Source organism: Labeo rohita, chromosome 24, assembly GCF_022985175.1.
Source record: "Labeo rohita strain BAU-BD-2019 chromosome 24, IGBB_LRoh.1.0, whole genome shotgun sequence".
In the NCBI taxonomy this organism is placed as follows: domain Eukaryota; kingdom Metazoa; phylum Chordata; class Actinopteri; order Cypriniformes; family Cyprinidae; genus Labeo; species Labeo rohita.
In genome coordinates, this window is record NC_066892.1 from 2,772,329 (window position 1) to 2,833,276 (window position 60,948).

The window sequence follows — 60,948 nt, forward strand, 5'->3', positions numbered from 1 at the left end:
ATGCAACATTGCATTGTTATGACGCATTTAGACACATTTCAGAATTTAAAGCACAAAATCAAGCATGCCTTTGCATGAAGTTTCTCCTCATATCCTGACTGTGAGCTGCACCTGTTCAAGATTTGTACTGAGATGCTCTAGTATGTGTGTGTGTGTATCTCAATATCCAGACTGGATATTTCACATGAGAGCAGGAAGATGACCTCTGACCTTTGATCTCTGCGGAGTTCGTGTTTCTGTTGAGTCCCTCAGGTTCTCACGGCCCCTGCAGGTGAACATCATTTCAAACACATTCCAGGATCCTGCACCTGCAGCGGCGCGGCGCTCGCGTGTGTGCGCGCGTGTCACTCAGCAGGCCGTGATAACGACACAAAGCCTCTTTGGATCCGACCGCTCGCTCCGACACCAGTCACAGAGAAGATGATGAAAATTCCGTCACAACATCTTCTCCTTTCGGCCTCTCCTTCTGTTTTCCTCCGACACTGAGAAAAGTGAGGGCGGAATAATGAGAGAAATACAAGCGGGATAACGTATGGGATTTTGGACAGCCATCTGACATGCTCCAGAAATGTTAATTCTAGCAGAACATCACAAACATTCCACTGGAACATCAGAAACATTCCAATGGAATATCGGCAACGTTTTTACTGGAAATACACTGTCTTCACCTCAAGATTTTCCATCAAAACATCAAATGTCATTGGAAAAATGCTTGTATTCCATATGAGATTGACCACATTGAATTTAAAGCAAAACATAGTGCTCTAAATGAGACATCCTACTTGGTTTATGTTTACTTTGTTAATGCTAATGTTTTTAAATAAAGCAAATGATTATTCCTACAGACTTACCCAAACTTTTTAAGAAGATGCTTTGCATTTTTGTATGCAAACAATGAATACATAAAAATGATAATCATCATAACAGTAAATAATAATAAAAAAAAAATGCACAAACTGCAAGTGGAAGAACTAGTATTTCATACAAGAATTACCTATTTAAAAGTAAAGCAAAACTCTTTTACATACATTTATTTATCTATATAAAGGAGGACTTATAAATTTAGGCCTAATATTTTTATTTCAAATTAATCTGTTTAATTTTTAATCCTACAGGCTAAATTAAACTTATAAAAATAATGTTTTGTATTCTTACATGAACAAAAGTAATACAAATGAACAAAAATAAATAAATAAATAAAAAATTATACAAATGAATTCCTCCTACAGACTAACTCAGATTTAAAAATAAAACATTTTGCATTTTTATAATAAATATATATTTTTATATATATATATAACCTTATATATAATAAAAAAATACTTCAAGTGTAAGTGGAAAAACTACTACACTATGCAATTAATTACAAAGAAATGGCAAGTAACACATTGAATTAAACCTTTACATTTTAAAGTAAAAAGATTGAAATGACAAAAAAAAAAAAAGAAAAAAGAAAATAAAAAGTTAAGAGTTTTTTAATTAAGAATGTCCATGGGTGTTCCCTAAAGAGCTTCAGTTAACTTTTGGAGGCATTTATATAGTTTGTGCCCCTAACTATAGATAAGTAACCCCTCACACACATACACACACACTGGGTGGTCTGGACAATGAAGACAGTGTGTGCGCGGGTGAATCTTTGATCACTGTGTGTGCATGTGTGTGTGTGTGAGTTTTAGAAGTTTTAGGATCATCATCAGTGAACTAAAATACTTCTTATTTTAAATTAGGGAAGAATTAAACCCAGACTCCACCTAACAAGACCACTGGGAATACAGGAGGAATGTGTGTGCGAGTGTGTGTGTGTGTGTGTGTGTCTGGCAGACTTGCCTCTTTTCTTGGCAAAGGAAATGAGGAGCTAAAAATTGATTTCATGCTGCAGAAAGAGCGCTGTAGAGAATGCTGAGAGCGGGAGAGAGCCACCTGACCGCGTGATGGATGGTGTGTATGTAGACAATGCCTCACACATACGCGCTCGGGGTTTGAACGAGCTGTCTGCCGCTCTTAAAGCCTTTTGTTGCGCTTCTTCTGTCTATCCTTCAAATTGTCCAAATTGTTTTCCCATAGCACCGTGGAAGCTCCGCCCCCTGGGCGCCATGGAGACGCGGCTTTGCATCCCCAGAAGACTCTGAACGCGCGGACGGAGCTTTGTGAGCGCATGAGAACGCGGCGATAAATTAAACGCGCACTGGTCAGGTGTGGACGCACGGCAAAATAATCATCAAACTTACTTCTTGATACACAGTCTTGGAGTTATTGTGAATAATTCATCAGTGCGTGTTCTCCTAAAGAAAAATGACAAAGGTTGTCTTCATAATCGTTGCTCAAAAAGTTGCTATGTGGTTGCTAGGGTGTAGGGATGTTGCTGTGGGGTTCTGGGTGGTTGTCAGGATGTTGCTGTGCCATTACTAAGGTATCTGAGTGTGATTGTTAGGGTGTTGCTATGCAGTTGCTAGGGTGTTTTGGGTGGTTGCAAGCATGTTGTGCCATTACTAAGGAAATCAGGGTGGTTGCTAGGGTGTTGCTATGCAGTTGACAGGGTTTTCTTCTAGGCAGTAGGTAATGATGTTGCTACTGGGGTGTTCTGGATGGATGCTAGGCAGTTCCTAGGGTGTTCAGGGTGGTTGCTAGGCTGTCCGGGGTGTTGCTAGGCAATTACCAGAGCAGTTGTGGTTGCTAGAGTGTTTCTATGAGGTTGCTAGGGTATTCTGAGTGGTTGCTATGCAGTTGACAGTTAGGGGTTCTGGGTGGTTGCTAGGCAGTTACTGGAGCAGTTACAGGTTGCTAGAGTGTTGTTATGTGGTTGCTAGGGTATTCTGCGTACTCTGACTCTAGAAACCGGACATGCTTTAGCAACCACCCAGAACACCCCAACAACCTCTTAGCAACCACATATTAACACTTTAACAAAACCAACTGCCTAGAAGCCATCCAGAACACCCTAGAGACCACATAGTAACACCATAAGCAACTGCATAGCAACACCCTTGCAACCACCCAAAATACCCTACCAACCACATAGCAACATTCTAGCAATCGGACCTGCTCTAGCAACTGCCTAGCAACCACCGTAAATACCTTAGCAACCACATATTAACACTTTAGCAAAACCAACTGCCTAGAAACCGGACAAAACACCCTAGAGAAAACACAGAAACACCATAGGCAAATGGATAGCAACACCCTAGCAACCTAATTGCAACCACCCAGAATACCATACCAACACCATAGCAACACTGTGGCAACTGTAACTGCTCTAGAAACTGCCTAGCAACCACCCAGAACACCCTAACAACCTCCTTGCAACCACCCACAATACCTTAGAAACCACATTTTAACACTCTAACAAAACCAACTGCCTGGAAACCATCCAGAACACCCTAGAGACCACATAGAAACACCATAAGCAACTGCATAGCAACACCCTTGCAACTGCTCTAGCAATTGCCTAGCAACCACCCAGAACACCCTAACACCCTCCTAGCAACCATCCAGAATACCTTAGCAACCACATATTAACACTTTAACAAAACCAACTGCCTGGAAACCATCCAAAACACCCTAGAGACTACATAGAAACACCACAAGCAACTGCATAACAACACCCTTGCAACTGCCTAGCAACCACTCAGAACACCCTAACAACCTCCTAGCAATCACCCAGAACCACATATTAACACTCTTGCAAAACCAACTGCCTAGAAACCAGACAGAATCACCTAGAAACCACATAGAAACACCATAAGCAACTGCATAGCAACATCCTAGCAACCTATTTGCAACCACCCAGAATACTGTACTAACCTCATAGCAACACTGTAGCAACCGGAACTGCTCTCGAAACACCCTAGCAACCACCCAGAACACCCTATAATCTCCTAGCAACCATTTACAGCACATTAGCTATTGCATAGTAAACACCCAGAACAAATGATCAACTGCATAGCAAGTATACCCTAGCAACCTCACAGCAACAGTCTAGCAAAACCAACTGACAATAAACCACCTATTGACCACATACTGTAGCAACACCATTAGCAACCACCTATAACACCCTAACAAACTTCTAGCAACCACCCAGAACACCTTAGCAACAGCTTAGCGACACCCTAACAACCACATAGAACAAACGGTCAACTGCACAGCAACCACCCAGTGTACCCTAGCAACCTCAAAGCACTTCAGCAAGCACAACTGTTTTAGCAACTGCCTAGCATCCTTCCAGAACACCCCAGTGACCACATAGCAAACACGGAGTACAGCCTAGCAACCACCCAGAATACCCTAGCAACCACACAACAACACTCTAGCAACCACAACAGCTCTAGTAATTGCCTAGTAACCACCCCGAACACCCTAGGATCTGCCTAGTATCCATCCAGAACACCCCAGTAGAATATTCTGGGATGTTGCTAGGGTGTTGCTATGCAGTAGTTAAGCGTTGTTAGTGTATTCTGCGTCAGCATTGCTATATAGTTGCTATGCAGTTGTTAGTGTGTTCTGCATGCTTGCAGACAGATGGATGGAATACAACATGAAATAGATAAAAACAGAGTAAAGTTGAACTGTAATCAGAGTCTCTTCGGCTTTGTTTCGTATCTTGGCTCTCGTATGTTCATTCTTCTTGGCAGAATGAACAACTCTCCATCAGGTTGGACAGGAGCTTAAGTTCTTCTACAGATGCTCAGTTGGACTGAACTCTGCGCTGGGACATTAATCTTTTGGTTTGAGTCACTCGCACGTCAGTTTTATGGCATGTTATGGGTCATTGTCATGTTGAAAGATCATCTCAGTCCCACAGATGTTACAAGCGCCACTCATTTTTCCTTCTGTCTTTATGAGTTTTCCAGCGCTTGCCACAGTAAAGCATGTTAGCAGCAGCAGGCCTGACCATACGGATGGTTTTCCTGCTGCGGTCGGTGTACGCCAAACATTGTGCTAAACATCCACAACCAAATCTGGTCTTATCGCAGTGCAGAATCGTCCTCTGAAGCGTCCAGAGAGCATTTTGCGTGCGATTGGACCGAACACCAGCTGAGACGTGATTTGAGTCTGTTTGAACAAATTCCTTCAAATGTGCTGAGCAAATTGAAAAAAGAAGAAATGGAAGGTTCTGGAATTGCCAAGTCAAATCCCAGACGCTGTGGGGGAACTGAGGCAGGCCGAACACGCAAGGAAACCTCCAACATAACACAGCACTTCAAAGTCACACACAACACACAGCGCATCCCTGGGAAACACACACACACCGTATAAAAAGACTCGCTTTAATTCAAAGCACCTGTGAGCTGTTTAATCGTTCGCTGCAAGACTCTCTTTTTTACCAGCCTGAACCATCTACATTATATTTTACTTTTAAGGAATACTATCAGGTTAAATAGAACTTCAGCTGTATACCAAGCGAAGCAGTTAATGAAATATGCATTATATTATAGCTGATGTCGATACTTTGACGCTTTGAATCTTTTCCCGGTACAATAAGCGGAAAGATTCGGCACTTCATAAGGCTTCATCTCCCCCATATGTCATTTTGCTAAAATTCGTATTAACATTCGGAAATTGTTACCACAAATACACCCACCTGAAGTGTGTAATATTTTCTAGTGAAAAGGCCATTCAAAAGAAGTTGTGTGATAATCTGACAAAATATTCACAGTATATGTTCATTCAACTGGAATACACAAAAAAACATCCTCCAATCCTCAATTTAAAAAATTTGTAATACTTTTTTTTGCATATAAAAAAAAATCTTCAATAAAGAGCTCAGAGATTAATCACAACATTATAAACTGGGATTTGAAGCAAACGTATATATGAAAGTATGAAAAATCATTCCTTTAGTCTGATCTAAAGCCAGAACGAACATGACAACTGTAAGTAAAACAGCTCCACTTGTGACTGCATTCAAACTACATATGTGAGACATGGTTTCAAAGGTCCTCGCATCTCTTTCACTGAACGTGTTGAGGTGATTAGAGCGAACACTGTGTCTCTCTTCACCAGCTAATGAGATACGCAAACTTGGGAATTGCTCTTAGGATGGAGAGAGACTAAATTTCTAATTGTAGAAGCTCAGCGTTAGTGTGTGTGTGCTTTGGTAATCCTCAAGACGTGCTTTAATTGATATGTGTTGAAATAAAGGATGAAGTTTCCACTTTAAACCCGGTAACTTGAGAGAGAGAGAGAGAGAGTAAGAGAGAGAGAGAGATTGGGTTAGTATGTGCGGAGGTTCTTGTACCACAAACCAAAATCTGTCTGTGTGTAATGACAGTGGTTAAAGAAAAGACAATTGCGTTAAAGTGATAGTGCACCCAAAGATAAACATTTGCTGTTAATTTACTAACCCTCAGGCCAGATGTAGATGACTTTTTTTCTTCAGTAGCTGAAACCATGGTCTTTAGTGATTCCTAAAATGCAAGTCAGCGGCTACGGGGACTTAAGAGTCAAATAAGCACATACAGGCAAGACAAAATTAATACCCGCAGCTCCTGACAATATATTGAGATCTTATGATCTCGATGAACCAGTTCATCAAATCAGACTGAATAGTCTGAAACAGTTTGTGGCTTGAGCAGCACAGAGTTAATCAAAACTCACTTTCAGACACCTGACTATCACTCCAACTCAAATTGAGCCAAAATAGCAGAGCATCTGATCCTATGATGAATGAATAATTCTAATGCTTCAATTCCTCCAACAGTCGCTGAACTGAGGAAACTCAGTTCCAACTCGGATTGAAGACAGATGAGCTGCTAATAGGTGCATGTGTAAACCATTTATCATTGGTTTCTCATTGTTTTTGTATAAATAATGTTCAGTTTCTTGCACAGACCAATTTTTGTGCTTCATAAGACCTCAATATATCGTCAGGAGCCACCGGTATTCATTTAGTCAAAAATCTTCTTTACTCTTCTACTGAGGAAAAACAGTCATCTTGGATGGCCTGAGGGTGATTAAATGAACAGTTGATTTTAATTTTTGGGTGTACTGTCCCTTTAAGATTAGAACCTTAAAAATACCTGAGTGGAAATTTGCTCCCGTCGTCTTCATGCTACAGAGCTTTGTGTTCTTTCTCAACTCCAGCAAACTCAGACTAATGAATTTACTGAGATGATGTTACAGCACTTTGAGGGGCTATTTCACCTTAAATGCTTGGCTTTTAGCAGACGCTTTGTATCTTAAATGACCTACAGTACGCTAATTGCAGGTTCTGTCCCTCTGGAGCAGCCTGGAGTTAAATGTCCTGCTGAAGGGTACAATGGTGACAGAGAGCGATTGTAATCTATGTTACTCTCCAGGTCCTGGGTCGCCCCTGTATACTTGGACGTGAAACCGCAACCTTTGTGTTTGCAGCCCAGATCCTGAACTTGGCACACATATACTGTACACTCTTCAAAAGAAAGGCTCCAAGTAGATTTGCATTTCCTCAAGGAAATAGCAGTGCATGCAAGGTAGAAAAAGAACAGTGTTAAAGTTTTAGGTTTTAGGCTTTGGTTCTGCGCAAATGAAATGATGGCATCAGAGCGACCTCAGGCCTGAAACATGCTCTGTGAATGTGCAATGTGTTGGTCAAAAAGAAGAACCTACAAGCCAAAACATCTTCCAAATAAAATGTAGCAGCTCCAGAACCACAGCCAAAATGGCTCTTGATTATGAACCTAAAGAGATCCTTTGAAGAACATTTATTTTTAAAAGTTCAGCATCCTAACAGATTCTTAACGAGCTCTTTGGAGTCATTAATTAGTCATCAGCTGGTTGCTGAAACACACAGGAAGTGTCAGATGAGTTTCCTCTCTGCTGGTGCAAAGCCAGAGCGGTGTGTGTGTTTGTGTTGTACGAGCGCTCGGCCAATCTAAGCAGACTCATTCTCTAAGATCAACAGCAAAAACACCTGAGAAAACACAGTAATAGCACCTAAATTCTCCAAACTCCCCGTACGCGCTCGTGTATAAATATTAAGAAACGTCAGTGTAATGTATACAGCCCGACAGAAACCTGCTAGTGTTTATATACATTTGAACCTGTATATGATTAAACTGCTCGTTCTGTGTGTGCACGTGCCAGAATGACCTTCAGCGACTCGAGAGTCACCAACGTGTCCCCACTGCACCTTCAACATGAACACTTCCTTTAAACCTGACCAAATGATGTCTTAGATCTGTCATGGATTGATTTAAATGGATTTATAAATCATCAAAACATAATAAAAACAGTAGCAGGAGCTGATCTTAAGTTTGAGAGTATTTAGCAACATTTGTTTTCTTCATCTGCACGCAGTGAAGTTCTTTCTAATTGACTTTGAACAGATTCTGCAAGCTCTATTTCTCTCTCACATGTGCTTTTTATTATTCTGCATCTGCTTTGACCCTCCAAACCATGTCGGAAAGTTACCAAAAATCACTCACTATGGTTTTTGAGAACATACACATGCACAAACACACAAGCTCAGAGTTGTTCATAGAATGTGCATCTTCTCTTTTTTGTGGTTCTTTCAGCAGCTTTATATGATTCATTCAGTTCTACTGGACTTTGAACTGGTTGGTTACAAAGGACAGAAATCATCTAAGAGCAAAGCTCTCCCTCCCATTTATGTGCATAATTCAGAACTAAATTATGAATTTAAACTGAATTGGCCACTAGATAAATTGGAATGACAGGAAAAGGAATTTACTGAATTGCAGTTCAACCAAATGCAACACAGTGTCACTTTAAATAAATGCATCTGCCTAAATGCATGAATGTAAATGTAATTACATATACATTTCTATAGGTGGCATTTCAAGAAACCGATTTTTCTAAAAGGTTAGTTATGAATGGCACACAGGTCGTTTGACACCATTAAATCATGTCCTAACCAGATACGATGCAATACGATTCAAATTGTCTGTCAACACCAGACGTGACACGGCTATTTGATGTGCCAAAAATCCTGTATCATCATTATTATTAGTATACATAATTAATAAGTGACACCGGACCACAAAACAGTCATAAGTGTGAATTGAGATTTATACATCATCTTAAAGCTGAATAAATAAGCTTTACATTGATGTTTGTTAGGACAGGAGAATATTTGGCTGAATACAACTATTTGAAAATCTAAAATCTGAGGGTGCAAAAAAAAAAAAAAATCAAAATATTGAGAAAATCGCCTTTAAATGAAGTTCTTAGCAATGCTACTAATCAAAAATTAAGTTTTGATATATTTACGGTAGGAAATTCACGAAAATATATTCATGGAACATGATCTTTACTTAATATCCTAATGATTTTTGGGCATAGAAGAAAAATCAATGAATCTGACCTATACAGTGTATTTTTGACTATTGCTACAAATATACCTGTGCTACCTAAGACTGGTTTTGTGATCTAGGGACACATATTATTAGTACTATACTGTTTACATACAGCTAGCATGTAAAAGATACCTTTTATTGTGGCGTCGAGTCGCGTCTGGATAGGACACAGTTTTAGTCGTCAAATAAAGTCATACAGAAACTATTTACAGCTGATAAATATCAAGACAAAGTCATATGTCAACTAATAATTTATTTGTATATTTGATTAATTCAGTGGTCATTGCAGTTACAGAGACAGCAAATAAAACGGATGATGAGAAGAAGAGAAACTCTCCTTGTACGTTAAAAAAGGAAACATATTCCTCATGTGGAAACACATAAAGTTCATCAATCTGCACATTTACTCATGTATGTACATGTTCATACACACGCACACTTCACATTCAGGCTAATGGAAGTGAATACACACAAATACATACTCATTCGTACACAGATATGTAAAAATATACAGTTGTGTGCAAATGTCTGTGGCTAGACTAAATGGTTCGGTCATTTTCGAGTTGTTTATTTACTGCATTTCTTCAAAGCTAATTTCGCACATGCTTATTTGGGATTGCAATGCCAGACTGAATCACCCAAACATGAAATGTGGGAATGGTGCCCAAACTTTTGCACACAACTATAGACACAAATACATTCGCACAAGCAATCACAGACAGAGCAACCTTCTGCACGTCTGCCGATTCCCGCCAGAAACACAATTCAGTCTTTCTCATAATTGTTCATTTACTTAATGACATCAGGGTCATTAAAACTGGTAATCTGCGCCGCTCATGTGGCGGGAAGGCTTTCATATGTTTATAGTCTTATCCAAACCACTTCCAGGAGTAAAATGAAAATGGAAATTGCGGTGGAAATGACATTTCCTTTGTCAAGGCATCTCTGCAACATAGGGTATGTTCAGGATGGCATACTAGTTTCTACTCTAGGATTTGGTGCGGTTGTTTCATCCCTTGGGTTAATAGATTCTGCTTGTATTATTCAGATTTGTCACTTTGGATAAAAAACAGAAACATTCTAACTTGACCTCATCATGCTAAGGGCATCCTGTTGTCATCTTGATTGTTTTGCATTTTTAACCTGATTTTGTGCATAAGGTCTTAACCAAAAAGTCTGTTGTTATTAACTCCTGTGCATTTGTCACAGCTAATGGAAGGTCACACTGAGTGCACTGCATTGTGGGATACAGTGTGCCACACAGAGCACTTGGCAGCGTTCAGAATGGATTGTTGTCACACTGCTTACTGCTTATTTTTGAGTGAAGTATGTGAAACGGCATTTAGTATGGATGATAAACAATATGATATGTGAAATTTTTTTAAAAAGTACATAAAATGTCCCGTCACTGGCACTCAGTGGGCACATTCTGAGGTCGTTGTGCGTCGTGGTGTGTGTGAGAGTTTACCATAGTAAATCTATGGACGCTTGTATAAAGTATTAGCATTTTAACACTACTTCAGTTAACTCTCCTGTTAGTTTAACATTGGCATAAAAAGACTAGTTATTGCATAAACACACAGAGACTATCAACATAAAATACTTGAACAATACAAATCCTGTTATTCTAACAATAAACATTCATTTTTTTAACTTATTCTCTCTTAGAAAATGAGACTTGTTTGTAGGGTGGAACCAGGCGGTGTTTTTTTTACCAATAAGAAGGGCTGTTTACTTCTTAATGCAGCAAAGACAGAGTAAAACAAAGTTTTTGTACTGAAATTCATCGTGACATGATCAGAGTCAGCATGAATTAAACTCTAATTGTGATTTTCCTTCATTACTCTGTAATATTACCAACACAACAGACAATATCATACGGTACATCATACAATGCAGATACATTGAGGTCCTAAAGTTTAAAAAAATTCAAATCTGGCATTTTTATTTAACTCTAGAAATAAACAGAGGATTTTTAAAAGTGGAAAAAAACATTAAAAGCCAAATTGTGATGTAAAATGTAGAAGAGATAATAAAATCTGGCACTATTTCTAGTAATGACAGACTGATATATGTGGCCATTATCTGGAGAATGTGATCTTGGTTGTTCATGTCAGCTGCTGCAGAGAGACACACCAAATATCACTAAAGTGATAATCTTCAATGCAAATTATTATGCAGATAATGCATTTGAAATTAAAATGAAAAAGCAAATGGTCTCAAACATTTAAGACCCCACTGTATATGTGTGTTTGACACTTTCTCACAGTAAGAGATGCAAACAAGAAGAATACACGTCATTATTCTCGTCTTTGTCTTGTCTTTTAAAACGGTCAGACGGCAGATAAAAACCGAGACATTCAGTAGTAGAGGAGAGAGAGAAACATTAGGACAGAGCATTGGCCCTGAAACATGCTTTACGCAAGTATGCAAACGCACTCCATTTCACTGCCACAAGGGGCGCTGTAATGCTTTAGCATAAACTGTCTTTTACAGTCAGTTTTCTGTTTCAGATCAACTACTGAAATAGCAAAGCAACAGTTTGAAGAGAATCTGGCAGAGTAAACACATACTAACACATACATTTGCCTAGATTTTTGCTTTTTGGTTGTGAATTCAATGTCAGTAAGTTGATATCCAATACTGACGTCAGCTGATGTTAATATTTGGTTGTTTTTAGGTTGTGTAACTCAACCAAAATGCAACGTCTGTCCGATGTTAGGGCCCGACATCAACCTGACGTTATATTGGCATCCAGTGCCTGCTGGGATCCTGTCAGAGGAGATGAAACATATTTGATATTTTGAGGCATTTTGTGTTGAGTTGAGAAGTTTATTCCAGTCTTAAGTTAGAAAAGTTTGGTTAAACTGTTGACATGTTTATTAACACAACTGGTTATAGTTCACCCAAAAAAGAAAATGCTGTCATAATTGACTCAGATCTTTTAGACCTGTATAACTTTCTTTTTTCTGTGGGACATAAAGGAAGATATTTTGAAGAATGTTGGTAACCATACAGTTTTGGTTCCCATTAACTTCCACTGTATTTTTTATCCATCCAATGGAAATTAAAGGGAACCAGAACTGTTTGTTACCAGCATTCCTCAAAATATCTTCATTTGTGGTCCACAGAAAAAAATATATACAGGTTTGGAATGACAATGATTTGATGACACAAAATTTGATCATTATTTACTTACCTCATGTCATTCAAAACTCATACTCTAGTTATTTTCCATGAAAAACAAGGAGAATGTTTTCAAAACTTTGGCTACAGTACAAAAGCAGTCCATACAATTCGAAGCCATATGAAGTCTTTAAAAAGTCATTATTCACTAATAACCTTCTCAACTTCTCTCAGTTGTGCTTGCATTTAATTCAGTCTCTAAATGGATTACTTTGACAGTGCTTTTTTGTCATCTTGTGGAGCTTAACAGACTGTTTTTATATGGAAAAGAGGGAAATTTTCCTCTCGCGTTCCACAGAATAGAATAACATTCTATGGGTTTGGAACGACATGAGAGTAAAGAAATTATGACAAAATATTCATTTTGGTTGAATATGGGGTGAACTATCCCTTTAATGACAGACATTTGTTCCTGCCACAGTAACTCAAAAAAGCATGTTAAAAATGCACAACGAAACCATGTTTGCCAAGCATTTGTGCATTTGCATACTAGCGCCATGTCTGCTAATGGACGTTCGCTCTATTCTGCACTAGATCCTTCAGCATCAAAGTACACATCCACACGTACGGCACACAACCCACAGATATGAGCGCGCTTGATAAGTTCTTCAAAAGTGAAATGATCCAGGCCGACGATGATGACGATGATGAAGATTTTGAGGTTTTCAGAACTGAAGCGAGCAGCATGTGGTGAACACCAGTGTGACCATCTGATGAAGGCCACAAAGGCTGGAAGAACCGAACCAGATGCGGACAGAATGGTTCCCCTGATTTGTAATTTGAGGACGTATTTCATATTTGATTGATTAAATTGTGGCTTGGAGAGGAAATGGAATCAGTCCATGTGTAGCTCAGTCAAACTGCAGCACGTGTGTGTGTGAGATTCAGTGGTGTGTGATTAGAAACAGTCTTTTTATCGGTCCCTTTAGAAGGCTGACCAACAGGACGACATCAAATAACGCACTGAAAACAACAATACGCAGAGTTCGCTCTCTCAGTCTCCCGCGTACGCAGGACAGTGGTCAATAATAAAAGAGTTCCCTGCCATCCCATCATGCTTTGCCGCACTTGCCTTTCTTCTCTTTGCGCTGGAACTTGCGCAGTCGTCGAGTCCAAATGTCCCTCCACTGAATGACCAGGCTGTTTTTGTCGGCCAGCAGTCCCGGACGTTCGGGGCTCGCGGCGCCCTCGCTTGTGCCCAGGATAAGGAAGCGTTTGCCCATGTGTATCCGCGGACATTTGCAGGCCAGATCCTTCATATGGACCCACAGCACGTGATCGCCTCTCTTCAGCGGCTCTCCTCGGCTCTTGTACACGGACACCAGGCTGACGGCAAATTTGGCCCAGTCGCCGACGGTCTCCATGTCCAACACGCTGACCTGGACAGCTACACACACACACACACACATATGAAAATGTTACACCAGATACAATGAACGAAGAGTGAATAAATGCATTAAATCACAAAAAATGCTTCTTAAATAAAAAGGGACTGAAAGGTAAGAACAGAACGAATGACAAAGGAATTGTACCATAGTCCTTTTTGCAGTATTTCTTCATGTTTATCTTGAGATTTCCCTTCAGTGGTTTGCAGTATGAGTCACAATCTGAAAACACATAAGTTTTTTAATTAAAATTGTATTAGAATTAAAACGCACTGTGAATACGCTCTTTCTAATAACACACTAAAACACGTCTAAATCATTAAAATAACTAGAGCATAAAAGAACTCAACACTGTATTTGAAAAGTGAACTCATCTATCTATTCATCCACCATCCGTCTGTCAACATCTATCAATCCATTTATCAGTCTGCCCACCTATCTGTCTATCTGCATCTGTCAAGCCATCCGTCCGTCTGTCCATCAGTTTATCTCTTTATCTGTCAATCTGTCCATCCATCCATTCATCTATCCATCTGTCCATCCATTCATCCATCTATCCGTCTGTGAATCTATCTGCATCTGTCAATCCATCCGCCCGTCTGTCCATCCATTCATCTATCTATCCGTCTGTTGATCCATCTATCTATCTATCTATCTATCTGCTTCTCTCAATCCATTCGTATGTCTGTCCATCTATCTATCTATTTATCTATCTGTCAATCCATCCATCCGTCCGTCCATCCATATTTCTATCTATCTGTCCATCTGTCTCTCTATCTGTCTATCCGCATCTGTCAATCCATCCATCTGTCTGTCCATCCATCCGTCAGTCCATCCATCTATCTATCTATCTATCTGTCTGTCTGTCCATTCATCCATCCATCCATCTATCCATCTGTAAATCTATCCGTCCATCCATCTAGTTGTCTGTCCATTCATTCATCCATCTATCTGTCCATCCATTTACAATCTATCTATCTATCTATCTATCTATCTATCTATCTATCTGTCCATTCATCCATCTATCCGTTTGTCAATCCATCCATCCAGCTACCTGTCCATTCATTCATTCATCCATCTATCTGTCTATCCATCCACTTACAATCTATCTATCGATCGATCTATCTGCATCTGTCAATCCATTCGTCTGTTTGTCTATCTACCTACATCTGTCATTCCATCCATCTATCTATCTATCTATAGCATCTATCTATCTATCGTCCGTCTGTCCGTCCTGTCCATCTATCCGCATCTGTCAAACCATCCGTCTGTCTGTCCATCTGTCTATCTATCTGTCCGTCTTCATGAATTTCAATGCTGGTTTAGTCTATTTTTTTTGCTTGTTTAGCTGATGGACCAGCATATCCCAACTATTTAGCATAAAAATGCTGGTCATCTAGCATGCAACTAGCAATTGGTAAAGTTGGTTTACCAAGGACCACTTGCTGGTTAAGCTAGTTAGGAAGCCCTTTTCCCTGGCATTTTCAACAGGGTATTGTGAGTGGTTTAGAATGTTTGCAATAGTTGGCATGACTTCAGTCTGTGTGTGTGTGTGTGTGTGTGTGTAGTGCTCATGTGGCACACTGTGTGAACCGTTCATTGACCCAGAAGGGCTGTTGAAAACACACACAATTCCTTCACTTCTCTGCTTTCACACACACCTCTGATTCACTTTCAGTCATGACAAGGACAGATTGCGAGCTCTCCGCCCCGTTCCACCAGTGTTACAGAGCGAAACGCCACACAAAAGTGAGCGGTTCTTCCTCTGTCTGTCTCTAAGCTCTGTCCTGAATGTGTCTGTGTGTGTTTGTGCACTAACCTGCAGGCTCCTCTGTAGTGCTGATCACAGCCGTCGGCTTTATAACAGGGATTTCTGAAAGACACAGTACAGCATGACGTCAGTGTGTGTCCATGTAGCTCACGCAGTATATTTGACATTGAAAGTCATAGGACTGATTCTCAAGACAGGCATGAACTGATAAATGGTAGACCCTGAATACAATGGAAGTCACTTGAATAAAAGTGTCCACCAAATGCATGAAACTAAATCTGAAATATCAGGTGTGGAGAAGATGTTTGATTGACAGACTGTGATAAACTGCTTTACTATATGTGAGAGCTAACCGTATGTTCACTTGTCTCTAAAAGTTCTCCAAGTGTATCCCAACCAGACATGATGCAGTTAGTTTCCAAACAAACCAGAAAATATCTGGATCAATAAGATTTCACTTAAGACCAGGATACCCAGGATAGTACACACAAAAATAAGTACACACAAAAATAAATAAAAAAGATGAAAAAGATAAATCAAAAACTTTCCTTTGAGGAGATTTTGAATCGGAAATATGATTATTATATAAGAAAAACAGTTACATATTTCGTAACATTAGTAAAGTTATTCAAACCATGACATGACAAAAAAGTTGGTAAATAAAACTAAAATAAAATAATGGAAATAATGAAATATAAATTAATTATGAATAAACATAATTTATATGAATTCACATTTGCTTTGTGTTTCAATGCAGTTTGCAATTTTTTCTTGCATGTGAACATTAACTGAAATAAAAATACTAAATAATACTTAGTTATTTTATTTCAGCAAGTTGCCAACATTGCACTTTTGAAATTTAGTTTAAGTAAAATAACTAAAACTGAAATAAAAATTATGAAAAACTATAGAGAGAGACAAAATAACACCTGAAAAATAAAACATGAAATGTAATTAAAACCAGAAAATATAAAAGTAACGATTAAATTTAAAAAATATGCAATTCTAAATACACAAAATTATACATGCTTACTTATACCTTATAATGATTTCATAAAAATTATACATAAAATTAATAATGCATTTTTTGTCATTCAAAACTTTTGTGTCCAGGTTGGGTGTCAGTTTGGGTTAGTATTACTCATTGTTTTTATAAACAACAATCTAAGTTTATAATACATCTCCATGTAGACAGATAAACAAACGTGCGCGTGTCACTCACTAATGCACGGGGCGACGGGCGATCGGCTCTGCTGATACCCTTTAGCGCAGCGATTGCATGTGATGCCAGTCACCCCGTCTTTACACGGGCACTGACCCGTCGTCTGGTTACACGTTTTACCTGCAGCTCCCACCGGATGGCAGTCACATGCTGGAGAGAGAGAGAGAGAGAGAGAGAAAGAGAGAGAGAGAGAGAGAGAGAGAGATGATCAGCTCTGGCACAGGGGCAGAAGGGAAGTCCAAATAATGGCCTTAGTCCCCGTCTGGACCCGTAAACATTGCCATGACACTCAATCTGTTACACACACTTCCCGTAACAACATGCACGCTCACACACACACACTGTTATATCTCATTTAAAGTCAGATGGCTCAATATTATATTAAATTAGGGGCTGTGTTACAGGAATTACACATAGTAACCGAAGGCTCCCACAACAACAAACAAAGAGTCACATGGAAAACAGGTTTCGTGTACTGTGTGACAAATTTGTACACTCACAACATTGTACTGAAACTACAGTGCTTTAATATGACTATTATTCATGTTTCATAATAATAGTAAAGTTATCCAAACTACAAAATGATAAAAAGCATGGGAAATACAGTGTCAAACAAAACTAAATAAATACTAAATAATACATTAAAATATATATATTTTTTTTATTATTAAATAAAAAATGTAACTCAAATTATTATTAATGAGTAATTAGAAATTATTATATTAAATAAATAAATTGAATTAAATTTTTAGGTATTTTAGTAAAACTAAATAAAAATGAGAAATTTAAATTTTTTATTTTATATTAATGCACCAGTAACTTAAGCAAAAAAAGTGAACAGTTTTATAATTATGATGTTTTTTGCGTATAAGTTTTGTCTGTTCTTTAAGCATTCGGCTACATGTGTATGTGCACTGATGCGAAAATGTGCGTTTCCTCTCTGTGTCGAGACTCTCAAAACACACAGACACACACAGATAAGGTTTTAACAGCTGTGGCAGCTGCAGGTGAAACCGTGACTTCATCTGTGTGTGTGTGTAGGTGGAATTTAAGGAATTCTCAGGTGCTGTATCACAGTAACGCTGATAAGAGTCTCAGCGCTCAACATGGGCGTTATCAAATTAACACTGACAGCGCAACAAAAGAGCACCTGATTGACACGCATACACACACGCATTCAGTCTAAGTACAAATGTCATACCGAAGAGGTTCAAGCCACAAACACTCTTATACAAGAGCAGCACCAGTTCTCGTTACTCAACCAAATGCTATTGAGCTCATTTCAAACCAGCAGAGAGCAGCAGAAACAACTAGAATTTATGAAGTAAACGTCTCTTGTAATGCTAAGGTGGTCTGGCTTCCAATTTTACTGGATTCTGTTTGTTTTCCATTTGAATTTATTTCTGGATTCCATTTGTTTTTAGTTTAAATTTGTTTTCCATTTACATTTGTCTGGATTCTGTTTTACAGTTTGTTTTCCGTTTAAATTTGTTTTCCATTTAAATTTGGATTCCGTTAACATTTTTTCTGGATTCCGTTTTTTTTCTGTTTAAATTTGTCTGGATTCTGTTTTCCGTTTGAATTTTTCTGTATTCCATTTGTTTTCCGTTTAAATTTGGATTTCGTTAACATTTTTTCTGGATTTTGTTTTCCATTTAAATTTGTCTGGATTCTGTTTTCCGTTTGAATTCTTCTGAACACTGTTTGTTTTCAGTTTACTTTTTTTCTGGATTCCATTTGTTTTCCTTTTAATTTTTCTGAATTGTATTTGTTTTCCATTAAAAAAAAAAGGGCTGGATTTCAGTTGTTTTCCATTTGAATTTTTCTGGATTCTGTTTGTTTTCTGTTCAAATTTGTCTGGATTCCGTTTTCCATTCATTTTTTTTTGTTTTTTGTTTACATTTTTTGTCTGGATTCCGTTTGTTTTCTGCTTGAATTTTTCTGGATTCTGTTTGTGTTAGAATTGAACAACAATTCAAAATTTAATTTTTGAACCCTAGGAAATCTGTTTTTTATTTTTATTTTTTACTATATTCCGTGTTTTTTGTTTTATTTCTTCTAATTATTGTTTAATGTTAGTAATTAAATTTTATTTAATAACAATATTACAATATAATAATTGTATTATAATAATACAATTTTAATTTAGCACCCTAGAAATCTATTTTTATTATTTTCCCCAAACTCTGTTTTCCATTTACATTTTTTGGATTACATTTTAACAGCCAAAAAGCATGTCTAATCAATTTAATTAATAAGACTTTAGCAATTTTATAATATTTAATTTAATAATTTAACAATAATATAATAATTTATCATTTAAAAATATTTACTGTATTTTTTACAACAGCCATATGATTTTTTTTGTTTGTTTTTCAGAAATAAATATTTGTTTAAATATTTAATAAATATTTCAGAATGAATGATTTAAAAGTAATTTATTATCAAAAATTGTGGCAGTCAAATAAAGGCATAAAGCACTGCTTAATCTTCTAAAATGTAATCAAAAGAAAATATACATTTTATTTTTCTGTTTGCACAAAAGCTGTACTGATATAATGCAATTATTATTATTACTATTTTATATTTCTATCATATTTTTTCAAGCTAAAACTTATTTTGAAGAGTTAAGGCTTTTGAGTCTGTGTGCATATGACAAACTGCACCGCTTAGTCATACAGAAACACGCAGAACTACAGGTCTCATATTTAAATATTAGTCTTTTGAGCTGTAATATTCACAGACACAAGTCCTTATTTCGATTTAAGTTTACAGCCCTACTTTTGATTTATTCATCCAAAATTTGCCAAATTCCATGATATGCTGTGTTACACTGTAAATTCTAATATTATGACTGGATTCTGTTATTCCATCCGTGTTTTCCACATCACCGAACCCATAGCGCTTTACACCACTAATAATAATGATATTTCATACCACACACACACACTTTATCACTGTTATATATTGCACATGTAAACCTTATCACTGATCCAGGTGAATAAATTTCAACTCTTGGCACAGAAATCGCACATTTTTCCATCAGCCACAAAAGCAGAATTACTGATTGATGGTTTCGTAGGAAGCAGACGTTTTACGCTGTTTGTAATTTAACTTATAGAAACCTCTCTACTTATGGATTGACTTTTCCTTCCAGAAATTCTCGACTTACAAGACATCTTTTATCCAAACACTTCAATTTTTCTCAAACTCTGATGTGTGTTTGCTTTGGCCGGCGTGACGGCAGCAGATATATGAGCTTCATGTACAGCCTGCTCCCAATGCACACCGGCCCTGCTGTGGTTTTATTGAACTGTGTTCTATTTTTAGATTTTAATTTATATATATGTGCGTGCTACTGATTTTATGTGGAAGCTTTCAAGCTGGAAAACACGGTGCGTAAAACATTTCACACACATAAATACATTTTTCACCCATAAATAAACATAGAAGTCACAGTCAGAAAATAAAGACGAGCGACTCTTATGTAACACAGCAAGCTATAAAATCATGTCTAAACACATCCTGCCTGCAGTCAAGGTCTAAAATTAAATAAATTGTGGTAAAAATCTAGACCAGGATTTCACAAACCCCTTTGTCTGACTTGGAGTTGCACAAGTTATAATATCAGTTGATGATCAAATGACGTGCAAGTAAACAAATAAAATATCTGATATATATAATAATTATTTATTTAAATTTTACATTTAATTCATTATTAGCTTTACATAAACTCATGAACCCACTACATGAACAACACCGCCCAAAAATAATACATAAAACTACAAAAATCCCCCCGTTATTGCTCAATACCGTCATTTGTAAAGGCTTGTGTAAGTACTTTAAACAGCTGTAAGTGATTTTTTGGAACACAACACATAACATGTCGCTGCTACTTGACAAATTCCCTCAGAAATCACACTTGAATTTCAAAGTTTTTCTAATTATTTGTATACTTGTCTCTGTGGCAGCTCTTGGTTCTGTAAACAGCAAAAAAATGATCTGACAGCGGCCCATTACGCATGTTGACCAATCAGAAACATTGTCCTGTTTATTTGAGTGGGCCAAAATTGTTTGGGATGGGACTTCCTGTTTTTATAGCGGATGGGAAAATCTGTTTGGAAACAGTCATTAATTTTGTTAATTCCGTACGCAGCCACTAGAGGTGCTGAACGACACTCAGCTGCCGTAAATGAAGGTCGACTTCTTGCAAACATTTCGATGACGCAACTTAACACACAATATTGACTCATTGGAGTTTAGAGGAAAAGGAATAAATACAAAACTTGTTTATTGAAGATACAGACATAAATATCTATTTAAACAGGCTTCAGTTACTGATTAAAAAATATAAAAAGGTAATTGTGACATCTCACAAATTCAGACTTCTTTTTCTCAGAATTGTGTGAGAAAATCTCAATTCTGACTTTTTTCTCAGAATTGTGGGAAATAAAGTCAGAATTGCAAGATATAAACTCCAAATTCTGACTTTTATTTTCAGAGCTGTGACAAAAACTCGCAAAGTCAGAATTGAGTTCATATCTCGCAATTGACTTAATTTCTCTAATTTGTGACTTTGCTACTCAGAATTGTGAAATTCTAGCCAAATATATCTCACCATTCAGATTTTCTTCTCCAAATTACGAGTTTAAATCTTTTTTCTTGCAATTGCTTGTTTATATCTTGCAATTCTGACTTTATTTCTTATTTCTTGTGACCTTATTTCTCAGAATTGTGACTTTTTCTTAGAATTACAAGTTTAAATCTCACAGTTATGACTTTTTCTCACGTTTGCAAGTTTATTTCTCAGAACTGCAACTTTTTTTTACTCAAAATTGTAAGTGTATATCTAGCCATTCTGACATTATTTCTTAGATTTGTGACTTCATTTCTCAGAATTGTGACTGTTTCTAAGAATTATGAGTTTAAATCTCGCAATTCTGACTTTTTTCATGCGATTTTGAGTTTAAGTCTCACAATTGTGAATTTATATCACACCATTCTGACTTTTTCTCCAAATGAAAAAATCTCTTTTCTTGCAATTGCAAGTTTATATCTTGCAATTCTGGCTTAATTTCTTAGATTTGTGACTTTATTTCTGAGAATTGTGACTGTTTCTTAGAATTATGAGTTTAAATCTTGCAATTCTGACTGTTTTATCGCAATTTCAAGTTTATACCTCGCAATTGCAAATTTATTTCGTAGATTTGTGATGTTATTTCTCAGATTTATGAGTTTAAATCTTGGAATTTTGACTTTTTTCTCACGTTTGTGAGTTTATTTCTCAGAATTGCAACTTTATTACTCAGAATTATTAGTGTACATCTAGCCATTCTGTCTTTTTTCTCTGAATTTCGAGTTTAAATCTTATTTCTTGCAATTTGCGAAGTTTATACCTTGCAATTCTGACTTTATTTCTTAGATTTGTGACTTTATTTCTCAGAATAATTTTTCTTAGAATTACAAGTTTCAATCTTGCAATTCTGAATTTTTTCGCAATTTCGAGTTTATATCTTGTAATTGAGACTTTATTGCTTAGATTTGCGACTTTATTTCTCAGAATTGTGAGTTTAAATCTCACAATTATGACTTTTTGTCTCAGGTTTGCGAGTTTATTTCTCAGAATTGCAACTTTATTACTCAGAATTAGGAGTGTATGTCTAGCCATTCTGACTTTTTTCTCCAAACTGCGATTAAAATTCTTCTTTCTTGCAATTGTGAGTTTATATCTTGCAATTCTGACTATTTCTCAGATTTCTGACTTTATTTCTCAGAATTGTGAGTTTGCTGCTATTCTGACTTTTTTCTTTAGATTACAAGTTTCAAATCTCGCACTTCTGACTTTTTTCTCATGATTGCGAGATTATATCTTGCAATTCTGACTTTATTACTTTGATTTGTCACTTTATTTCCCAGAATTGCGACTTCATTTCTTATAATTGTGACTGTATTACTCAGAATTGTGTTTATATCTCGCCATTCTGACCTTTTTCTCTGAATTACGAGTTTAAATCTGATTTTACTTCTTAGAATAGTGACTTTATTTTCATAAAATTCTTAAATTTATTCTTTAATTCTTAAAATTACAAGTTTAAATCTTTATTTCTCAGAACTGTGACTTTATATTACACAATTCTGAGAAAAAAAATCTGAATTGTGAGAAAAAAAGTCACTTCTACCTTTTTTTATTTTTTACTCAGTGGCGGAAATGGGCTTCCATAAATATCTGATGTTACCTGTAGACCTAACAGCAAAAGATAAGTGTCATACCTTTGCAGGCTCGGCGGTGTGTGATGGGTTTGCCCATGTCTCTGTAGAATCCCTCTTTGCAGTAATGGCAGTGGCGTCCGGCGGTGTTGTGTCTGCAGTTCATACACACTCCTCCACTCCTACGGCCCGACAGCTTATACAACTCCATGTTAAAGCGACAGCGCCGCGCGTGCAGGTTGCAATTACACGCTATAAAGAAAGACAGGGTGAACGTGTTATCGATGGAAGTTACATATAATGCATATGGTGTTTTTCTCAAAATGATGATAGTTTGAGATATACAATATAATTTTAAGGGATTTCACAGTCTGACACAGTGACAGGAGAAGCTTTATATCTCTGCAAGGAATGTTTTATTATATATTTTTAGTAAGTCATCTGTGTTCTAGTGCTGTAAAGAAACTAGAAAGCAATCACTGATCTTAGAAACCTTTAATGAAACAAACTTTATTAGTCTCCAAACAACCATACAGCAATTCTATTCAATTAAACAAGCTTTAATATATATATACATATATATATATATATATATGTCAAAATGAAACAAGGTTTGCAACCTGTTTTACTTCTATAATCAGATGCATCGCAGAGTGTTGCACTAAATAGTCAAGCAGAAAGGAACGTTGTTTCAGGAGTTATTATGATTTGGTGAAAAATAGTGAGAAAATAAAAATACATACATACAAAAGGAATGAGGAATAGTTCAGAATAAAACCAGGAACATTAATTAAATAAAAATAGGGTCAGTTTTGATTTCATGTTGACTTCATCTTAGATCCAGAGCTAAATGTAGTCATGTGTATATGTGTATAAATATGTCATTATATATAAATATTATGTAATTTAATTATGAATAAATACGTTTAATAAGTTCTATTTAAGGCATGTACACTGGATTAAAAACAACCCAGTGCTGGGTGAAATATGGATAAACCCAGCAACTGGGTTGTTTTGACCCATCAGTTGGGTTAAACATTAAATCCAAACTTCTGAGTAGTTTTATTCAACTCAACTATTGTTTAAAAATTACTTTATGACTGTCTTTCAGAACAAAAATGTACAGATAATGTACTCACCCCCTTGTCATCCAAGATTTATTTTTTCTTTAGTCGTAAAGAAATTGTGTTTTTTGAGGAAAACATTTCAGGATTTTTCTCCATATAATGGACTGATATGGTGCCCCGATTTTGAACTTTCAAAATGCAGTTTAAATGCGGCTTCAAACGATCCCAAATGCGGTTGTAAATGATCCCAGCCGAGGAAGAAGGGTCTTATGTAGCGAAACGATTGGTTATTTTCATTAAAAAATATACAATTTAAATACTTTTTAATGTCAAACGCTCGTCTTGCCTTGCTCTCCTTGAACTCTGTGTATTCTGGCTCAAGACAGTTAGGGTATGTCTAAAAACTCCAATCGTATTTTCTCTCTCAACCTTAAAAATCATTTTAAAATCATCCTACATCACTGCAGAAGTACCGACCCAGTATTTGCAAAGTGAACATGCAAAGAAGATCAAACACCCTTAACAAAAAATGTAAAACAGTGATATAGGATGATTTTAAAGTTGAGGGAGAACATGAGATGGGAGTTTTTTGACATACCCTAACTGTCATGAACCGGAACAAAAACAGTTCAGGCAGAGTAAGACAAGAAGAGCGTTTGACATTAAAAATTATATAAATTATCAAATTATCAAGTATATAATATCATTTTTATGAAAATAACATCGTTTCACTAGATAAGACCCTTCTTTCTCAGCTGGGATCGTTTACAACCACATTTGGGATCATTTGAAGCCGCATTTAAACTGCATTTTGGAAGTTCAAAATCGGGGCACCATATCAGTCCATTATATGGAGAAAAATCCTGAAATGTTTCCCTCAAAAAACATAATTTCTTTATGGTTAAAGAAAGAAAGACATGAACATCTTGGATAACAAGGGGGTGAGTACATTATCTGTTAATTTTTGTTCTGGATGTGGACTTCTCCTTTAAAACGAACCCACAATAGGTTGTAAATTAAAAATCAGGCACATAATTGCTAGAGCAATCAGCAACAATCATAATTTAATATATGTTCATTTATTGAACATAATAATAAATGTTAATTTCCAACCTATTTTGGGTTCATTTGAAGCAAGAAATATAGTTGAGTTTAAAAAAGCTACCTAGAAGGTGAGGTTAAACATTTAACCCAGCTGGGTTTGTCCATATTTTACCCATATACACACACTTGAGGCAAAAATAGATAATTGTATCTATATAATCTATTATATCATTAAATTATATAATATCATATTCAATATTTGCTCTTACAGATAAAAGATTTTATCTTTTCATTTTAGGATTTGAAATGCCTACCTGTTTCATTTCAGTGTCTGACATTGTGTGTGTGTGTGTGTGTGTGTGTGTTATTGCAGGGCCAATTTGTATGGAATTCTGTGGTTAATGAAACCTGCTCGGGCCATTCCCTCACACACACCATCTGCTGCTCTGTGTGAGTGTGTGTGATGAAAAGGGGGTGTAATTTCAGGGGGTTTCTAGGCTAAAGTCAACAGGGTGAGATTACAGCAAATTCAGCTCGATAAACGTCTGCAGGCGATGTGTGTGTGTGTGAGAGCGCTATAAGGGCGTGTGCATTTCTCCAAATGAAATTCCAAACGTGTGACAAAAAGAACACATATTCACACCCAAATAAAGCGCAACACGGTCACACACACATGCACAAGACAGAGACTCAATTATTAAAACATACACGGTCTAGGGCGTTTCCAGATGGGGTCTGATTTGAGCGCGAAGGCTTTGGAAACGAGCGCAGGTTTGCTGATATCTCTCAGCGCTGCGTTTGTGCCTTGAGCGTGGTACTTAATCTAAAGTTGTTCCAAGGGTCTTTCTCAATGGCACCCTTCCTCTATTACAAGAGCTTTCCAAACACAGCTGAAAGCACTCAAACCTATTAACCTGAGGTTAGAGCAAACCCAGAGCTCCAAATTCATTTATGTAGAGCAGAAACGCTAGTTTGATGGAGCGTGCGCTACAGGTATGCACCGAACTACACCCAAAAACACATTTCTGTAAACGCCATAGATCCTAGAGCTGTAAAAATTAGAACTCTGCATATGTTTTGGATTATGATGCCTAAATTAATATGATTAATTAACTGTACAAACTAACTGTAATTGCACTAATGTTGCTGTACAATTAAGCAATATAAAAATACCAACTGCTGTTACCATTTGTAGGGCCCTATGGAATCCGGCCCTACAAATGGGCCCTATGGAATTTTATTCCAAATTCCGTTTTTTCCGTTTTAATTTTTCTCAACTTCTTTTTAATAGTTAAATAAAATTTTATTAATCAAAGAGCATGCCTAATGAATTAAATACAATGTCACATCAATTTAAAAAAGGTTTGACAAAAATGACATGTTTAGGGCCCTATAAAATGTTTTATTTTTTCTCACCATATGTTTTATTGTTATCAAATTCTGTGTTTTAGCATGTCTAATTATTTGAATGCATACTTAATTTATTCAAATTTATTCTTAAAATAGCCTTATGAAAGTTTTTTTTTTAAATGTTCTGGTTATCAAGTGAAGGCATAAAACATTAATTTCACTTAAGTTTTAATTATTGAAAATTAAGCACTTTTTTTTTGGCAAACAAAGGGGAATTTACTATTAAAATTAAAACATGGAAGAAATGTTGTGTGATTATACCCTAAAAAATAATGTTTGTTTCACTGTAGTAGTAGTAGTAGTAATAGTAGTAATATATATCTGGCACAATGTCTTCAAGTTAAACTGGACTTTTATTTTGACGGGTTACCGTGTTTACCTTTATATTTCTGTGTGTGTATGATATAACGCTAGTTTTCCTAAAATGGAACGGTCAAATGCTCATGAAGTGACTCTCAGCAGATATTGTTCATGTATTTATGTCCTCATTTAGTGAGACGACAGACTATGGAAGTCAATGGGGACCATCAACTGTTTGGTACCCCACATTCTTCAAAGCATCTTCTTTTGTGTTCAGCAGAGGAGTTTCTTCAAATCCCTAACCTAAAGCACGAGCAAAAGTGATAGTGACGCTTGTCTTAGGGAACGCCGCTCGTAAAAAACACTGAAGCCGCAGAACAACACCTTCCACAGAACATCACCTGTGCGTTTTAACACGCATATGTTTTATCAACTAAGAATAACAGCTCATTTAAAATTCCATCCCTGGTTTTATGTGAGCATAAATATCAGAACATTTGGCTCACAGGTGTTTCTAATTGATTGGGCGTTTCCTGTTGCGTAGATTGTTCACACATGAAAGAGTTGTGAAGTCTCACATCTCCATTTAGATCTTTTGTTTTCAGCCTGTGAGAGAAAAGCGAGCGATGTTGGATTCCAGAAGAGTTAGGAAAATTGGGAAAAGTCATAACACAAGAGTTGGGTGTAGTCAAAACAGCAATTTGGCAGCGTAGCTACTTTGAAACTGTAGCCGGTCGAGGTACAGGCTACTCATAATTTAGATTACAAACAAGCTACTAGAAAACAAATGGCTGAGTCTGCTCTGAAAAGCCAGTATTTTTTAAAGGAATAACTTTAACAACAGTATTTTTTGACACAAAAACAATGAGAATCTCTATTAGGGAGCATAAGAGCATGAATAAATCAATGTACATTAAATACAACTAATATGGTGTGTTTTCTAGTTTTATTAGTTGTACATAATGTAAATTGATTGTTTAATGATCAATATTTAGCTACAAAAAAGATGAAGGCCTCAAATGAATCTGATTCATTTTAGGGAATCGGTTCGTTCGGATGATCATCTGAACAAAAGTGTGTTCATGTTATTGAAGTGGTTCACAAAAAGTGATTTACATAAAATGTCTGAATGAACCGATGCACTAAAATCTTCCAATGGCTATATGAGAAAAAAGAACAGATAATAATAAAGAAAAGCAAAATGAGTAACAGTCTCCAGAACACTGTACGAATCCTGCCAGTTTCGTTGGCAAGCCCTTCAAAAACACAACAGGGTGGTGCTTCAAAACAAGCAAAAAAACAGGAAAATGTTCGATTAGTCAAGTCGGCCTTGGCCTATGGTGGACATGTTTTTAATCTTTTCAACTTCTATCCAACCGAACAGGCATTTCACTTGCTGAAGAGTGACTCACTTCGAAACTCCCAGAAACAGGCAACAGCTGGAGGTTTCTTTTCTGAAGGTTTGGCACAGGACGATAGCGCGAGACTAGCGACGTTGATGAGTTACAGGCACGCCGCCGTTATTTCATGCTGGAGATCTCTGACTAAACGCTACGTTTTATAAGCTTTATATTTGTTTTGAAATGTCACGATACTTACGCTCACATAAAACGCAGTAACAGGGCGCTGAGAGTGCTTTTATTTATTAATTTACTTAATTGGTTACATGTGTTAAGACGAGGCAAACATAAAAGGTGGCATTTAGTATTTTTGGTTTACAGGCATCTTTCAGACTGTTTAGATAATGCTGGAGTGAACAGGAAATATAGAAACCCAGGCCAAATTTCGAGATGGCTTTGGTTTTACAACAGCACAAACAATTTTTTTAACAAGTTCTACGACAAATGTATCCTTTGAGTCGTAGCATGCAAAGAAACAAAACGACAAGCTAGTTCCAAAACACATAATTGTTGGCAGACTAACAAATAAACAGGAAGATAAACACATCTCTACAAGGTTTCTCTACAGCGTCACAGCTTTATATCATTAACGCTCTGTGTGGCGTTTTTTTTTCCTCGGAAGCAGCATGTTTTGGTTTGTGACGTATAGGAAATCTAAGGCAGTAAAAGTAGGCTTGTGTGTGTGTTTAATGAGGATATGGTTAGTACTCATACTTCCAGTGTCCTGTGCAGGTGGCCGTGACTGGCATGTACACACATGCACATACGCTTTATTATATTACCCTAGCAACCACATAGCAACTCACTAACAACCACTTTCTCAGAGCACCAGCAAATGCATATGAACTCATTACCAGTTACTCAAAACATCCTGGCAACTGCATAGCAGTGCACTAACTACCACTTAAAACATCTGCATAGCTAACACTAACAACACCGAACACCCCAGCAACTGCATAGCAACACACTAAAAAGCACTTAAGAACTAATGACACAAATCAGCACAAAAACCACACCGCAACACACTAACAGATGCTCAGAAACACCCCAGCAACTGCAACAACCATTTAGAACACCTTAGAACTGCATAACACACACAGATCAGCCCAGCAACCACATAGTAACACACTGATGCTCAGATGTTGAGAACACCTTATTGTGTTGCTGGGTAGCAACACAATAACACTGACCTAAACTAACATAGAACACCCCGGCAACTGCATGGCAACACATTAACATGGTCCTAAAACACCCCAACTGCAACATCCACTTAGAATACCTTAGAAGCTGGATAGCAATGCACTAACGACACAGATCAGCCCAGCAACCACATAGCAACGCAGTAACAGCCATTCAGAACAACCCAGCAACCACATAGCAACACACTGTCACTTAGACCACCTTAGCAAGTCTGTAGCAACACACTAACAGCCCATAGGAGCCGGGCAACTGCTAGCAACACGTAAACACATATCCAGTACACCTTAGCAACCACAAAAAATAAACACATCCACTCAAGAAACCGCAACAACCACTTAGAAACTGAAAAGCACGGCATTAACGACATAGATCAGCCCAGCAACCGCATAGCAACACATTAAAATTGACCTAAAACACACCAGCATCCAAATAGCAACAAATTAACACTCACCTAAAACACCCCAGCAATTGCAATGACCACTTAGAACACCTTAGAAACTGCATAGCCACACACTAACGACACAGATCAACCTAGCAACCACATAGCAACACCTTAACAACACAGATCAGCCCAGCAACCACATAGCAACTCACCAACAGCCACTCAGACGAGCCAGGCAACTGCATAGCAACACATAAACACGCATCCAGTACACCTTAGCAACCACAAAGCAACACCCACCCACTCAAGAAATTGCAACAACCACTTAGAAATTGCAAAGCAAGGCATTAATGACACAGATCAGCCCAGCAACCACATAGCAACACATTAAAATTGACCTAAAACACCCCACCAACTGCAATGACCACTTAGAACACCTTAGAAACTGCATAGCAATGACACAGATCACCCCAGCAACCACATAGCAACACACTGTCACTTATACTACCTTAGCAACACACGAACAACCCATAAGATCTGGGCAACTGCATAGCAACACGTAAACACATATCCAGTACACCTTAGCAACCACAAAAAAAAAACCAAACACACACCCACTCAAGAAACTGCAATAACCACTTAGAAACTGAAAAGCAAGGCATTAACGACACAGAGCAGCCCAGCAACCGCATAGCAACACATTAAAATTGACCTAAAACACATCAGCATCCAAATAGCAACAAATTAACACTCACCTAAAACACCCCAGCAACCGCACAGCAACACATTTAACAGACCTAAAACACCCCAGTAACCATATAGCAACAAATTAACACTCACCTAAAACACCCCAGCAATTGCAATGACCACTTAGAACACCTTAGAAACTGCATAGCCACACACTAACGACACAGATCAACCCAGCAACCACATAGCAACACACTAACAACACAGATCAGCCCAGCAACCAAATAGCAACTCACAAACAGCCACTTAGAGGAGCCAGGCAACTGCATAGCAACACATAAACACGCATCCAGTACACCTTAGCATCCACAAAGCAACACGCACCCACTCAAGAAATTGCAACAATCACTTAGAAATTGCAAAGCAAGACATTAATGACACAGATCAGCCCAGCAACCACATAGCAACACATTAAAAATGACCTAAAACTCACCAGCAACCATATAGCATCAAATTAATACTGGCCTAAAACATCCCAGCAACTGCAATGACCACTTAGAACACCCTAGAAACTGCATAGCAACACACTGATGACACAGATCAGCCCAGCAACCACATAGCAACACACTAACGATACAGATCAGCCCAGCAACCACATAGCAACACACTAACGACACAGATCAGCCCAGCAACAACAAAGCAACTCACTAACATCCACTCAGAGGAGTCAGGCAACTGCATAGCAACACATAAACATGCATCCAGTACACCTTAGCAACCACAAAGCAACACCCACTCACTCAAGAAATTGCAACAACCATTTAGAAAGTGCACAGCAAAGCATTAACGACAGATCAGCCCAGCAACCGCATAGCAACAAGCTAACAGCCACTCAGAACACCCCAGCAACAGCATAAGTTTTGACAGGCAATCATCAAGCACATTTTCTAGAGTCACACTGTTGGATTTAAGCGTCAGAGGCTCCGTTTGTGGTCGGCCGCTCATTAGTCTGCTATAACTCTGCTAATCTCTTTGTCCTTGTTCTCTCAGCTGAATGGGGGGATGATTTTAACGAGATCACACTCAACCACTGCCAGGTCGGGCACAAAATCGGCGGGAGTCCTTGGCGTGTGTCGAGGCGAGAAAACGAGCGAGTGGAGCGTGTAGTGGGGGTCAGTCAAAGACGGGGCCACCGAACCACAGCAGATGGCATGAGGAGAGACAGAGCCAGAGGTGAGAAGAGACAAACGCAGAGAGCTGCCAATCAAATTCTGGATTTCATTAAGAGAAAGAAAAACAAACTCTCTGCAAACTCTCACAGATGTGTAGAGAAGCACACGGGAAAAAAGACAGAGTGGACAGGAAGAATTAGATGAGGCAGAGAGATTTATGGGAGACATTAGTGATACTAATGGAGTGTCAGGACTGCCCAAATGGCGCATTTGGACACAATATATCTCTCCTGACATAAAGATTAATACATTTACACCATTCGGCTAATTTTTCGTTCAGCAATTATACTGCTGTCTGATAAGATAAGATAAATATCTGCAGCTGCTACTGATCTTTAACATATGGAGAGATGTACATCTGCAGATAGTTGCTGGAATCCTTATATAAACAACTGTATTTTGGTACATAACCATGGTAATTTTATTTTTACTATTGTACAGGATATTTCAAACAGACTGTCCAAAAAAAAAATGGTATTAATATTACACCAAATACTAAATAAACAAATAAATATTTAACAAATCACTTCTGTTTTAACTTTACATTTACATTTAACTTTAGCACTTCTGTTTCTACTACACGGCGCTGCTCTGCTACGGCAGTCGGTGTGAATTCAGTGTTAATTTGGCCGCCAAAACAAATAAACGCTGCTTTCGCACGTGTGTGAAATAGGCCTAGTATTCTCACACTGCTGTCAGTAGCGTTGGGGTCTGAGCATGGCCAGTTCAGACGTGGTCTAAGAGAAGAGGTTTATGTAAAGATTAACATACTGCAAGACAGACATACACAAACTCAAATGTCGGTCCTGCGCTCGTGTGTCAGTCTGTATGTATTCGATGGAATGTATCCAGCATTAATACCGATACAGGCAAAGTCATGCTCATAAATCAAGTGCAGATGTGAGATGCGATGAGAATTGACCTCTGCGATTTTGCCAAGAGATCGTTTCGTAACACTGCAAGTCTGTTCTAAAACATAGTGAGCTGCCTACCTAGACAGCAACTCCTGAAAATTAGCAGTATAACAGTATGAGTTCACAGAAAAGCCTAAAATAAAATTCTAATGATAAATACAAACATACAGCAGTTCTTTTTTTTTTTTTTTTGGTTGGCCAAATGACATTTGCTGATATTTAGCATAACGTTTCATTCAATACTGAATTTTAGCAAAAAAATATAAATAAATATAGACTACCAGTTTTTTCAAAAGTTTTTGAACAGTAAGGTTTTTAATGTTTTTTAAAGAAGTCACCAAGCCTGCAGTTATTTGATTCAAAGTAAAACTTTTGACAAGTTGTGTAATACACAATTTAGCCTTTTTAATGCACGATTTGTTCATGTGTTGTGAATTTTCATCAGTAGCTTAGCAAAATACTACCATCAAAGTCCACCACAATTGATTTCAATAGAGTTTGACGGTAGCATTTTGCTAAGCTGCATATGTAAAGTGGTCCAAATCATTGGCAATTAATGCCCTTCAAACTAAGAATGATAACTATAAAGACACAACGGCTACATACGAGCGTCCACACCAATGCATAATAATATTCTTTTCATTATAAGCATGCACTGCTATTTTGACATCAGCTTTTAGGATGCCTATGCAGGCAATAGTCAGCAAAGCATCCTTGGTAAATCACGTCGCATGATTTAAATACTCTCCTCCCATCTGAAAAGGAAGTTCCTATAAACGCATATGCAATAGGGTTAGTCGCAAAAGTAACTTCTCATTTTTCACCGTATGACTTTAGTAAATCCTGACAGTACTGTTTAAATGCCAAAAGGGTTTGAGCTGGTACAAGCTGTAAGTAAATCTGGCTCTAGGTTATGGAACAGCTAACAAAGATTGAACAGCTACCGCATTTTAAGAAGAACACAGCAGTCTGTGTGCAACTTACGCAAGCACTCGTTGGCTTCTTTCGCCGTCGCGCGTTGCCAGGGCCGGTCGTAGTGAAACGGTTTGCAGCGGTCACACTCCGGACCCTCCGTGTTGTGTTTGCATTCGCACACCAGTTTCCCTTCCTTTTCTCGCACACACCGGGAGGCGTGGCCGTTACATTTACACCTCCCACCCACTTGGAAGTCGCCGACCGCGTAGTAATAAGTAGGCAGCGTTCCAGGCGGCCCGAGCGGGTCTTCGCTTTCACGTCCTGACATGGGCAGCGCTCTAAGGTGCTGCGGGCGACTGAAGACCACCCGAATGTCGGTGACCGTCACCCAGTCCTGTAGAACAGGACTCGAGTCGAAGTCTTTGCCCGAAGGGCGTCCGTCTAGTGTGCTGAACGCGATGAGGCCACCAGAAAGCGGGTAGAGATCGGTATGTCCGTCCGTGCATAAAGCTTCCTGCTCGTTCTGCTTGGTAATCGCCGCTTTGTTGGGTCGGTTGTACATGCGACGGCACTGCGACGAGTAGAACTGGTAGGGTGTCCAAGTGCGCCCGTAGTCCATGCTCTTATAAATGGCCAAGGATTCCGGTCGTGGGGAACAGAACTGCAGGCTGACGTATGTGATCTCGAACTTCTTGCCGAGCGACAGCGTAAGCGTCACGTTGAGCGGCGAGCCCTGCAGGTTCTCCGACTGCCAGCAGGTGAGGTTGTGGGCGGAGTTTAAGTCGGTGAGGTAGGTGGCAGGGTGGGCGTGGCGAGGGTCCGACGCATCGCAGACCTGGCACGTGCGCACAGCAGGACGGTCGTCACGTTCTACTAAACTGCAGGAGCGAGAGGGCGGCCGGCCGCATACGCTCGATACGCTGACCTCCTGGCCGAACGCTGCATTGATGAACTCTGGGATGCATCGGCGGGCGGCGCCCGTCTCGTCGTAGCAGGGGTCCGTCGGTGTCACTTGAGGCCCGGCGAATGGGTTCGGACTGTGACTGCAGGCCCAGGGAAGCAAAGTAAGCAGAGAAAGCAAGTTCTGAAAACTCCACATGATGTCACGGGAGAGAATGATGAATGTGGGATGGGGAAGGGAAGAAACGTATCCAGATGGATGGGTAGAGAGAGGGGGAAGTCAAATAAACAAATATGGCTTTAGCGTCTCTTCAGACTGGCGTACGTGTGATATCTTGGTAAGACGAACCGGCCAGAAAACGTCCAGTGGATAGACGACTTTCCCAGAATCGACTCTCGGCAGTGTGTGTCTGGAAATGGAAAAGCACAAACAGGACAATACTGTCAACAATATTCATACACCATAAGATGTATATAGTAGACTAAAGTACTTCAAAGAGACCATGTTCAAAAAATGATGTTACTACAATGATACTATAACAAAAGTGAAGTGCACTGAAGAAAACAAGGTAAAAAACTGGGACTGAAATAACTTTTCAACAAATAGTCAGTGAAGAACGGAGCTTAACGTTTAAAAAAATGTTTTAAAAAATGATTACATTCAAAAATAAATAATTACATTAAAAAAAAAAATTAAATAATTAAAAAGAATTAAATTAAATAATTAAAAATAAATAAACACAATTATTTAAAATAAATGTAAAATAAATAAATAAAAATAAATTTTAAAATGTTTAAAAATAAATGTAAAATAGATAAATAAAAACAAATTTTAAAATGTTTAAAAATAAATATAAAAAAAAAAACAATAAAATAAATGTGTAAAAAATAAAATACATTTAAAAATGAATAAAATCAATTTAAACAAACAGACAAACAGACAGTTACAAACACTATTCATCCTAAATTACACTCAAAACAGCCCTAAATAGTTTTGGACCAAATGTTAGTAAATAGTTATTAATAAACTCACAGCACTAAATCGAAAAGCCAGCATATGCTGGTTAGGTAAGTTTTGAAGCATGTCAGCTGGTTTGACCTGGTCCTTAGTTGGCCATGAGCTGGTTCAAGCTGGTCCTGTGCTGGTTATAAGCTGGTTCAAGCTGGTCCTGAGCTGTTGTAAGCTCGTTTGAGCTGGTTTAATATGGCTCTCAGTTGGTCATGAGCTGGTTTAAGATGGTTTAAGATGGCCCTTAGTTGGTACTGAGCTAGTATAAACTGGTCCTGAGCTGTTATAAACTGGTTTGAGGTGGTTTAATATGGTCCTTAGTTGGTCATGAGCTGGTTTAAGATGGTCCTGAACTGGTTAGAAGCTGATTTAAGATGGTTTAAGATGGTTTTACTTGGTCATGAGCTGGTTTAAGCAGGTTATAAGCTGGTTTGAGCTGGTTTAAGATGGTCCTGAGCTGGTTATAAGCTGATTTGAGCTGGTTTAGGATGGTTTTAGTTAGTCATGAGCTGGTTTAAGCTGGTTTAAGATGGACCTTAGTTGGTAATGAGCTAGTTTAAACTGGTCCTGAGCTGGTTATATGCTGGTTTGAGCTGGTTTAAGCTGGTCCTGAGCTGGTTATAAGCTAGTTATGAGCTGGTTTAAGCTTGGTCCTTAGCTGGTCATGAGCTGGTTCAAGCTGGTCCTGAGCTGTTATAAGCTGGTTTGAGCTGGTTTAATATGGTCCTTAGTTGGTCATGAGCCGGTTTAAGATGGTCCTGAAATGGTTATAAGCTGATTTGAGCTGGATTGAGATGGTTTTAGTTGGTCATGAGCTGGTTTAAGCAGGTTATAAGCTGGTTTGAGCTGGTTTAAGATGGTCCTGAGCTGGTTATTAGATGATTTGAGCTGTTTTAGGATGGTCTTAGTTGGTCATGAGCTGGTTTAAGATGGACCTTAGGTGGTAATGAGCTAGTTTATACTGGTCCTGAGCTGATTATAAGCTGGTCAAGTGCTGGTCCTAAGCAACTAGCTCATGACCAACTAAGGCCATCTTAGGCCAGTTCAAACCAGCTTATAGCCAGCTCAGGAGCATCTTAAATCAGCTCATGACCAACTAAAGATCAGCTTAAACCAGCTCAAACCAGCTGCAATGCTTCAAAGCATACCTAACCAGCATACGCTGTTTTTTTCAACAGGGACTACACTAAAAAGGGACATCATTGAGCTGTTTGGTAGTTTTAAATACTTTGCAGCTGAATGTTTTGCAATCATTTGTAAAATTCACTGTCATGATGCTACTTTGATGTGTGCGACGATGCCAGGACATCAGTATGCAGTTGCAAAGGTGTTCTAATTAGATTTTAGTGTCGCTATGCAGTTGCTAGGGTTGCCAAGTGATTGCTCACAGATCCAAACCAAAAGTGTTCACCCTTCAAGTCTCTATAACTGGCTTCAATGTGCATCAGTTGGTCTTTTCACCCAGTAAAGCAACAGCACATCTTTCCTCAACTACACCCATGATTTGAGGACTTATTCATTTCTAGAGCACAAACGCTGCAGGATGATGCAAACGCTTAATGGGATAATAGTGACGATTGTGCAAGTGTGTTTAGAAATGTTCGTTTATAGACATTTCAGCCATTTTAGGAAAGCTGTGCATGTGGAAATACACCGCAGCTGTTATTTGATGGGTTAATTTTGTCTTGGTAAACACATGCTGAGATTCCTCATGTTTTCTTGGGGAGTTTGGGCCGTTGGAGATCAGGGGATTCGAATGAGAACATTTAATAGAATGTCGCTGTGCACAGATGCTTTTCTAGATTTATAAAGCAGAGAAACATTTCTACGAAACAGTGATATTCATCTTGTTTTAAAACAAAAAAAGTGCACTACCTCTGCTGCTGGAGGAATCAGCAGTCACAGTCCGTTCCGCATTCTATGTGCCATGTTCCAGACAGACACAGAACGGATAAAACTCGATACTCTCAAACTCTCCTGGCGCTTCGATCCGCAGGTCGACGAGCATATGATCTGCCGGGAGGGAATCTGATGAGATCCGCACGCTGTTTAGAGTTAATGAGAAACAGTTTGACATTAGCGTGTATCTGAGCCGAATCACACTTCTACAGCACTACAAAGAGCAATGAACCATGAAACCAGAGTAAAACTCCTCTCTTAGGACCTGTCACTGCGTGTGTGTGATGTGAATATCAATGCGGCTCTTTCTGCTCGGGCCCCTTTGCAACGGTACAGATGGACCCTCGAATAAAGACTGTAAATGTGCTATACTCAACTTATAAAATCAATAAAAAGTCAGATTAATTCATTGCTATTACTGTACTAAAAAATAGATTAGAAACTGGTTTAGATGCATGCAAGCTTCATGTCATCGCTGTCACTTCCCATGCAATCAAAATGAAGCTGTCAAGCATCAAAAAAGGTTAAACACTCATGAAAGTCGTCCATACGACATGTGTGCTAGTTTTCTGAAACCATGTGCTTACTAAAAATTCATCATTGAATCATTTGAGTCAAATCTTTCAAATGATTCAGTTGGGTCAGTTCACAGTCCTGAGACCAAACCAAATCAATAATGCAAAGCTATGAGTTTCCTTACACTTTTAAGGTCCTTTTGTGTCTTTTTCAAGTTTTCAGATAAACATATTCCGGCATTAGTATGATGAAGCTACAAAGCCTGTGCTTTCGAAGAGAATTGCAGAGCATATGTTTTATATGAAGACACAAAAAGCTCTGAATAGGCCTTTTTTCCCTCTGTTTCTGTCACATTCTACTAAACTCTCTCTCTTTCTCTCCACACACACATCTCTTCAGTCACACATCATCAAACACCAAACAGAGAATTAAGCTCATTATTTGACCCTCACGCTGTCAGTCGAACTCTCTCACCCCCACCTCTCTCTTTCTCTACCTCGCTCGATCACTCTAACATAAACACACAGAGAAACATGCATAAGGGGCTCCACCAGTTTAACCACTACTGAAAATGTGCCTTTTTTGCAGTCTTTTCTAATTCGGTTCAAAAATTGAACTGCAAATGATCAGTGGAACAATTTGCCAAAAAAAAGCGTACATTTATATGCATAACTGCAATGCAAAAAAGCCACATTGCATTATGTTTTATAAGTATATGCATTCTCTGGTAATCAAACCCATGACTTTGTCATTGCCAGTGCAATGTTTTATAGTTTAAACTACAGAAATGCTACATTTTTACATTTTATTTTTTCTATCCTAAAACTTTATTTATTTTCCAGAATCGCGTAAAAAATCCAAAAATGTTTGGAGACGTTTGGACCCCATTGTGTGTATACACACATATTCTGATTGTGTGGTCTTTTTGTGTTTACACAGTGTGTGTGTGAGTGTGTGTCCACGCCACCACATCATCATTTACTGACGGATCCGTCAGATTCTGAGGAAAAGAATACACATCGCTCTGATTCACACACACACACATCAGGAGCATGAGACAGAAATAGGTGAAAGGTTTAGTGAGACGAAAAGGGACAAATATGGACAGAACTGAGGAAAGGGTTGGTATGTGGGGGGAGAATAAAAAAGACAGATAGTGGCTGCAGATAAAGGACATCAACGTAGAGATGAAATATATGCGAGTGGACGAGAGAGAGAGATGGATCACAATGAAGAATGGACGTCTCTTACAGAATGACTAAATATGGAGAGTCGAGTTTCTCCATTGAGCGTGTGTGTGTCATGACAGAATTCATCAAAACTGAGACATAACACAAGTACACAAGCTCAGATGTCAACTAAATAGTCTTCACATTTAAAGGTGAAGCCACCGTTCTTTCCATGCCAAAATGTTTGTATTCCCGTGTAAAAAGTCAAATATAAAAATAACTTCTGTTTCTATAAGCTTTCATCAAATTGTAACTTGTTCCACCTCTGAGATGACTTTCCAAGGCTTCACAGACTAATGGATAAACAAATATTTGTGACCCTGGACCACAAAACCAGTCTTAAGTAGCACGGGCATATTTGTAGCAATAGCCAACAATGCATTGCATGGGTCAAAATGATCAATTTTTCTTTTATGCCAAAAATCATTAGAATATTAAGTAAAGATCATGTTCCATGAAGATATTTTGTACATTTACTACCGTAAATATATCAAAACTAGTAATATGCATTGCTAAGAACTTCATTTGCAAAGGCGATTTTCTTAATATTTTGATTTTTTTGCACCCTCAGATTCCAGATTTTTAAGTAGTTGTATCTCGACCAGATATTATTTATTTATTTAGCTTTCAGATGATTTATAAATCTCAATTTCTAAAAATGTACACTTATGACTGGTTTTGCGATCCAGGGACACATTCAGGCATTGTTTTAGCAAAATCACAGCCAGGTCCAGGGTTATTATGATTAACTAAAACTATTTACAAAATGTTAACTGGAATAAGTTTAAATAAAATAAATAAGTTTAAGTAGAAGCATGAAAATTACGAACTGTAAATAAATATAAATTCAACTGATCTAAATAGAATCTAAAACTGGGGGGAGAAAAGAAAATAAAACCTCAATGATAATATTTAAAATGAGCAAAACTCATAAACATTTTTAAAAACTATTTAAAAACTACAGTCTGGATGAAACCCCCACTTTTCAAGTTCCAGTCAATTCCCGACAGATACATTTTTCTAATTAAATATCTCTTTCATTTGGACATGCATCACATTATTAGAGTTAAATGGGCTGCAAATGTAGTTTCATGTTGATTTTAATGGGAGAGAGAGAGAGGAATGGGTCTGGACGAACTAATCCAGAGCGTCTCAGCAAAGAATAAACGCATGTACATCGCTCATCTGACTCCCTTCTTCAATACCAATTTTCCTTTGAGAACCTCAAGATTGCAATAACAAGATACGACAAAGAGGCGTGCTCGCTGTCAGCATTACTTAATCCAAAGAAAACGGATTATTTGACCTAACACATGGTGAAGAAGTGTTGATGACTGCAGATTTCTACACTACATTTCTTTCCATGGTTTAAGATTAATCGAGCCTCAGGCTCAGTCTGACTTGTTTTGTGGTCCAGCAGGTGAAAGTGGTGCATCTGATACTAAGTAACAGCACATTCTCCTGATTTGAGGAACCATTCATGTCTGGGATGGTTAAAACTGATTAAAAAGTCGCATACGGCAAGCCGACAAGTTAAATGTGCGAGTGGAAAGAAAACCGCCTGGTAAAAGAATGCAGCCACTGCGACCAGACCCTTTCCTCACACACACGGACCAAACCCAGCCCTTACTAAAACAGCAAAACCTGATCCTTAACCACACACACACACACGCTCACAAAAACACACATGATGACCGGGTCATGCATTGATTGCTGATTTGAAAATAATTTGAAGATAATTTGAGAATCTGTGCAGTAATACATCATGCGTTGCATCACACTTCTGTAATTTTACTTCGGGGACAGGAATGCTGCCAGACGCTCACTAAAACTAAACCTTTTGCCTCGAAGATAAAAAATGATGCATAAATAAAGACATGTTTTTTTAATTCCAAAAATGCAAAGAAAAGGCTTTGGTTGCTTCATTAATTATCATTTGTTTTATATGAAAACAACAGAAGTCACCATTTAGATATGCAAACGTGTGTGTGGTTCAGGGTTGTTTTTTTTAACGCATGAGCTTTGTGTAAAATAAAACGCAAACTTTGACAATCTCACACATAAGCACACATCTTTTTCCATTCGACAACAAAAATTTCACCGCTAGGCATCACCAGCTTTGAACTCAGGAGGGAAACCACAAATAATTTTATGAAGTGTTCAAATACTGACAAACACATTTGGTGCACCACACTCGCTCGCACACACATACGCACGTACAAAGTCATAAGGTGCCAAGGCTACAACAGATTGAATCATTTAACACCGCTCTCCGAATGGACACACTCTGTGTGTGTGTGCGTGTGTGTTTTTAGGCACACCCCAAAAGTTACAGCGCAGGCACAGAGTAACTTCAAGCGCACACACTCCCACAATTACACTTTTACGGCTGTCACCTGCTATTTTATGACCCCTGACCTCTTGACATGCTTAAAATCACATGCATAAACAGACAGACAAAACACGCGCTCGAGGAGCAATGCGCGACTCTTAAAGGGGTCGTATCATACATATATATATACATGGTCATGTGTTTTCGTTTGTCTAAAATGAGACATTTGCAACACTGTTTTTAAATCTAAAACTTGATTTAATAGTACATCAAACTCCTTAATTTCCAAAAATTAGGCTTAATTTGATTCCTGATACGGCCCCTTTTGCAGCTAAAGTTAGTGGAGGGACTTTTTTGTTGGCGACAAAAAGGGTGTCATGTGCATACACACACACACACACACAGATGAAGCTTCCTGTGCTGGAAGAGGAGGAGAGTGAAATATAGGCCATGTTGACTTTAGCTGCTAAGGTGGACCGAGCCAAGACCGTGTCAGATCCAAACCTTTCAGTGAAGTTGAAAAACGCTGCTCTAATGTTGCCCGTCACTGAAAATATGGCCCAATTACGTCTCAAAACGCAGGAGGAAAGGAACATAATGCTTAAACGTGATGCAAAATCATATGCATACTGTGCATCATCACAAACGTGTGCTAATTTAGGAAAGAGTTTACTCAAATTTTTATCATCAGTTACTCACCCTCATGCCGTGGGAATTTCTTCCTTCTGTGGAGCGCAAAAGATGTTTAGAGAATGTCCAAGCTGCGAACAATTAAAGTGTACAGTGACCAGACTCCGAAATGGACATAAAAGCACCATAGAAATATCATAAATTAGTCCACATGAGCAGTGCACGTTATTCCAAGCCTCCTGAAATCAACAGACAGCTTTATTTGAGAAACACCTGAATTAAAGCGTCTGGAAAAATTCCATCATTCCCATCATAAAAAATAAAACTCTTCATAATCCATCACATAACATTGGAGAACCAATAGTGTTCGGTATTATCGACACCAATATTTAAATACGCAATGCAAATGCAATGCACATTCTTAAAAGTAAAGGTTGCAACAGGGTGTTTTTGCAGCGATGCCATAGAAGAACCTTTCAAAATCTTTTTCTCCAAGTGTGAAGAACATTTTAATAATTTAAAGAACAACCTTTTGTGGAATGAAAATGCTTCATTGATGTTAAAGATTCTTTGCGGAACCATCAATGCTAATAAAGAAGCATGGAAGCTTTTCAAAGAAAAAATTATTTTGAATTTTATTCTGTTCCTCATATAAAGCTTCAGAAGACTTGTAATATACAGTAATGCATGGAGATTTTTTTCCAAGACTTTTATGGTGCTTTTATTGTATGGAAAAGAGGAGCGTAAACATTGTTCTAAACATCTCCTTTTGTGTTTTTTACGGAATAAAGAATCTCATACGGGTTTGAAACAAAATGAGGGTGAGTAAATTATGACAGTATTTCCTTTTTTTTGGAAAACTGGTGCTGGTTGAGAGAGCTGGGATGTTGTAAGTAGGTCAGGAATCAAACTGACACACGGTTTAGTTATCAGATCTCTCTCCATGTCCGCTACACCTCTGACTTTACTGTCAAACACAGTGCTTTTCGTTTTGACAGCTCTGAAACGTCTGATTTTTTTCCCCCTCTCTTCTCGAGGGCCGGCAGTGGGCAGGATCAGTAAACTGAGCTGGCGTAAATGTTTTTCCCAAAGTTTAACTCTACAGTTCATCTGTGACCTCGGGGAAACCAGAGAGGGGCTTCACTGCAATAAAATCACAGGAATCCACACAAACACACACACAAACGTGTGTGTGCCACGTCCGTCAGGGGAAGCAGAAATCTCGACGGTGTCACGCATACCTAAGAAGACTCGTGAAGAGTTGCTTTGCTTGGCATGGCTCGCGCACCGGGAACGAAACACAGTTTGGAGCGCTCTGTTAAATCACGATTAAAAAAAGAGAGAGAATTTAGACTGTAATTGCCCACCTGTTAGAGAGGGAGCAGTGCACAGGACCCTCATTATTGTCTAATTAAAATAATGGGATTATTCATAATTAGAAAAATACAACAAAACACACTGAATGCCTAAATTGAGCTCATTTGAAAAACATCACTGCTTTAACTTTAAAAGTTAGTGGTTAATTAACAATTAAACACTTTGGATAATAACTGTATATGTCATCTGGAATTCATTTTTCCAAACCTTATAAAAAAGTACCATAGTAGCAACTGAAGATATAGTTACTAGCCCATTTCATTAAAAATCTATGTCAATATCACACTATCAAAGTTTTACTGTAGCAACAATCACTCATAAAAATGATTTTAGACTGTAGAATGTAAATTATAATTGAACTGGTTGAGATTAGTAAGACTCTCATTCACCTGCATAACTCAAATCACATGCTTAGCTATGTAGAGTTGTATATGATACCATGTATATTTTCATTTATGCGTGATGCAGATACTCAAACAGTGTGCTTGAGAACTCACCTGAATCTCTGAATCCTGTTTGAACCGCTAAACCTCATTCAAGCGCGGACGTGAGGAAAATAAATCCAGATCGATTGTGATTTAGTCCTGTTGTCTGCTGGTGAATGAACTCAAAGATACAGCAGCGGTCAGTTCCGTTCATGAGACAGACACACACTGACACACACACGCACTGAGAGAGAGAGAGAAAGAGAGAGAGAGGAGGGGTGACGGAGAGCGAGCCAAGGTGAGAAACCCGACTGTGCCCCCCTCACACACACACAATTCCAGACTCAAACTGCATTGGAGAACGAGGCTCTGTTTCAAAACCTACTAAGCCGCCTACCTAGACAGCATTTTGCTTCATCGGTGTTTTAGGGTAACGTAGTAGCGTGCAAAATGTTTGGGCTTCATATGAGCGCGCAGCATTGTGTGGCATCGAGTCGGTTGCGCGCACCAGTGATGCCATAAAATGCTGTCTTAGCAGCAACTCACTTGGTTTACAGACGCATCCAATGGGTGGTCGGGGGTCTAGCATCTGGCATAGTCGCGTACAGCATTTTTGAGCGTCTTAGAGGCAGACAGCATTTTTTTAATCAGTACCAACAGTTAGTTCTTTATCATTTTTGTTCATCACAGGCGCCTGTGCGTTCCGCGCCCGTTACGCGTCTGAAACGCGTACTGAACGCTGCCTGTGATGCTAGGTAGGCAACTTTCTTTGGTTTGGAGTCGCTGTGTGTGGTCGGGGGTCTGGTAGCATGCGAATTTGACTTCTAGGGGGTGGAATTTCGGCTGTTTCTGGAATTTTAAACGTCTGTTAAATATTATGTTGTCAATACAATGATGATTTTTCAGGACGCAAACTCAGTGAGGTTTGTCTTCCTCTGTATAAACTAGTTTGGCGGTACTTCAGTCAGATAAACGTCAGTTATCTTAAAAACAAACTTATTTTAATAACATTTATAGCGAAGTTATCCAACTTTTTCTACCCGTAAGAGCGGGCGTGGCCATTTGTAAGTTTTATGGTTGTGGCTTCCGGTCTCATCTAGGTCCAGCTATTTTTAGCTGTACAAAAGAGCTGGTTTTGCTGATTGATATACACCTTTTTTCCTAAGTAACCATTGAGCGCCACCATGATGGATTCTAACTCTCATTTGGGTGCTCTTGTGTTCCGTCTCCATAGAAATCCATGTTAAAACGAGGTAGAAAAAAAAAAAAAAGATCAACTGAATTAAACTTACACTTCTTCAGTTAATTAAATATAAAAATGTGCACACTTGTGCTATTGTTGACTGTCACAGTAAAGTACAAATCTATTTTGATAGTTTTAACATTATATTATCGGCTCGTAAAATATGTTAATGTGACTAGAAACACCAGAAAATGGAAATTTAAAGCATCGTTCCAATCGAGCAAGTCTTCCGCATTCAGGAAAAGGTGGATCGAGTGTTTTCACGACATCATGTCATCAATCGGCCATATTGGTGGCACTGAGTGTAAACAATGCCAATGAACCGAACGAAACTCGCATATTTAGCTAATTACTGTTGCTGAAAATGGTCAATTATTGTCATGTTTTGGGCTGTACTAATTGGTCAGACCAGGGAAAAAAACATTTGGAGTACTAAGTAATAAGTCAATGAGAAGAGTGCAAAAATGTAACAATAGGCAAACGCTTGGCCAAACTGAACGAGGATTTTGAGGGCAATGATCTTAAAAACTTTTTTTGTTTATTCTTATAATTTCCAGTCAGGTAGGTGAAATATTAGGCTAATATATTAATTAGTACTGCTTGTACGTATCTTTACCACCTATTAACTTTAGTTTGTCAAAATATTGTGCCCTTTACTGCTTACTAAGTCCTACTTTATATAATTTAGCAGCTTCCACAGAGTGGAACACAGCATAATTTAGCATAACAACACATTCAGTAGTACATTAACCGTGCAATCCATGCTGTTGTGCCTTACCATATTTTAATGTATTATCTTTGTAGTGCAAACAGCTTTATCGTTTACTGCACATTGTTATTCTTCTCATAAATTTCCTATAACAGCAGCTAATTAACCAGAACTCTCACCCATAGGCTTACGTCCGCATTAAAGAATAAGGTGGATAATAAAGTGAAAGATAAAGACAGAATTTGTCATCTTAATGGACATCAGGGTTGCCAGGTTTTCACAACAAAACTGCTACTCAAAACTAGCCCATGCACATTTCGCATTCGGGGGATAAAATACACGTTTTTTTGTCGGGGTTCCCTGTTAAATTCACATTTCAGGGGCTAAATCTGACGTTATTGGAGTCGCTTCAACACGCAGACAACAGTGTTAAAGTAGCCCAATTCCGCGGGAAAACCACGGACTTGGCAACACTGGTCAACGTTCAACGCGAAAATGATCGCAGTTGAAGGCGGGAAAGTGACATAGCATTGCTATAGTTACCTCCTCACCCTAGCGCGATTTCTATACCTTCTTTTTTAACAGGTTCGCTCTGACAAACTTGTAATCTAACATTTATTAGCCTTTAGAAGCACTTAAGCCTAAGTAATAACTTTTACTTTAAGACCGCTCGACCTTTTGTTTTGACTTCTTGAGGGGGTGGGAGCGGGTGAGGAGGTCAGACCCAAATAATTCGCACCCTCTGGCAAATTAGGCGTCTCTGCGCATGCGTGTTTGGCTCCGCTGACGTTCCGACGCTGTTTATTTTTTTCCCCGACACTATCTCACAGAGTCATTCATAAGTCTTTGATTCCCGTAAATCATCGGAAACACCCGGTGTGTGATGGAGAATCCAGATGGTGCGTGTAATGAGAGCACAAAACACAAGACAAACTCAAGGCAGATGCGGGTGGGTGGGTGTCTGTGTGTGTCCTAAACAGATCAATTATTATAATCATGCCGCAACGCCCGAGTGGCAAACCGGGATGCATCACGGAATTCCAGAACCGATCCTAAACTCTTGATGAATTGCACTCATCCGGTTTTGAACGTCTCCCAAAGTGATCACGTGATCAAAACACTTCAGCGGTTGCCTTTATCCTCCGTATTGCTAGTTGGCAAGTGTTTGTTGTATTATCCATTATATTAAACTAATATTTTATTCTATTGCATCATGGAAACAACGGTCATCGTTTTGTTTTCATCCTCCTGAATTTCTATGTAAACTACTCTGCTCTTCAGGTCGCAGAACTGTTTGCTCAAGCTCCTTCTCGTGCATTTGAGCCATTTAACATGATACAGAGCATCTCGAATGAAACGTTCATCACTAGAACATTTTGAACTCATCCAAGACAGTGTTCTTGACAAATACTAGTCCAGGAATTTTCCAAAACAGTAAGTGCACCTCGAAGCACACCAGAACATCATTAAAAAGACGAGTGCATGTGGAATAACTATGATTCTGCCCAGAACTGCATGGCCATCCTCCAGCAGGAGGAAATGTTGCAAAGGACACCGAGATGCTTACGGGAACATTACCGAAATGACTGTAACTGTGCACGAGGCAATAGCTTAAATACTTCAAACTCAATAAATTAATAAAAAGTCTGTCTTCATTTACTCACTCTCTTGACATTCCAGATCTGGATGATGTCGTTTTTCTGTGGAAGAGAAAAGATGATGTTTAGCAGATTTTGAACGCTTTAAAAGCGCCATAAAACTTCATAAAAGAATATGGCTGCTTCTTGAAGTCATTTAATAGCTTAGAACGGGGAACAGATCCAAACTGTCATCATTTGCATCATTATTATTGATATATGTTCAAATATGAGGCATCAAGATATGACACACCAACTTAATTGATCATTAATGTCTAAAAGTCATTGATTTTTGTGAATCTGCCAATAATTAAAAAGAATATGCACAACAGTCCTACAGGTTTTCAAACATTTGTCATCAAGGAGTTTTTAATAATCTAAAACAATACAATGTTGTATGATCACTTATTCTTTTATTTTAATAAGTACAGAATTTAAAAAAAGTACACTGTAAAAAACAATTTGTTAAGTCAACTTAAAATAATTTGTTACCTGGCTGCCTTAAAATGTTAAGTTCAGTCAACTCCAAAAAAGTTTATTTAACTTGAAATGTTAAGTTATGCTAAGTGACAACTTAGATATTTGAGTTGATTCAACTCAAAATTTTAAGGCAGCTGGGTTGCTTACCCAGCTTTTAAGTTTAACAAACACAAATATCTAAGTTGTTACTTAGTACAACTTAACATTTCAAGTTGACTAAACTTATTTGAGTTGATTGAATTCAACAAATTGTGTTTTTTGTTTTTTTACAGTGTATGTTGTTTCATTTTACATAAATGTATGATTTTCTGAATGATGATGGAACATTATTTCACCCATATTTTGACATTTTAGATTCACAAAAGTTATTTGAAATATTAAAATAGACATTTTACTTGCGTTATATACACTACCGGTCAAAAGTTTTTTGAACAGTAAGATTTTTAATGTTTTTTCAGGTTTCATTGATGAATAGAAAGTTCAGAAGAAAACCTTTTGTTACATTATAAATGTCTTTATCATCACTTTTGAACAATTTAAAGCATCCTTGCTAAATAAAAGTATTAATTTCTAAAATTATTATATGAACTATAAGCTTTGAATATTGTATAATGTTACAAAAGCTTTTTATTTCAGAGAATGCTGATCTTTGGATCTTTCTATTCATCAAAGAATCCTGAAAAATATATATACTCAACTGTTGTAAATATTGATGATAATAATAATAATAAATGTTTCTCTGAAGGATCATGTGACACTGAAGACTGGAGTAATGATGCTGAAAATTTAGCTTTGAACACAGGAATAAATTACATTTTAAAATATATTTAAATGATAAACAGATATTTTAAATAGTAAAAATATTTCACAATATTTCTGCTTTTGCTTTATTGGATCAAATAAACCCAAGCTTGGTGAGGAGAAGCGAGTTCTTTAAAAAAAACATTAAAAAATGAATATGCATGAAATGACCAAATTTTTCTTTTAATAAATCTGACTTGAATTAAAAAGTACATTTTTTTTTTTTTTTTTTTTTTACTGAATGGGAGACTTAAATAGCCTAATAATGTAATAAGCCTACAAACCTCACATTACAGTGCATTACTCACACCACACCATCTCTACAGCAAAGCATCGCGGTTCTGTTGATATTTCTCTGCGGCAAAGACTGGAAAACTTTTAAAGAAAGAAGAAAAAATGATTGGAACTGAAATTAAAAAAAAAAAAAAAAAGGCTGAGGAAAGCGTGCTGAGCGCTGGGAGCTGGAGGATGATTCGCCTTTCAACACAACAGTAAACCAAAACATACAGCCAAAACCACACTGAAGTGGCTTCAGACCAGAAGGTTAATGCCCTGGAGAGGCCCAGACTCAACTCAGTCCAACTAAGCATCTGTGGAATTGACTTATTCACATTCAATTACTTTGTTTTTGACCTAAGTTTTTTCTTGTACGGTAGCATTGATGTTGGCGAGTGGGAAAACTCCTAGTGAAATCATTAGGCTTTCATGCTGTAACACAATAAATAGCAGAGGACGGTTTACAGCCACTGTGTGGCAAACAGATTCCTGCTGTCGGTTTTACGGTGACTGGTAGCGCCACAGACTCAAAAGATTTAGGATCACGCATGCGGCTGCCGCAAAATCCTAGCGTTTTCCATAATGTGCTGTTAAATAAAGTAATTTCTCAATGAATGATATCCATGCATGTGTGTTGATGTGTGGGGGAGTTTCTCAGGCCTGTGTAAGCCGCTCAACATTCCTGTGGTATTTATGGCACCGTTTTACTCTGATGAGTGTGTGTCACACTGCGTGAGAGGTCAAGAAATAAAAGAGACAGAAGCAGCCGTCTCCTCCCGCCTCCACACATTCACACATGCATACGAAGCTTTCAGAACTGTCTGTTTGTGCTACTTTGGAAACTCCACTCACATGAGTGTGTGAGAGAGACAACTGTGTGCAAGAGATATGTGAGTGAATTGCGCCACCTGCTGTCCGTGTAGCACACTTGCACCTCAAGATGAAGTTCCACATGTATAGGTTAACCTTTAATTATCTCTGCGGGAGGGGAAATGGCAATTTTGGTGTAGTAAAACAGTTAACACCAGAGCAGTAGATATTTGACTAAATTATAGAGGAGGCCGGGGCTAGTTGTCACAAGGGGTGTATTTAAGGTTTTAAGTTGGTTCAATTGCACAAATGTTTTCTCTAGCAGTGTCTCGTGCGGTGGTTTCAAACACCTGTGGGATTTTCATGAAATCTGCTTTTCAAACTAAATTTTCAGAATATTGGTCATTTTAAAATATTTGTTTATAGTTACCCATGCAGCACATAAATTCATTAATTAATCAAATAAATATATAAACAGTAAACCCACAAAGTAAAATAAAAACATTAAAATAAATAAAATAAATTGTGGGGAAAATATATTTTAAATATATGCTAAATACACAGTAAGAAATATATATATTTTTTTTTTTTAAATTACTGCTGGAACAATAACACAGAAAGGCATTCATAACATGGAAATTTACATGACACTCAATTTACATTCCACTATCACAAATTAAATCTAAAAATAAAAAATATAATAAAATAAAAACAAGTAGGGGAGTAGGAGGTTTTCACATGAAACCAAAATTCGCTAATAAAATATACAAATATCTTGCTTTGGGGCTTTTCATCTCTCCTAATGTCTCCAAATATATTACAGATTCCTCTTTAAAAACTAATTGTGGGGGAATTTTGAAAAATGTACGTTTATGAATATTAAAATTTCGGCAAAAGCAAAAAAAATATGTATTACATAAGATATCTTTTTATCCTTACGTAACGAATGTCTGTACCAAAATATTTTAAAAACGTATTTCAGGGGCAAAAAATAAGAAAATATATTTGCGATCTTACAGTAGCTGACATATAGGCTTAATGCAAATGTGAGTAACCTATCAAGATTTATAATGATTTAATAATGTTTAATGTATTTATTAATTTAGAACATTGTAAAATATGTTTCTTGCTTAATTATATTCAAATGGGTTATATGTTCACATCACAGACAACAGATAAAGTGTTTCTTCAAATGACATGTGAATATATTTTCTTGGATTTAAATATATAGGACAAATTATATAGTTAAATGCTTTTAAAAATATATTTATATTTTTAAAATATATTTTCAAACATATACCAAAAAAGGGCCAGAATATAATGGTAGAAAATATATTTATGTACAGTAAATATATTTTAAGACATATTTTAGTAAATATATTTTTGGCCATTATCATAAACCTAAAAAACCTTAAAATATGTTGGTAAAAATTGTCTAATATGTTTTGTATGTTTATATGTTTTATACATTTCATTAATTAAAATACAACTGCATTGTACAATGGTTAAAAAATAAATAAATAAATACAGATAATGATGAGCTAATATATATAGCATGAATATATATTATAATATTTACTATTTGTTTGTATTTACAATAAGAAAAAGATTAGTTAATGTGTGTCCAAAAAGCCCTAGCTAAATTATGGAATATAGAGAGTGTTTAAATAATTAATGATGTCATTTTAAACTTCAATAAACTTAATTAGTATAACAATTTAGCAGAAGTGTGGAAATTAACACATTTGGAATATAAATGAATGTGTGAGGAAACTAATTTAAATTTCATGAATAATTATTGATGCATTAATATATGAGGATATAAATTCAGTTAAACGTTTGCATCTTGTTAACGTCTTGTTGCAAGTTTTATGTTGTGATGTGAACCCTGTTTCAACCCTGTTTATTATTCTTTTTATCTGATTTATATACTATTATTTAAATTCCTTTCAGTGAGGGGTTTATATACGGCCACTATTAAACCTGAAAATTAAGGATCTTGTTATACTCAAGTAGTAGCTTACAAAATTTTGTTTTTGCTGTTGTATCTTATGAGTCGTGTTTTTTCCAACAGTCTGTATGGTGAAGTGATCACTTCTAGTGTTTATTAAATTGCATGGCATGTGTTAGTCAGTAGGGGGCAGTGCAGCCTGATAAATTCTCTCCTCATACAGTAGTATATGATTCATGCGTGCATAAAATCTAATTAGGAGCTATAATTCTCACAGCTACATAAATAACAAGAAAATGCAAACTGACGTGATTGTGCCGATAGATTTCTATCAACATTATATTCCTAATGAATCATGAAGAAAACAGACGGCCACTATGACAACCAATAAGCCTGAAGAATTGAGAGCAAATTAAACATTTGAATCGTTTAAGGGACGTTTGAGTCACACGTGTGGACAGTCGATTCTGGTTGCCGTGGAGATCCGGACACGCGCGGGATTCTGGGAAGTGGAGTTTTCTGAAAAGTCCAAATGGCAGATGAATAAAGAAGCATCAAATAAGTCAGGGAAGATGGTGCTTTGCACAAATAAGTAACACTTTAGGCTTTTTAACATTAGAAGCACAAATTTTAGAATGTTTACTCCGTATGTTAGACATTATTTAAGAAAAGTGACAGATATATAAGAAACCACACACACAACTGAATAAAATGAATAATATAAAGTGATCGTATTTGGGATAAAAAGCTTAATAAATAGACATTTTCACCTATTTCTATTTGCAGATATCCCATGTACAGTGCTGTACAAATGTTTAGATTTGTAAGATTGTTTTTTTATTATTATTATTAAGTCTTTTATCCTCGCGAAGGCTGCATTTATTTGATCAAAAATGCTGTAAAAATATGAAATCTTATTACTTTTTCAAATAACCATTTTCTATGTGAATATCTTTTAAAATGTAATTTATTCCTGTGGTGCAAAGCTGAATTTTCAGCATCATTACTCCAGTCTTAGGTGTCACATGATCCTTCAGAAATCATTTTTATATACTTTTTTTTTTACATTATAAATGTCTGCACTGTCACTTTTGATCAATTTTATGCATCCTTCATGAATAGTAGTATTTTTAAAATTTTTAAACGGTAGTACACTCTTAAAAATAAAGGAGCTTTAAAAGGTTCTTCACAGCGATGCCATAACCATCTCTTTCTTACGTTTTTATAATCTGAAGAACCGTTTTTCGTCACAAAGAACCTTTTGTGAAACAGCAAGGTTCTTCGGATGTTAAAGGTTCTTTATGGAACCATTTAGACAAAAAGGTTCTTCCATGGCATCGTGAAGCATGAAGAGTGTATAAGCTTTTTGTGCACCAAAAAATGTACATTTTACTCCTGACTACCACAAACAGTCCCCACAAAATATCTAAAATCTGTCAAATACTGTGTCAGCACTAGAGCATTGAGACATCCCATCTGCAGATGACTCAAAAAGTGCTTTATTATATTTACGCCCTGGTGATATCGCCAGAAAGTGCACACAGAAAGTGTGACAGAGAGAGTCTGCACACTGATTCCTGCGGTCTCTCATCCTCTTGACGGATCAGTCCTCATTATAGCCTGAATAAACAAGGAAAGCACTCTCCAGAGCGGATCTGAGAGCATCACCATCAGTCTAAACAGCATTTGTGCTAACCTGTTTGTGGGCTGAGTAAGTGCTTCGACGCTTTGTCAATACTGCAATAGCCTACAAGGGAATAAAGCTTTGAAAGAGTTTCACCTGTAGCTGAAACACCTGATCTCAAGCAGCCCAGAGACACATAAGTGACACTTAAAGTCTGAATGTCATTAAATAAGCTTAAATATAAATTTCGTCCCGTTTGAATCAGCTGAAATCTGTTCTCCTCCAATTCTCTCTTAGAGCAAAAGGTCCAAAAGCTGTCAGTATGGCAGTACCTTTTTAAAAGTACACTTATTTACTCCTAAGGAGTGCATTTAGTATCTCAAATGTACATGTTTGTATCTAAAGTGTACATATTAGTGCCTAAATGGTAACTTTTGAAAAGGCACCGGTGACAACTTGCTTGTTAAGTCTTCAATTGCAAAAAATGACACTTGCTTTGTTGTTGTGCATCTAATGCAAAGGCATTCAGACATTTTAAATAAGCATGTTCACATCTGAAGTTTATCTTCAAAACCTGATTTGAACAAGATCCAAGTGGCATCTTACCTTTGTACCACGTCTCTTGGATGGATAATGAAAGAAAGATAGCAGCATTACATCATGTGATGTGTCCAACATCCTCAGCGCTGCATCAGACGTTTTATTAAGAGCAAATAACGCCGAATAGCGCTTGAACTCACGAGCAGCGATTAAACAGAAGCAGATTTTGGGATTGGGGACTCAAACACATGCATATACTTTGAGTCACAAAGACTGTAGTAACCGCACACACACACACTCACACATCATGAGTTAAGGCAACTGTTGGTGGTCCAACAGTCACCCGCAAGACTAATGGAAGCGTCTCCCACACACACACGCACACACACACACACACACACTCCAGCAAAACATATGACAAATCAAATGAAAGGCTACTACACGGGGCCACCGGAGCCACTATTTAGAGACACGCAGATGATCGATTATTAAACGTCTTCATCGGTTTCCCTCTCCGGGCTGTAATTCATCCCGATAAGTGAGCTGTTTTGCTTTTGTTTTGCGAGCGCAGTCTCCATGCACACTGCAAATTGGAGCGTTTACTACATTTGGTATCTCATTGGCCTCTGCCAAGGACAGAAAACATTGTGTTTAACTTTGGTCTCAAAGAACTCCCTGATTCACTCCAGCTTGGGTCATATTTTTAATGATGAATACACCGCCCCCCCCACCCCTCCTCGCAGAAGGCTGAAGTGCTCCGCCAGTCTGACGGCTGTGTGTTTTGAGGGCTAGTTTGTCGGGGATTGGCTTTCACACACACAGGCTGAAAGGGTTACTGTTCAATCTATTCTGCGCTCGCCAGAGTGCGCGGCCGAGTGGCGCCGGCGCGTCACACACACACACACGCACGCATGCACACACTCGAACACACTCTCAGCCTCCTCCAAAAAGCTCTAGACATCATCAAGAAACAGAGCTGACAACTGCCCCCACCCTGCGCCAAAACACAGCACCAGTAGTGTATCTGTCACAATAACCTCGGAGAGAACACGCACACACATGCACTTTCACTCTCTTGTGATCCGCGCCGAGATGACAGGCGTGCGAAGTCGCACGCAGTTTTTTTTTTTTTTGTTTTTTTTTACGAGTCTCGCATCTTTCGAACTCGCAGACGGCATGTTTGCTGACTAATTAACAGTCTGGTACCGTCAGCATCAGTTCACAGGCATTGTAGAGGGTTGCAGTGTTTCTCACGCCGAGACTTTTGGACAAGAATCGGGCTCAGATTTCTGTCTCTCAGACTTTTTTTTCTCCCCCCTTCCCTTTCCCTTTCCAGAAGCAGTACGCCAGGAGCTGCTGGCTCTCCCTGCTCTATTTCACCAATGACAGTGTTTGAAAATGGCTGCATCATATTTTAGCGCTGTGTTAACATCGGCGCGCTTTTACGCACGACGTTTCCAAGCGCTCCCCGTAGAGTATTTCCACACAAAAAGCACGCAGAAAGGCCCAGATCTCATTCAGAAAGAGCACAAAATGTTCGTCTAAAGAAATGCAAAGAACATCTGACATAAGACATATTTCTCAGATCCTTCGTGTCCGAGTTGAACAGATTTTATTGCTAAAACCATGGCATTTACACTGACATGTTTTTTTCTTCTTCTCATTATTATTATTAATATTAATATTCTCTTAAATTCATTTTTAGAACTTTCAAGTAGAATTTCTGGTATATTCTATTCTCTTTATCTCTTTATCTATACTCACAACCGTTAAAACAATAAATAAAACATACACTTTTTTTGTTTTTTACTAAAATACTATATGAAGCTGGGTTCACGTGTATAATTTTCAGCCCAGCCTTTTTTTTTTTTTCAAATCATCATCATCATCATCGATATTAATATTTGTACAAAACCTCTAGGCATAGTGTTCTTCAGTCTCTATAAATAGAGTTCGAATGAGGAAAGTGAACTTCTCTCTCGCGTCTTGGCGATAATCTCATAAAAATAACCACGAGCCGAAGTGCTCCTCTCGTGAGAATATGGTCCTGATCCTTTAACAAAAATAGCTGCATTCTTCATCGTCGTCATCGTCATCTTCTCACTTAAATATGTACATATGCTGTCATATATTTCGAATTAAAAAGCTATATATATACGTATAAAAAAATAGATTCGCTATGTGGCGCCACACGTCCCTGTCCGTGGGTAAACAGTGCAATCATTCATAATCGGTAAGCCCTCTCCCCCTCTCTCTCTCTTTCTCTCTCTCAGCAGGAGCACTTGCACTCGGAGATGATGGGGTACTGCACCGATATCCACGTGCAGTACTTCTGCCGCAGGAAGCCCTGGCAGTACCACCGCAGGAAGGTCTTGGTCACCGACTTGACCGGCTTGCAGGACATGCCCTCGGGGAAGGAGCAAGAGCGCTCGCTGAAGCAGTTGCCCTCCTTGATGTAGCGCGGCCAGAAGCGCACGCCCAGGTCCTTCCAGGTGTACAGCACCGGGCAGTGCGTGTACATCCACAGCCACTGCAGGAACTTCCGCCGCGCCTTCTTGCCCACCTTGACGCGCCGGCCGTACGGCGTCTCCGTCAGGTTGAGCTTCTTGAGGTCGGCGGGCATGGGCAGGCGCGGCAGCTCCGGCGGCGCGCTGGCGTTGAGCTGCGCGGGCAGGTGGATGGACATGAAGCCGGGGTCAAAGTGGCTGCCCAGCTTCTTGCGCAGCGCCTTCTCCGAGAGGTCCTGCTCGCGCGGGTCGTTCTCCGGGTCGGGGTCCTCGATGAGGCCCGGGACGGGCAGGTGCTCGCTGGGCGAGGGCCTCAGGCGCAGGTAGTGCTGGGCCGCGGCGCCGTGCGCGCACAGGAGCAGGAGCAGCAGGGTGATGCTGCCCATGACTCGTTTTCTGTCTGTCAACGGAGTGGAGTTGGCCCTCACTGCGCCCTCACACACCCGCGCATAAATAGCGAGATCTTTTAATAGACGGCCGCGTGGCCCGGAATGACATGGGACATGGGCTGTTTTTCGCAGGGATACTCGCTCAGGTGAGGCGTGCCAAGTGCGCTACACGAATCGTATCCGCATCGGACTTTCCTCTAGCGAAGCTGTCGGCGGCGGGTCACCATGGCAACGGGAATAGGATGGGATGGCACCGTTTCCACTGCCTGCTCGGGTTCTGTTGCCGGGTGCCACCCAAACTGGCGTTTGAAATGTCAGCGCGCCCGCGGAATGGAGCGCGTCTTAGCCAATGTTATTTTTACGCACTCTCTCTCTCGCTCTCTCTCCCTCTCTCTCTGAGCGCACAGGCTCCAGCCCGTCCCGCCGAACCGGCGCTGTTGCTGCTGAACCGGGACGAGAGCCGCTTAGTCTCTCCACAGATCCTGCAGAACTCCTCTCGAACGGAACCTCGAACGCGTCTCGTTCCGCACGTCCGAAATAAAATCAGACTCCTCGACACGTTTCCGCGAACGTCTGCTGCATGTTCTCCAGCCTCGGTGCCTTCATATCCCCGCTGTGTCAGAAATCCCTTCTCCACAGAGCCGTCCGGGGGGAAAAAAAAGAAATACTCGCCTGGTCCTGATCTGGGACAGAGGAGAATGAGCGCGTCTGGAGGAGAACTCCTCTCTTTCCCAAGTTAAATATCCCCACCCCTTCCCTCCTCCCCCCGTCGGCTCCATGAGCGCGCGGGGCCAGCTCACCAAGAACCCTTAGTCTGACTGACAGCAGAACACACACACACACACACACACACACATACAATGAGACCCCCCTCCCAACTCACATCCCACCACAACAGCTCTAGATTTATCACAGAACAGCAAGCAGAAAACACACATTTGGGATTTTCCATATCTTGCACATTCCGTGACACTTAACCCACCTATTATGAACGGTTACATCGTCTTGCATAAATAATGTTCAAGTGGAAACCTTATAATTCATTCATACCACATTCAAATTACACTCTTTACTGGATGCATCAGTCATCTGGGGCTTTTGCACATATTGGCACATGATGCATATTGTGCATTTTAACGAATAATCATTTTAATGCTTTTCTTTCCCCTCAATAAAGCCATTTTTTAGGAGTTGAGCCACACACACACACACAGGCGACATCACTTTTCCCAAGGAAAAAGAAAAACAAAGTGAAGTGCTTAGGAATCCAATAATTGGTCCATTAAAGCGCCTCTGGTTTGTGTGGAGGTTTGTGGATTCGGCTTCGACCTTTGCTCTTGCCACTGGCAGGAACCAACGCGCATGAACTCTCGGGGTCACCAAATAAACGGCCGCAATTAAGTGTTTAAACGGGCCACATATAGAGACGTGTCACCTCTCACGGTGCCAGAGCTCCAGCTCTGATGCACAAATTCAGCACTCCATCACTATCAGCCGAGCAACTCACAGGTGATCTCTCAAACAGCTGAGCTGAGCTTTAAAAACCCAAATTGTGCTTTCTATAAAATATGAGCTGTTGAAATATTTGCATGCACATGAATTCATCTTTTGACCACTCTTCAACAATGCTCAAAAGATGCAGCATTATCTGTTAATATTATTAATGAGCGTGTTATTTTAAGCGTTTCTTTCTGTTCTCAAGCTGTCTGTGGTGGATTGCAGAGGCTGGAGGGATATCCCTCTGTGAGCTGTGGGCTTCATGACATGAGGAGTGTGAGGCATGTAAAGCAGGGCCCCAGCAGTCTGTGGATCGGTGGCAGACTGTCTGGCTGCGGTTCTGTGGTTCTGCGGTTCAGCTGCCGGTGTCGAGCCGCATTTTGACCGCTAGAGGGCGCTAGCGAGAGCGGCTCACTGACGCTGCGCTGGAACTCTCACAAACACTTCATCAGCTCATGTTCACTCAAACAGTCCTGAAATTTTGGTGCATATATAATCATGATGCTATACAGTTTCAATCAGTGATCTGATAATAAATGTTAGAAAGTGTTACAAACAAAAATGTAAACTAAAAGCTCATTAGTTATTGCAGACCACTTTGGTTAAAAAATACATCCTTTTACTTCATCATTAACTCAAACTGACTTAAATAATTTAACATTTAAGACTTAATAAAACTCAAACACTTCAAATACCTGATATAGAAGATAAAATATATTCCAAGAATGTTTCTGCTAACGTCCCCATTAAGTTACAAAAACGTTATTTCTCGGAATGTTCAAAACGTGCAGTTTTTAAAATGTTTTAGAAACGTTTTTTATTGGTTTTGAGAACGTTAAGGGAACATTCCATTGTATCATTTTTCAAACATGGGAATGTTACTTTTGAACGTCCTCTGAACGTTCTCAAACATGTGGTAACATTTAAAAAACGTTAGATGAACATCCAACTAACCGTTTAATGAATGACGTTTAGATAATGTTTTTGTGCTAACATTTTAGGAACATTATTAAAGACCAGAAAACGTTCTATTAATGTTACTGGAAGAACATTTGTTTATAACAAGAATGCTAGCCAAACTTCTGAGAGCATCAGAGAGATAAATAGAAACAAAATATGTTCCAAGAACATTTTGCTAACAATCTCATTCATTTTTTAAAGCATTATTTCTAAATGTTCTCTGAACGTTTAAAATATCCAGTTTTTTAGTGTTTAGGTTTGTTTTATGGTTTAACGTTAAGGGAATATTCCATTGAATCAGCTGGTAAAATGTTACTTTTAAATGTTTTCCGAACGTTCGGAAATTAGTAACATTTAAAAAATATATATATTTTAAAAAGAGAACTTTCAACAAACATTCTATTACTGGAAGAACGTTCTGAAAAGATTCCCGGACGGGGACATGCAACGTCCCTCATCTCCTGAATGAACGCATGTAAATGTGTAATATTTCTGTTTTGTAATTTATTTTCGCTCATTCGATGCTCAAAGTGACACTGTTGTTTCATCAGAGTAAACAGAGCGCTCTTATTTCGTCTCTCTGGCTCAACTGCGTCTCTAACTGAAAGCAGATGCTGGAAGCAGCATTGAGAAATCTGCGCTCGTTTAGCGCTGCCTGTTTGAAGATCTTCTCTTTATTCTTTCACTGTACGCCTTGTAAACAGCATTAAGTTGACGAATCTCTCTGGCGACGGCGACCGGTGCGGTGGAGCGTTTGATATAACCGTGCGTTTGTCTCGTGAGGTGATGTCATACCTTACGTTCAGCATACGGGCGGAACGGAGGGCGCTCGGCGTTTGATTGACAGCGCAGACTGTGAGGGTTTTCAGTGACACAGCATGGGGACGCTTCCCTCTAAATGCGTGTGTGTGCGACTGAACGCACAGCTCCAATGCGCCGCGCTTCTATTCAGGCCTAACGTGTCGCGCAGAAAGGGGAGGAGAGGACACAGGAAGAAAAGAAAAGTGGAAGAGGGGGTGGGCAGGAGGTCAATAATGATCTCTCGGCCTCGTTTAATTGGGATGCGGTCAGTGTGTGTGTGACTTCACTGCATTCCAGCTTGATTACCCTCATTCATGTTGCCTAAAATTAAAATGAATGCGAGAAAATATCCTGCTGGGACCGAGAGCAGGGAAAAGGAAGAGACCCAGGGAGAGGGCATTCCCAGCGCGAGGGGGGCGGGATGACATCACATTCCTGGAGCCCGCTTCCTAATAACCGCAAGATATTGCTGTAATTCAGTCCGGCTCGGGGGCCAAATGTGGCGCTTGAGGTTGAGCTACGTTTACGTGCAACCGAATAATCCAATCGGATTCAAAGGCCTTCGTGTAAACGCCTCAATCGATCTGGGGTGCGATTCCCAAAATCCAACTAGGGTCATTACTGACACAGTTCAACGATTCCCAAATTTCCCACAAACATTCGCAAACAGCATCGCTTGAGTTAGAAGCATGTTTTTTGACACAAAGGCATGCTTTTGCATATTCAACAATGCTGAATATATATGTACATTCCAGTCTATATATTTAAGAAGGTCAACAATCAGCCATTTT

At 38.5% G+C, this 60,948-nt stretch overlaps 2 protein-coding genes across 3 annotated transcripts; both read right to left on the reverse strand.

Annotated features, from left to right (window-relative positions):
• Window positions 1-9,538: 9,538 nt before the first annotated feature.
• ntn2 (netrin 2) lies at window positions 9,539-44,202 on the reverse strand. Of its 2 annotated transcripts, none has more exons than XM_051097656.1 (8): window positions 44,005-44,202; window positions 37,400-37,569; window positions 33,685-34,925; window positions 23,128-23,316; window positions 16,858-17,007; window positions 15,684-15,737; window positions 14,012-14,086; window positions 9,539-13,866 (listed from the first exon to the last, which is right to left on the reverse strand). In XM_051097656.1, exons 3-8 carry the CDS (start codon window positions 34,712-34,714, stop codon window positions 13,532-13,534), a joined length of 1,833 nt encoding a protein of 610 aa, XP_050953613.1. In that variant the 5' UTR covers window positions 34,715-34,925; window positions 37,400-37,569; window positions 44,005-44,202; the 3' UTR covers window positions 9,539-13,531. The 2 variants fall into 2 exon arrangements, with proteins under 2 accessions (XP_050953613.1, XP_050953615.1); XM_051097658.1 differs by lacking the exon at window positions 44,005-44,202 and adding an exon at window positions 43,372-43,448.
• An 11,394-nt stretch (window positions 44,203-55,596) lies between these two features.
• On the reverse strand, window positions 55,597-58,405 carry nog2 (noggin 2). The gene has a single exon (XM_051097673.1). It carries the CDS (start codon window positions 56,894-56,896, stop codon window positions 56,273-56,275), a length of 624 nt encoding a protein of 207 aa, XP_050953630.1. The 5' UTR covers window positions 56,897-58,405; the 3' UTR covers window positions 55,597-56,272.
• Between the last annotated feature and the right edge of the window lie 2,543 nt (window positions 58,406-60,948).

Excerpts from the sequence above, each read along its gene's own strand:
- nog2 (XM_051097673.1), bottom strand. The coding sequence starts at position 56,896 with ATGGGCAGCATCACCCTGCTGCTCCTGCTCCTGTGCGCGCACGGCGCC.
- ntn2 (XM_051097656.1), bottom strand. The coding sequence starts at position 34,714 with ATGTGGAGTTTTCAGAACTTGCTTTCTCTGCTTACTTTGCTTCCCTGG. Across the intron at positions 17,008-23,127 it reads ACACCGCCGAGCCTGCAAAG|CATGTGACTGCCATCCGGTG; the intron begins GTATGACACTTA and ends CTCTCTCTCCAG. Across the intron at positions 15,738-16,857 it reads GCCCGTCGCCCCGTGCATTA|AAATCCCTGTTATAAAGCCG; the intron begins GTGAGTGACACG and ends TGTGTCTTTCAG.